The sequence below is a fragment of the Protopterus annectens genome, chromosome 3.part0, assembly GCF_019279795.1.
Source record: "Protopterus annectens isolate FY-2018-M chromosome 3.part0, PAN1.0, whole genome shotgun sequence".
Taxonomy (NCBI): Eukaryota; Metazoa; Chordata; order Ceratodontiformes; family Protopteridae; genus Protopterus; species Protopterus annectens.
Window position 1 is genome coordinate 558828991 of NC_056731.1, and position 72089 is coordinate 558901079.

Consider the following 72089-nt stretch of genomic DNA (forward strand, 5'->3'; position numbering starts at 1 on the left):
ACTGTTTGCATAGATTTTGCCTTTTCTTCCATTTTCTTTAAAGCTTCCTCTGCTTTGACACTAAATAACATATCTTTCTGCAATGGAGCATCCAATAACTTTGCTTTGACATGTTCTGGTAAGGCTTGTTCTTTAAGCCAAGCATGCCTACGTATTACAGACCCTGTGACAGCTGCTCTACACGAGGCTTCCAATGAATCAAAACCACACTGTAAGGTATGCTTTCCCACCTGCTCTGCTGCATGCAGCAAATCCTGCATCTGTTTGAAATCAGGTTGATCTGCCTGAGGGATCATTTTCTGTTTTAACTATGTAATCAAGTACTGTTGGTATTTTAGCATGTGGAATTGCCAATTTAAGGCCCTCATGGCCAAAGTGGCAGACGTATACACTTTCTTTCCCCATCTTTCTAATGCTCTGGAATCTCTTTCAGAAGGAAGTGGATTCTTAGCAGTAGAGGCCTTAACCCCTTTAGGACCCTGGGAAATGGTTTCTGGGTCTGCAGTAGGACTTTTATATAGAAACTTATGAGTATCAGGAACTCGGTAGTATCTGTCTGGTTTAGCTGGTGCTGGAGGTAAGGAATCTGGGTTTAGACTAGATTCGGAGTAGACATCATCCAAAATGTCTAAAACTGGAGGAATTGCTAGGGGTCTATGCTGTGGAAGAAGAAGAAACTCACGGAGTCTTTTCTTAGAGTCAGAGTAATCTTGGCCTTCCCAGTGGAAGTGTTCCCTCAAGGTGTGTAAAGTTTCCCCAAAAGAGTAGTCTTCGGGGGGGAAACAGAGGGAATGGACTCTTCAGCATCTGAGTCTTCATAAGGAGGTAAGGAGTAATCCTGGTCCTCAGAGTTGCCTGAGGAAATGGATGCTTGGTCAGAGGAAGGATAATCTTCCTCCAGTCTAGGCCTTTTGTCAGGTAGGGGTTGGGATCCCCTGATAAGGGTAATTAAATCCTCAGCCATCTTAAGCATTGTTTTTTTAGGCATAGGTGCCTGGGGGGGGGGGTGGACCCAGCTTCCTAGCTTTCAAGGGAGCTTTAGCATAAGACTTAGTAGAGATAGCTGTCGGTTTGAAGACACCTTCAGAAATCGAAGGCCTATCCAAAATTTCCGGATCACCGTCAGGGCTGGCGTCTGAGGGGTGAGGTGGAACCGGTTCCTGAGGCCCAGCTGCTTCAGTCTGGGAGGCCGTCAGAATTTCTGAATCAGCGGTAGTCAGGGGCTGCGTAGGCACCTCGCTGAAAACCGGAGAACCGGCGTCAGGCCTGGCTGAGGCCTCGGTAACTGGTCTTGGCCTTGGCTGTCTGTCCTTATCCTTGCGTTTTTTAATCACTGCTGATGTTGGTTGCTCCGATGGCATGCTATAGTTAAATTTTCTGCCAAAATAATGCTGGGTGAAATCTGCCCGACGCTTAATTGTATGTTTGTTGAACCTAGCACAAAACCGACAACTAGAGACGTCGTGGTCTGGGCCTAGGCAAGGAATACAATAAGAATGAAAATCCTTATGAGGTATTTGCTTCCCACAAGAAATGCAATTATTAACTTTGTCTGACATTGGTCTGAGGCAAGAAAAGTTTCCCCAACGGGGTACTTAGCTTTAGAGAAGACTTCGGGCTGAAATTCGATTCGAAAATCTCAGGAGCTGGCCGACCGGCACTTGCAAACTGCTTCTGCTTCGGGCACTGCGAGGCAAGAAAGACTGAAGAAAATGGCATCGGCTGACTCTTTTATACCCCTGTCGCACTGACGTCAGGGAAGAAGCGATGACAACCGACACCGGACCAAGGCTTTGGGATTCGGCCGATGCGGGACCGCCTGACGACAGGATAACCCTACTGTGATGACTACAGCAGTATAACACGATGAACATCAGGGTTGTCACTATCCACTTTTGGGTAGTCAGCAGCAGAACTAAAGAGACCTTGCCTGATTATCTCACTCTAGACGAGTTTACACTTTCCCGCATGGTTGACTACCATTCAGGACATGCAGTTCCCTTCATTGCCTTCCCCCATCCCCATTTGTATTCTATCAAATACTTGTGTCAAGATGATGGTTAGTTGCGTCATCTTCCAGCAGAGAAAGTCATCCAGAAGTCCCATCAGACCAGAAAGGGTTAGGTATTACTCCAGATGTTCATCATAAATCATGGCTGCATTAGTCTTAGCTATATGGATTACATTCTGCCACTGATATAACAGCCTGGCAGTCTTCCAAAGTTTTTTTTTCCACCCCACACATGTCCTCAGGCTGCTGTGTCTTGAGCTCCAAAGGGTGAAAACAACAGTCTGGGTGACATAATCCTTCAGTACTTTCTTGCTGCCCTTGAGAGGACTCTTCTTTTTTCCAATTTCTTAGCAGACAAATCCGCATTGGGCAGTTCCTTCCAGAAACAGTTTTGTGGAAAATTTATACTGGGCCTCTTTAAGGATACTGGCATTTGTAGGCTATTTTCACTTTGTCTAGACTGTCACATGACCATAGTCCAGCAGTCCATTTTAATATTTTTACAAGTATTTCTTGAATTTTTGTGGCAAAAGTGTACTGTTGGTGCATTTACTGTTGTGTTTAACTGGAATTGGTACATATCTGAGGAAGGGTACGAGTATGTGCTGCTTGTGAACAGTTGAGTGACAACGTACCTTTTGAACATACCTCTTAACCTTAACAAATTCCTTGGTACTTACCGATTTTGAGGGCAAACTAATGGGGTGCCACAAATTTCTGAGTGGCCACTTCAATTCCTGATTTTTTTTTTTTTTTATTTAAAATTTTAAGTTTATACCTACCGTCATCATGTTGGGGCATGTGTGATGACATCAGCCTCGGAAACTTGGGCAGGACTGGGAGATGACGAAGATGAGTTCTGTTTCTGCCCCAACATTGAACCCAACTCATTACAACAGTCAACTCAACTTGCATCAAATGTCACTTAGTTTCTTGGGCCCTCCCTCATCCAATCAGAATGTTTCCCTCATTTGCTGGAAGAAGACGGTGACGGTGATGGGATGGAGACAGTGCTGCTGGCCTGGCTGGGATGTCTTTTTATTTTTTAGTGTTGTGAACGTGTTTCTCATTTTTTGTTCCTGGAACAAAAGTGGCTGGTATTACAGTCAGGGACTTTTGATTTAATTGTACTGAATTTTGCCAGAAAAAAGTGAGTGACAGATGGAGGGAGTGAGGAAAAGTCCAGCAGGTCTTGGGCAAAAAGTTTGCTTTAACTTACACGAGCTTGCAGTAATAAACGTTTTTTGTGGGCGAGTAATGAAAGATTAGTATTATTCTGTTTTATACACTGTCTTTTCAAACTGCTGCTTTCATTATTAGCTTGAATAAAAAGCTGCAAAAATGATATGACATATATAGGGTTAATTTGCAATAGTGTAAAATGCTGAGAAATTAGAAAAACAGTAAGTGTGCTGGCAAGCATAAATAGCTTAGTTAGATTTTGGCATCCATGTAAAAAAATATGTTATTGAGAAACAAAGTTTGTAAAATAGTTATGCAGATGGCAGCTGAAAGTACATCGAAGTAACTTCAAGCAAGACAGTGCTGGAACGCTACGTTTCAGATACTGCAAGACTGAATTTCCTGGACCAAAGAATCAAGGACAAATCATAAATCAAGAATCAAGGACAAATCATAAATCAGAACAACAAAGAAAAACTGTTATACAAAATAAGAACCGTTTTACATCAGACTCTGGAAAAATACCAGATCTACTGGTATAAATGTAACTATGCTTAAACTGACTGGGAAATTGCTATACAGAGATGACAGCATATGTGTTGTGTGTTTGTAGAATCAAAAGTGAAATGCAACAGAAATGTTGTACTAACTAAAGCAGTTTACTGAAGCAGTTTGCCTCCGTGTATTTATTGTACTTAGTACAATCCAGTATTTAAAAGTAGCTGTTCATACTAAGAGTTAATATACTGTGGTGTGTATGCATGTAAATGCAACTAACAGCAAGATAAACAGAAACACGTGCACAGAATTCTTCAATGGCGAGCCACAGTTGATGGACCGCATGGTTTCTCCTTGTGACAACTATAGCTACTTTTTCATTTTATTCAGTTAGTATATTCAGTTCCAGTGCAAACATTTGCATTCTTCTTATGCACAGTATTCAGTAGCAGAACAGTGCATCTCTGCAAGTTCCACAGGTCCTGTACATTTGTACAGGTGAATCTGCCAGCGGTGTTTGGCCACCTTTTGGGAGAATCAACGAGGGACTTTCCATGCTTTCTCAATGGAAGACTTTATCACCTTCCACACAGAAACTGGTAATTCTCTTTTTGTTTCTCATTCTACAGCATGTATGTCCTAAACAACAGAACTGTAAAGTGTGCCACTACCTTTCAGGTACACAGTAGTAATAGTCCAGCACATATATTGTCAAGATTTAGATTGGTATAAACACAACTGTAGCACATGCAGTGCTTTATTAGTTAATGTTAATGTCAATGCCTTATGTAAATGCATTATGTTTGACTGGTATCTTAAAGACCAACATCATTTGTATGACAGTAAATGTTTACGTCCTGTCACCACATGTAAAATGTTAATTTCAGAGTTACAATATCAGTCAAGTCAGTTATTTACAACATCTTCTGTACATCTTGCTAGACAAAAGTGGCATAAACCCACTGCACATTACAAAACAGTTAAGAACAGAGACGAAGTTCATGCTGAACTGACAAAAAGATTTAATAAACTTTTAAGACACAGTCAGTCAGTTCAAATAGTTCAGACAACATATGCAAACACTTTTTCAAAAGTGCATAAGAGCTTTAAAGTCAGCAAAACAGAATACTGACAAATATAATCTGGTTAGTAAAGAGTTAAGGAAACAGCAGTTAACTGCGCTGATAAAAAATAATTTACGACGTACTATTCTACCTTTAGAAAATGGTTAAGCGTACACAGCACAAACTTTCATTCAGTTATAGCAGGGCACTTAAATACCAATTTTAAAACCATTTCAAATAACAAAACAGTTCTAGGGCATAGAAATCAAATGAGAGTAGTTCAATGCAGAAAAGACATGGGGCAGGATTCACAATGGCTTGCACGGAGTCTAAGAGTAGTGTAAGACTCCATGCAGCCATCGCTATCCAGGAACAGCCTGTATGTGCATGTAAGAGAGCACCTGTGTGGGAGGATGACATAATGGCTAAGGTGCTTACCTTAAAGATGCCATGTGCAGGGTTTGATTCTCACATGGGGTAACTGGCTAGGCTTCAAGTGGCCCAAAAGAGCAGTTAGCCTAGTACTAATCTAATCTAAAACCTAAAACGGCTCTTACACGGACAGGGTGTGGATATGCTAATTACCTCACTTGCAGCCAAAAGGCATGCAAATGAGGTAATTTCACGATCCAGGAAGCAGAAACCTGCCCGTGTAAGAGCTGTGTTATCTGCAGAAATGTACTCAGTTGATAACTGAGTACCGTTCTGCAAATAACACAATGGAGCCTTGTCAGCTCCAAATAAAGGTTGAAAATGTTCCAGGCAGCATGCCAATGGCCAAATATGTGGCCACTGGCAATGTACCCCAATGCAAAAATAAAATAAAAATGTTTTTTTTTCGGTGATCACCGATGTTTAAACGTAGCGCAGCACCGCGCAAATGGGCTGCGCTATAAAAAAAACAGAAAAATAAGAATTTACAATGTAAGGGAATAGCAGGCTGAAAACAACATGGCCACCGAGTAGGGGTTGCTAAGGGGGGAAGCTGAGTGTAAGACATGTAACTAAGCATTAGTAGGCAATCCCATGTAAATGAGTGGTAGGATAGTGAATCGTACTGTCACATAGCAAATGAGCACATTCCGTGCAGTGTAGGAGTAGGATAAGGGGGAGTAACAGAGTAGGAGATAGGTGACATCACAGGGGGGAATGTATGAAAGAAATGCAGCTCATTGGAGCACAGTGGCATGTGAAAGATGTCAGTCACACATCATGGAAAGAGGAGTGTCAACAAGTAGGCATGGGAAAGCCAAGAAATGGAAGGTGTACACTATGGATAACACCAAAGTTTCTTGCTGGGCGTGCATGTGCGCGCTGGTAGGCACGAGTAAGATAGAGTGCGCATGTAAGCGTGAGTGTGTGCATTTAAGGCAGAATAAGCATGTAGGAGCCTGTTTAAACACCTGTAAGCTTGTTTGCGCTGGTGTGCGCGTGTTTTAACCCGAATAAGCAGATTCTAGTCTGTCTAAGCATGTGTGCGCACGTTAGCCACTGTGAGCGTGTTTCCACTGATATGCGCGTCGCTCCCCCCTGAGGAAACAGAAGGGAAAAAGGAAGCATGAGAAATAGTAGGAAGCTAGCAGGGATTACTGGCAGAGCTAGCAGGTGAAAACAATCAGAAGCAGGCAATTACACAGGCAGAACAGTAGCCCTGCCCAGCACTTAAAACTCTGCAAACAACAGTGCAGTATGTTTCTCGCAAGAGACACTGCAACAGAGGAGTAAGCTATTAGAAGTGAAAACTGAAAAAGCTTCACTCAGACCAAAAATGCTAGGGGTTGCCACAGCTGTTATAAGGAGACATATGCAACTTGCTGAGGGTGGTGACTATGCAAATGCTGCCGGACAACCCACAGTGAGGAGACGGAGAAGAGTGTACAGACCCAGGGTCACCTACCAGGGGTTACATGAGCTGGAGATAGTGGAGCGCTATAGAGTGGACAGAGACCTCCTACAGCAAATTGTTGAGCTGTGCAGGCCACACCTCACACACAGAACCAACAGAGGGGAACCCATCACAGTGAAAACCAAGGTATGTGTTGGCCTACGAATACTAGCAACAGGTACCTTCCAGAGACCAACTGGTGATATGATGGGGATATCACAGGCATCAGCATCCAGGGTACTGCACCAGTTCCTGGATGCCATGTCAGCACATGTCGGTGATCATGTATATTTCCCCAATTCCCGTGAGGTATTGGCCAGCAATATGTGTCTCTTCCAGCAAATAGTGGAATACCCTGAGGTAGTGGGTGCAATAGACTGCACGCATATACGCATCAAAGCACCAGCTGGTGAGCGGGGTAGGGCCTACATTAACCGCAATGGCTTCCCCGCCATCAGCTGCCAGGTCATGTGTGATGTCCAAGGCATAATAATGAATGTGTGTGCTGGCTGCCCTGGAAGCTACCATGATTCCCATATCTGGCATTTGACGCAGCTGTACCAGACATTTGCCAATGGGGACATCCCACATGGTCACTTAGTGGAGGATGCTGGCTATGCACTGGAGCCATAGCTGATGACACCCATCAGAAATGCACACACACCTGAACAAGAACACCATAATGAGGCACACGCACAAACACGAAATGTAATAGAGTGTGTGTTTGGGCTGCTCAAGTCACGGTTCCGGTGCCTGGACACATCTGGTGGAGCCTTGCAGTACTCACCAACTACATGTACCCAAATTGTCATGGTATGTGCTATGCTACATAATATGATTCTGCGAAAACAGCTGCAGCAGGACCAGCAGAGGGCTGGGCCAAACAGCCCCCCACCATTGCCAAGCCAATCACAGGCAGAGCGTGACTCGGAGGAGGAACAACCTGAGCATGCCCCAGTAGGCAGAAGGAGGAGTGCCCAGTATGCCTTGGCCTTGGCAAAGAGGCAACGCATAGCACATACACCGGCTCAGTAGGAACCCTGGAAATGATACCTCTCTCTGACTCACACATATAGTAAAAGGGATGCCTAAGTTGACACAACCTGCTTTCAAACATGTACAGGGAGTGTAGTATGTGCATTCAACATAGACAGCCCTGCAGCACCACCTGAGGCATGATTGCCATGTGTTAAGCAATGTAACACCATGTAGTATATGCAAACTTGATGACCCTGACTAACATCCTACCCTCACCAAGCATGATGCCGCAATATGAAGACAAGATGATCAATTACAATAATTGGCTTAAGTATTGCTGTTAGTCAAAGGGGATCCAATGCGTGTCAGCCTGGGATGACATGCTAAGCAAGACATGATGCTCAACCCGCTAGGGATGGCGTGCACCTATCACTCCTGGCCTGTTGGATACTGGCAAAGGCTGTTGTCACCCCCACCATGCCTTGAATAGGTAAGGCTCAAAACACAAACCCACTTCCATAGGTATCACAAGGGATAAGAACCAAGACGTAATGCTACCCAATGCCAGAAGTCTAAACTGCAAGATGCATGCAGTCCAAACTCTCCTCAGCATGGAGAATGTTGATATCTGTTCTGTAACAGAAACCTGGGTCAAGGCTCACAAGAGCACCCTAACACTACCAGGTTACACCTCATACCATGCTTTACAGCCCCAAAACATGGAACAAACTACAAAAGGAGGATGACTATCAATAATTGTCAAGGATAACCACACCCCCAGGTTGGTACCACAACAAGAAGCAGCATGGACTATCCATGGGCAAGTAACAGTGGCTAAAACTGCCTCCCAGTTTGTAGCCTGCTACAGACCACCCTCCTAACGCCAGGAACCGCACTTGGCCTACTTCAGAACGCATGAAAATATCAAGGTCTCTCCAAACATTATATTGGGTGACTGAAAATACTCAAACATAGACTGGGAGCATTATTCTAGCTCCAACACACTAGGCCAAAGGTTCCTAGAATTCATAAACCAAAATGCTCAGGAACAACTTACCACTCCCACAAGAGGGGTAAGCATACTGGATGTGATAATCAGCAACATGGGTACTCTAAGCCCAAATGAGAAGTGTATCCCTCACTGGTAAGATCAGACCATAGAGTAATCACACTGGATATTCACATCCTGACCCCAGTTCCTGGGCAGAAAACCACAGTGAAAAACATGTGTAAAGCAAATGTTGCACTCCTCCAAACTGATGTAGAATCCATTAAAGACCTTGTGCCTGTGGAAAATATGGGCCACACCTCAGAACCCTTTATAAATGCATTCTATGAACACTTTCAGCAATGCATGGATTATGCAATCCCAAATAAAACCAAGACCCAATTCCATACACGCAGGCATCTGGCCTGGTGCACCCCAGCCATTACCAAACCATGCAAGAGAAGGAGGAAGCTACTACATCATAGAGAAAAACCCAAAAAGGGAAGTAATCTCCGATCAGTATTATGGCAAAAAACTATGGCCACACATAAAATCCACTAAGGCCAGCTACAACATGTTGAATCTGGGAATCTTGAGGCAATGTTACACCTGCCCCATGTACACAGACAACCCCCTCCTCCCCCCAAGAAATACAAATATATGTGAGAGATGCAACTATTTATCCAAATTGGAGGCCGAGCTCTCTCAACTCAGTACTGGCAAAACCAGTCTGGAGGAGAAGGTAACCACACACACCACAAACCCAATCTCACATAGACCTATCACAATTGCAAACCAAAGACATAAACACACAAAAACATTCCCGGAGGCTCTAGTTAAAAATCTACCAAATCAACAGAGGCCTCCAAAGCAGACACCCAAGCAACCACTACTTCAAAACATAGCACATGCAACACATAGTTCACAAAGTCAGTGTGCCAAACAGTCACAGCCCTTAAGGACAAACAACAATCCTGATACACTTGTAATAGGTGACTCCATAGTCAGACATACTGATGTCCCGCTCACCAGACTGAACAAGGAAAAGGTTACAGTAAGCTGCCTGTTTGGCGCTACAATCCGCCACATAACACAAGCACGCAGGTCACTCCAAAGCAAGTACAAATATGACGCAGTCATTGTCCATGCTGGTATGAATGGCCTGAGATGTACCTCCCTGGACTACATGAAAAGAGACAGAGGAGCTCTCTGATTATGTAGCCCAGGCCGGTATGACTCTGACACTGAGCAGCATCTTACCCTCACCAAGAATGATGCCACAGTACAAACACAGAATGATCAGCTTTAACAAGTGGCTCAATTACTGGTGTCATTCCAAGGGGATCCAATGTCTGCGTGCTTGGGATGACATGCTTGACAAGCCGCGCTGCTTTGCCAGGGATGGATTGCACCTGCCACCCCATGGCTTCTGGATATTGGCTAAGGCTCTTGCCACCTCCATAGTGCCTTTTTTAGGCAAGGCTCAAAAGACAAACCCACCTCCCTAGAAAACATAAGTGGAAAAAAAATAAGGATAATGCTGCTCAACGCCAGAAGTCTAAACCTCAAGATGCACGCTCTCGAAGCCCTCCCCAGTATGGAGAACATCGATGTCTGTGCAGTGACGGAAACCTGCTTCAAGGCTCCTAAGATCACCCCAGCACTACCAGGTTATACCTCATATCATGCTTTTCGGCCCCAAAACCTGGACCAAACCACAAAAGGAGGGGGAGTATCCATATTCATCAAAGATACCCACACCTCCAGGTTACTGACAATGCACGAAGCATCGGAGACAATCCATGTGCAACTAACCACAGGCAAAACTGCTGTACAGTTTGTAGCATGCTACAGACCACCCTCTCAAACCCAGGAACCCCACTCATCCTTCCTGAAGACACTGGAGAGTATGAATGTCTCTCCAAATATCAAACAAGGTACTCACAAATTATCACATAGGTGGTAATCCATTACGTATGGAAGAAGTAATCAGGGACCTAGGGACACAAGTGGACAGTAACCTCTCATGTGACACTCACATTGCCAAGGTGGCTAGGAAGACCTTCTATATTGGCCACCTTATCATGAAAGGATTCACATCTACATCAAGAGAGGTCATTGTGCCCCTAAACTCTTCTCTTATCAGGCCCATAATTGAGTACAATGTCCCATTTGGGATGTACCTTACCTGACACCTGCAACAGTTAGAAAGACCCCAAAAGTACCTCACCAAGAGGATACAGGGTCCCAAACATTTGTCATATGCAGCCCGGCTGAAGAAACCCCAGCTGTATTCAGTCACATACTGCCTACTCAGAGGCGATGTATGCCCGACGTACAAGGCAATGTCCAATCCAGAATTAACGGACATGCTCCACCTCAGAAAATCCAAATCCATCAGAGCCGCGAGAGAGAGAGAGTTCAACCTCAACACATAAATAAATAGGATGTGCTGGAGGGACAGATTCATATCCCAGAGGCTCCCTACACACTGGAACAGAATCCCAGTCCATGTTAGGCAGGGCCCCTCACTGACTCTCTTCAAGAGGAATCTGGACGAGTGGATTGGAGATCGTAGATTTACACTGGGGGTCATCACTGTGTCATGTCTAGACAGAGGCACAGTAAAGTAAACCCTAAATGGGCATAATATTCACATTGCAAGGGGTGGCGAAAGCCACACACACTCTGGCTAGGCTTATAAATGCCCTAGGGCAGATAGCCTAGTATGAACCTATGAACCTATGAAGATACAAATTGTACAGGACACTAAGGATAATCACAAGGCTTTCTTAACTGATGGTAGGAACCTTGGTGGGAATTCACAGATATGCTCTGAATTACTCAAATATTACAAACAATACACCAAACCCACACACATTGCCAACGTCCAACCTGACAGGTTCAGTGCAAACTCCCCCCCCCCCCCAAACACCAAAATGCCAAATATCTATCCCAGCAGAGTGCTGGCCCCCTGACATTGCAGATGCTGAGGTAACAGCCAGCATCTTCAAAGCAAAACACAAAGCATCAATGGTACGAGATAGTGTCCTGGGCTGCGTCCAACATGAACTCCAAGAAAGAATGGAACAACAAATAACACTACTGCTCAATCTCAGCCTTACCACAGGATATGTACCCAAAGAGCAGTGTACAGCAACAGTGGTCCCTCTCCACAAAGGTGGTGCCTGAATGGATACTGCAAACTATCACCCCAGAATCCTGACAAGCTTGGTCTGCAAATCTATGGAAAGGATCATCATGGACCTCAGAAATAAAGATATTGGGGACTGACAAACACTGGACCCTACCCAGTGTGGCTTTCTTAAGGGCAGACCCTGCCCCTTAAACATGTCTGACTCATTTGAAACATTCATCAAGGCCATTGATGAGGGGAATGTGGTCCACACAGCCTATCTGGACCTTGCAAAAGCTTTCCATACAATACCCCATGTGTTCATTATAGAAAAGCTCACCAGCTTAAATATAAACCCCTATGTCAGTAGATGGGTTGCAAACCAGCTCAAGGACAGAACTGACATGGTCAGAAATGCTGCAGCCATGTCAGACTACAAACCAGCTACAACTAGCATCCCACAAGGCTCGGTCCTGGGACCTCCCTTGTTTGGTATATATTTCCCATAGGTACAGGTCAACATGGAAGGACCGTGTCTGAACAAGTTTGCAGATGACTACAAACTGGGCACCATATCTGACCCTCCAGCTGACACAAGCATCCTACAAAAGGGCCACATAGAAACAGACAACTGGTGCCAGAGCCATGTCATCAAGCTAAATGCAGAAAAGTGTATAGTCATCCCCTGTGGAAAAACAGTAAGTGCCCACCAATTACCACATAGGTGTTAACCCATTAAGTACTTTAGAAGTAATAAGAGACCTGGGGACACAAGTTGATAGATATCTTGCATTTGACAACCATGTGGCTGTAGTGGTTACAGAAACATACCATATACCCACCTAATCATGAAGGTATTCACATCTAGATCATGGGAGGTCATCGTGCCTCTTCAGTCATCCTTCATCAGCCTCACAATTGAGTACAATGGCCCCTGTGGGATGTACCTCAGCAGACACCTCCAGCAACTGGAAAGACCCCAAAAGTACTTCACCAGGAGGATCAAAGAGCTCTAACAGATGCCATGTGTTGCCTAATTAAACAAACTGCAGCTCCACACAGTGCCATACTGCCTGCCCAGAGGCAATCTGTGCCTGATGTATAAAGCCATGTCCAAGCTGGAATCAATGAACATGCTGCACCTTGTAAAATCTGAATGCCAGTGAGCTATGCACATGAGACCTGAACCCCAGCACTGACATAAATAGGACATGCTGTAGTGATTGATCCATAACCCAGAAGCTCCCTCCACTCTTGAGTAAACTCCCAGTACAGGTTAGCCAGAGAGTCCCTCATTGACTCTCCTTAAGAGGAATCTTGATGAGATGGTAGGTTTACCCTGGGTATCACTGTTATGTCACGGGTAGACAGAGGCACAGTATACTAACCTTGAAATATGTCATGGCAAACTCCAGTTACAATGTGTGTTGAAGGACAAACACACTCTCTGACTAGCATTAGAAATGGCCTAGGGCACATAGCTAGTGTTTGTCAATGTCCACCCAAGTTGCGGTATACACTACCAATGTTGGACAAGCCTGGTTTAAGTAGTCCATATCTGAACAAAATGCAACATGGTTATATTTCAACAACTGGCCCTTAACCAGTCTGGTGTGCTCACTATGAATATTTAAAGCAGTGATAGGACTGAAACCCAGGATACTGTCCACCACAGTGAAAGTACTGAACCAGTACACTATACGATATTACAGTGTTTGGTCAGTATGAAAGGATGTTGACAACTGTATGCAAACTATCCCATGGAAACCCTGCAGGCACAGTATAATCCCTGTTGGGTTCAGACACAAAGCAGTTGGGCAGTAAGTACACAACATGACTTCCAACACACAACTATAAATGTGAAATATTGTTGAAGTTCACACACAACCACAAATGTGGTGGACCTCAGATTTCAACATATGGAAAGCTCACACTGGGCATGCTCGCACACTTTGATAAATGAGACATATGTCAGGCAACAAGCCATGGAAAGCCTGAACTGGGCATGCTCACACACTTAAGCCATGTCTCAGTTTAGCAGTTGGCCACACATATCTGGCATTTGTATGTGTTAAGCCAGGAACCTCCCACAATACAGCAATCTGCTCAGTGCACACAGTTAAATGACAAGAGACATAAGTAAAATAGTGGATCCCTCTCATATTCAAACATCTTCCACAGATACACAAGTTGTTCATAGAAACAGGGAAAGCTATGGCAATAAAGACCTGCAAACAGTTTATCAGCAACAAATATTGTGCATCTGAAAATTAAACATATGGGTGTAGAGGTCAATACTAGGCTGTTTGCCCTAGGGAATACATAAGCTTAGCCAGAGTGTGTTTGGCGTCTGCCTCCCCAGTACAGTAGGCTACTGTGTCTCTGTAAAGTAGGTCACAGAAGGCACCGTTTAAGGCTAGTGTGCTGTGCCTCCGTCAAGCAGGGACACAGTGGAGATCCCAGGGGTTGAATTTGCAATATCACATCCATGTGGCTGGTGTTTGCTGGAAAAGGGTTGGCGAGGACTTATAACAGTAATTGGGCGTCAATTACAGACTGAGAGGAGCCTTATCTGCAGTGTCTGCACAATTTCACTGTCGACACTTTGAAGTGATGATTTTGAGAGATTGAAGTGTCTTGCCAATACTGTGCAGAGACGTCCTCCCTCTGTAGGATATTGCTCTGTAATGTATTAGCTCCCTCCTTCTGTTGTACAGCTTATATATGGCTGGTGTATACCAGACAGGTATCCTGTTGTGGAGGAGTCTTGGGTTTATTTGGGATAGCATGATCAATGTAAACCTTCCGGATGCTCATAGAATGCAATTGTCAAGGATTATGAGGAGTGTCCTGTATAATCCCCCAGCATAGGTCCTTTGAAGTCTTCCACCCCAGTCTTCACAAGTGCAAAGTCTGCTTTTGATAAATACTTTGTTTGCAGTGACTTCCTTGCCTGGGGGTGGGGATGGGATATGGATGTCCAGGGAAAGTTGGTTATGGTCAGATATTAACAATGGTGTTCTACCTCTGGTGTGGAACATAGAGTCCCCATGTTGCAGATGGTCAGTTCCAATATGTATTCCCCCTTGTGGCTGTGGTGATTGGTCCTACCATAGCACATGGATTCACAAATTGTAGTGGCTGTAGGGTGATGTTGTTGAGGCCTGAGTAGTTCCCCCACTCAATATACCTGTACCTGAAGTTAACCACTGTAATGGTGTATGTGAACACCTTCATATCCTACACTGTTCCCAGGGAAGCAAAGTATGGTTCCTGGATATGGGAGGGGTGGTCTGAACTGGTTGTGTTGTGTGTTACAGGTCCTGTGGTCACGAAGCAGGATATAAAACATGACCTGGCAGTGCTGATGTGCATATGTGACCCTGAAGTAGGCGTCTGTTAATGCATATATATGCCATCCCCCTTACTGACAGATAGTAATAGATGTACATACCTCTTTATAAATAATGATGTCAGCACCCTATAAATACTGCAGGAGAAGAAAAGATACCCAGTAATTTGAATAGCGCGCTCCGCTAATGCGTCTCTCTCAAGTGTCATAATATAGTTAGGTAGGGGTTTGAATCCCGCAAATGCGCAGTGTGTGTGTGTGTGTGTGTGTGTGTGTGTGTGTGTGATTGGGGAGGGGGGGGTTAGTGTGTGTGCAATTCTGTTTGAAAGAAATGTCCCTTTTGGCAACTAGAAGAACACACTACATGATGTACATTCCACTTTCTAAACACTGATGATGTCAGCACCCTATAAGTACAGCAGCAGAAGGGAAACCTCCCAGTAATGCGAATAGCATGCTCTAATAATGCGTCACTCTCAAGTGTCATAACATAGTTAGGTAGGGGTTTGAATCCTGCAAATGCTCAGTGTGTGTGTGTGTGTGTGTGTGTGTGTGTGTGTGTGTGTGTGTGTTTAGGGGGGTTAGTGTGTGTGCAAGTCTGTGTGAAAGAAATGTCCCTTTTGGCAACTAGAAGAACACACTACATGATGTACATTCCTCTTTCTAAACACTGATGATGTCAGCACCCTACAAGTATAGCAGGAGAAGGGAAACCTCCCAGTAATGTGAATAGCGCGCTCTGATAATGCGTCCCTCTCAAGTGTCATAACATAGTTAGGTAGGGGTTTGAATCCTGCAAATGCTCAGTGTGTGTGTGTGTGTGTGTGTGTGTGTGTGTTTGGGGGGGGGTTAGTGTGTGTGCAAGTCTGTGTGAAAGAAATGTCCCTTTTGGCAACTAGAAGAACACACTACATGATGTACATTCCTCTTTCTAAATACTGATGATGTCAGCACCCTATAAGTATACCAGGAGAAGGGAAACCTCCCAGTAATGCGAATAGCGCGCTCTGCTAATGCGTCTCTCTCAAGTGTCATAACATAGTTAGGTAGGGGTTTGAATCCTGCAAATGCTCAGTGTGTGTGTGTGTATGTGTTTGGGGGGGGGGTTAGTGTATGTGCAATTCTGTGTGAAAGAAATGTTCCTTTTGGCAACTAGAAGAACACACTACATGATGTACATTCCTCTTTCTAAACACTGATGAAGTCAGCACCCTATAAGTATAGCAGGAGAAGGGAAACCTCCCAGCAATGCAAATAGCACACTCTGCTAATGCGTCTCTCTCAAGTGTCATAACATAGTTAGATAGGGGTTTGAATCCTACAAATGCCATTTGTGTTTTTGTCACACAGTTTGTCCATGTGTGTTGGGTGTTGCTCTTAATATTGTATGACATATATTATATCAGTAATTTCAATGCACACATGAGGTATGTGTGTGCCACATAGACATATGTACCTGTGACCTTAAATAGTTCCCATGTGTGAAGCCTGCCTCATGTGAATACATGGAATTTGCATTACACAACTTTTTGACTGTGGTTTTCTGTGCAGGGGCTGCGGTTTGTATGTGACTATAGAGTGAGAGTAGTCTATGGTGTCATCTTACCAGTGAGGGATACGCTTCTGGTCTGGAGCATATAGTCCACATGTTGGTGATGATCAGGTGCAGCATGTTTTCCCCTCTTGTGGGAGTGGTAACAAGTTGTTCCATAGCATTTGAGTGTATGGATTCTAGGAACCTTTCACCTAGGGTGTTGGAGCTACAGTAATGCTCCCAGTCTATGTGTGGGTAAATGAAGCTGTCCAATATACTGTTGTTCGGAGACACCTGCATATATTCATGTGTTCTTAAGTAGGCCAAGTGGGTTAGCTGGGTTTAGGAGGGTGGTCTGTAGCAGGCTATGAACTTGAAGTCAGTTTAACCCACTGTTAGTTGCACGTGGATAGTCTGTGATGCGTCACGTTGTGGCAACAACCTGGGGGTGTGTGTATAGGTTCATACTAGGGTATCTGCCCTAGGGCATTTATAAGCCAAGCCAGAGTGTGTTTGGCTTTCGCCACCCATTTTGAATTAATGTTGCTATGCCCTTTTTCGAGGTTAGTATACTGTGCCTCTAACAGTGCCACAGAAGTGATACCCAGGGTAAACCTACGATCCCCCATCCACTCATCAAGATTCCTCTTGAAGAGAGTCAATGAGGGACTCTGCCTAACCTGGACTGGGATTTTATTCCAGAGTGAAGGGAGCCTCTGGGTTATGAATCTGTCCCTCCAGCATGTCTTAATGTCAGTGCTGAGGTTCAAGTCTCTCGAGCGCGTAGCTCGATGGGATTTGGATTTTCTGAGGTGCAGCATGTCCATTAATTCCGGGTTGTACATGGCGTTATACGTCAGGCACAGATCGCCTCTGAGCAGGCGGTATGCCACTAAGTATGGAGTTTTGTTAACCGGGCAGCATATGGCATCTGTTTGAGCCCTTTGATCCTCTTGGTGAGGTAATTTTGGGGTCTTTCCAGTTGCTGCAGGTGTCTGGTAAGGTACATCCCAAAAGGGGGATTGTACACAATCATGGGCCTGATGAGGGATGAGTAAAGAGGCACGATGTCCTCCCCTGATCTACATGTGAATCCCTTCATGATTAGGTGGGCTATATAAAATGTTTTTCTAACCACTTTGGCCACGTGGTTGTCAAATGAGAGATTGCTATCAACTTGGGTCCCCATGTCCCTAATTAGTTCTTCCGTACTTAATGGATTACAACCTATGTGGTAATTTGTGGGCACTTTGTTTTTGCCAAAGGGGATGACTATACACTTTTTGGCATTTAGCTTGAGGCCATGGCTCTGGCACCAGTTGTCTGTTTCTATGAGGCCCTTTTGGAGGATGGTTGTGTCGGCTGGAGAGTCGATTATAGTGCCCAGTTTGCAGTCATCTGTGAACTTGGTCAGCCACAGTCCTTCCCGTGTTGGCCTGCACCTCCAAGAAATATATACCAAACAGGAGAGGTCCCAGGACTGAGCCTTGTGGGATGCCACTTGTAACTGGTTTGGAGTCTGACATGGCTCCAGCAATTCTAACCATGTGGGTTCTGTCCTTGAGCCAGTTTGCAACCCATCTAGTGACATAGGGGTTTATATCTAAGCTGGTGAGCTTATCTATAATGCCCGAGTGGGGTATTGTATCGAAGGCTTTTGCGAGGTCCAGGTAGGCTGTGTGGACCACCTTCCCCTTGTCAATGGCCTTGGTGACTGTTTCAAATAAATCGAACAGGTTTAAGAGGCAGGATCTGCCCTTAAAGCCAAACTGGGTAGGATCCAGTGTCTGTAGGTCCCCAATATCTTTATTTATGAGGTCCATGATGATCCTTTCCATAGCTTTGCAGACCAAGCTAGTCAGGCTTATGGGGCAATAGTTTCCAGGATCCGTTGAGGCACCACCTTTGTGTAGAGGGACCACTGTTGCTGTACGCCACTCTTTGGGTACATATCCTGTGCTAAGGCTGAGATTGAACAGTAGTTTTATGTTTGGGTTTAGCTCATCTTGGAGTTCATGTAGGATGCAGCCCGGGACACCGTCTGGTCCCATTGATGCTGTGTTTTTTGCTTTGGAGAGGGCAGCTCTTACCTGAGCATCTGAGATGTCAGGGGGCAGCACTCTGCTGGGATATATATTTGCCCTTCTGGTGGGGGGGGGGGGGGAGAAGTTTGCGCTGAACCTGTCAGCTAGGATGTTGGCAATGTCTGTGGGTTTGGTGTATTTTTTGTCATTTTGGATTAATTCTGAGCATATCTGGGAATTCCCACCCAGGTTCCTAACATAACTAAAGAAAGCCTTGTGATTATCCCTAGTGTCCTGTGCAATTTTTCTCTCGAAGCTGGCCTTAGACAATTTTATGAATGCCTATACTATTTTGCTAACACTGATCAGAGATGCCTTCCCTTTTTGGGATTGTGCTCTATCATGTAAGTAGCTTCCTCCTTCTATTGTATAGTTTGCTTATGGCTGTGGTCCACCAGACAGGATATCTGCCTTTGGAGGATTGGGTCTTGGTTTTATTTGGGATTGCATGATCCATGCATTTCTGAAGGTGTTCATAGAATGCGTTTATAAAGGAATCTGCAGTCTGGGCCGTATTTTCCACAGGCCCGGGGGCTTTGAAGGATTCCACCTCGGTTCTGAGGGGTGTGAAATTTGCTTTAGAGAAGTTTTACACTGTGGTTTTCTGGGCAGGGGGTGGGGTCGGGATGTGAATATCCAATGAGATTAGTTTATGGTCTGATCTTACCAGTGAGGGATACACTTCTGGTCTGGAGCATAGAGTCCCCATGTTGGTGATGATCAGGTCCAGTATGTCTTCCCCTCTTGTGGGAGTGGTAACAAGTTTCCATAGCATTTGAGTTTATAAATTCTAGGAACCTTTGAGCTAGGGTGTTGGAGCTAGAGTAATGCTCCCAGTCTATGTTTGGGTAGTTGAAGTCCACCAATATAATGGTGTTTGGAGAGACCTTCATATTTTCCAGTGTTCTCAGGAAGGCCAAGTGGGGTTCCTGGGTTTGGGACGGTGGTCTGTAGCAGGCTATGAACTGGAAGGCAGTTTTACCCACTGTTAGTTGCACATGGATAGTCTCTGATGCTTCGTGCTGTGCCACCAACCTGGAGGTGTGTGTATCTTTGACGAATATTGATACTCCCCCTCCTGTTCTGGTTCGGTGCATGTTTTGGGGCTGACAAGCATGGTATGAGGTATAACCTGGCAGTGCTGGGGTGCTCTCGGGAGCCTTGAACCAGGATTCTGTTAACTGCACAGATATTGATGTTCTCCATGCTAAGGACAGCTTCCAGTGCATGCATCTTGAGGTTTACACTGCTGGCGTTGAGTAGCATTACTATTAGTTTCTTATCCCTTGTGTTACCTATGGAGGTGGGTTTGTCTTTTGAGCCTTGTCTAAAACAGGCACTATGGGGATAGCAAGAGCCTTTGCCAATATCCGAAAGCCCAGGGGTGACAGGTGCAAGCCATCCCTAGCAAAGCATCGTGGCTTGTCGAGCAGGTCATCCCAGGCTGACAGGCATTGGATCCCCTTTGAATGACACCAATACTTAACCCAGTTGTTGAAATTGATCATCTTGTCTTCATATTGTGGCATCATTCTTGGTGAGGGTAAGATGCTACTCAAGGTCAGGGTCATACTGGCCTGGGCCACATGCTCAAAGAGCTCCTCTATGTCTCTTTTCATGTAGTCCAGGGAGGTACGTCTCAGGTCATTCCCACCAGCATGGACAATGACTGAGTCATATTTGTACTTGCCTTGGAGTGACCTGAGTGCTTCTGTTATGTGGCGGATCCTAGCGCCCGACAGGCAGCTCACAGTGACCGTCTCCTTGTTCAGCCTGGTGAGCAGGACGTCAGTGTGCTTGACAATAGAGTCACCTATTACAAGTGTATCAGGAGTGTTGTTTAGCCTTAGGGCTGTGACTGTTCGGCACACTGGCTTTGTGAGCAATGTGTTGCACGTGTTTTGTTTTGGGGTAGCGGTTGCTTGGGTGTCTGCTTTGAAGGTCTCTGCTGCTCAGGCAGATTTTTTATTTAGAGCCTCCAGGTATGTTTTTGTGTGTTTATGTGTTTGGTTTGCTGTCGTGGTAGGTCTATGTGAGACTGGAATTGTAGTGAGTGTGGTTTCCTTCTCCTCCTGACAGGTTTCACCAGTACTGAGTTGAGAGAGCTTAGCCACCAGTTTGGCTATATGGTTGCATCTCTCACATGTGTTGGAATTTGTTGGGAGGAGGACAGGGTTGTCTGTGTACATGAGGCAGTTGTAACATTGCCTCAAGATTCCCATATTCACCAGCTGGACTGGAGAGGAGATTGACAACTGACCTTTGGACATGCTAGAATAGTATTGGGAATTCCTTTCTAATTGACAAACAAAAGGGCCAATGGGGAACAAGGTACTCAAGGGGAGATTGTGAGGGTGTAGTGCTGTTAATTTGTTAGTGCTGACTTATATAATTGCTTTAGTGAGCAAGTGCCAGGTAACTTAAATGCAATGTGTTACAGGTAACTTAAATGCAAAAATGACAAACAGTAACATTCTTTTAAGTGAAACAAGGAAATAAGTACAGTAAGCAATGCAGATGTCACTAGGGATCCACAGAAGTGCTGAAAAGCCACGTTTTAGGTGGAATTAGCGTTTCAGGGAAATAACAAGCAAACAAGCATATAAACAAAGCTACATTCAGCAGGCCTGGATCTAGTCTATGCTACAGCAAACAAGGTGTACCAATTTCAGTAAGAAACAGTTCAAATATGCAGGCACTATAAGCCTTTAACCAGAAATTCCCAGCTCAGACGGGCAGAGTCCAGCCTCTCCTCCCACAAGAGTGCAGACCATGAACCTTCTTAATGTAAAATAACTGGCCTGAAGCCCAAGTGCTTAAACCAGAACTAATACACATTTAGAATAACAGACACTGAGCCCTCAATCAGCAGTTCCCAACTTAGAAGGATGTAAGCTACCTGTCCTGCCACCACAGTATCCTTGACATTTAATGAGACTCACCCTCCTGTCATAGTTAGTTCCGTGTTTTGGGGCTGTCAAGCATGGTATGATGTGTAACCTAGTAGTGCTAGGGTGCTCTTGGGAGTCTTGAACCTGTTGTCTATTACTGCACAGATATCAACATTCTCCATGCAGAGTAGAGTTTGGACTGCATGCATCTTGCGGTTTACATGTCTGGCATTGAGTATCATTACTTCCATTTTCTTATCCCTTGTGCTACCTATGTAGGTAGCCTTCTGTTTACAGCCTTACCACCAGAATGCAAAGATGTACAGGCATTACACTATGGTAATTAATAGGGGTGTACCAAACAATACAATGACAATCATATTGTTAATGCATCAAGCATGCTGGGATATACCCACAATGATATCATTACACTGTACTGTTGACAACATGATAATATTACTACACTTCTATGTAGTCACCCTGTGCATCAGCAACATGTTAACCTGTTCCTGCATCAATGTTACAGATTGCAGGAGGTGGCACAGTTTCATCATATGCACAGGGTGTGTACTTGGTATGCCTGAGTCTGCCACTGATACAACCAATCTACATGTATGTGTGTGTGTGTTAGTGAGGGACAACAGTACAAGATGGGGCAATGTTGATGTGGTGTGTGCGTGTATGTGTTAGCCTTAGGTGTTAGCATTATGCATGTGTGTATGCATGCACACAGTTCCACCTCGTGGCTGTCATATACGGGTGTTTGTGGACAGCCACAGACTGTACCTGCCAGGTCATACAGATCACTGTCTCTGGCCACGGACACAGTACCTGTGCTTGGCAGGGGTGCTATGGACAGTATCAGGTACTAAGCCAGACTGGGTACTGTGATCAGAAGCAGTTGGTTGATGACTGGACACATGTCCCTGCTGGGACTGTCCAGAGCCACGTGCACATGGTCTCCTATGGCGGTCTGATGACAGCACAGACCCAGCATTGCTGGGGCTGGTACTGACACTATGGGAGCAGCTGCGGGTTTGTTGCCATCCGCAACGACTGCCAGCTGCTGATGTTGCTGGCATACATCCACGTCGACGCCTCAACCATCCTGCATTGCCCTGGCTCATGGACATATAGTTGTGGAACAGATCTAATGTGTCCCCCCAACGTCTGTCAATGACCTCGGTGAAATTAAGGATGGCAGCCGCAACGTCACACAGTGTCATTCATAGTAGTGCGATGTGCTCTAAGCTCCCTCAGACCCTGTCTGGTGTACCATTCCATATGTGCCTGTGCCTGCATTACAGCCCGGAACATAGCTGAGGTTGACAGACCTCTGTGGGCACATCTGACAGGGGCAGTATGACCACAGATGCTCCCACGAGAATCCCTGGACATCTGCCTGTGTGGTACCATCAGGACTCTGGCCATGGCTGCTGTGAGGGGATGCATGTGCCACTGATACCACATTACCCTGGTCAATGCCCACTGTATGCTGTCCCTCAATTAAGGACATTGGTGACAATGGATGTATTGGCAGGATGACTGTGTGCATTGATGGGGTTGACTGCTGTGTACTGTCGATTGGCTGACCATCAACAGACCCTGTCACACCTCCCTGTGCCATTACACATGTATCATCATTATCACTATCCCCAGCAATGGCTTCAGGTTCCCTGCTGCACACCACCAGAGCAACACCAGAACCTGTGACAGGAAGACAGGAAACACAGTTTACACTGTGTACACAATGTTACCACACATGCACACATGGGCACATGCACACTCCTCAGTACATGAGATACAAACACACAGACACAAACACACCTGCTATCCAACACATAGCAATACTGTTTGAGGGTATTATTACTATTATTATCATTAGTATTAAAAGTATTGTTATTACACACTCACCAGCATGGATTGGCTGCCTTGCTGTTACACCAGAGGGACCTGCACAAATAAGACATTTATTGTCAGTGGGCACAACTGTGCCATTGATACTGTGAGTATGATACAGTACAGTAGTACAACAGCTGGCTTTCACAGGTCTACTGCTGATATTGAGAATATCAATCTTGCACAATAACTTCCAGGATAACAGCTACAAACACAGTACACATCTCACACATGCATAAACTACCAGTGTAGAGAACAGTCAATTATAGATATGGCATGTTACCTGCACGCTACATGCCCACATGCTGGGTGGCTCCAGCCTCCATCATTACACATGTCTGCGGATGTTGTTGTTGTTGGGCTGGAGCCACAACACTTAGGAGGAGCACCTCCAGTCTGGTGGGGGGGGGTATAGCTGCCCCGCCACCTCTGGCAAGCTGTTGCCTGTGGATATCAGACGCACGCTGACAGACATTTCTAATTAAATCACTGCAGTGATGGCGTACCTGCTCATATGTCCGGTTATGCATGCCTATGTCATTTACCCGACGGACAAGGTCTTGCCACAGTGCAGCCCTCTCCTGCTAGTTCTGGCTGGTGCGGGAAAAGAGTGTGGCAAAATCCCGCACCAGGCTCTGGTGCATCTCCTCTTCCTCTGCAGCCGAGTACGAGGGGTTGCGCTGGTGCACCATCGCCCTGGAAGGAAAAGAAAAATATGTGAGCAAGTAATATGGCACACATAACACTCTACTGTAGTGATATCACTGAACTGCCATATATAGCATCTGTCTATCTATTGGGGGATACATATGTAAATGACCACATATCAGTGCTCAGCCAACAACTGTGTGACAGTGCCTGGCACACTCCATACAACAAACTAGTATACACCAGCAGTCGGCACACTGTTTGAGGTCCAATGCACAACCTCACACTGGGGGTATGTATCAAGGTAATGGATGGGGAACATTGTCAACCCATGCAATGCATGCAATGCACAGTTAAAATTTCAATGGTAATGCACCCTAGTCTTTGTGGCCATACCCCTACCTATACCGCAGTCACATACAGGGAACGACAGCACAACATATGGCAATGTAGTATGTTTGTATCCCAATACCTGACGCATCTTTTTCTGGCCTCACACCAAGGACACACACTACCATGACAGAGACAAAGTCATGCTGAGCAATCACACCATTACAGACCTTGCACACAGTCAGTGGCACACTCATTCCACCTCACATAGTTGGTATTGCAATGAGTACGTGTGTGTGCATTGTGTCATAGGTAGGTAGTATGCTATTGGCCCTGGGCCTACAGCAGCATACTGTTATGCTACCCTGCCCCTTGGGACACATGTAATGTGATTGTACTTGCTCCTGTCAAACAGTTACACAGGGTGACTCATATGGCATATTACCTATCTGCATAACATTCAACAGGGGTATGTCTGACATCTACTAATGAGGAGCCTTGCTTGTTAATGCTGGGTGGTTTACTTCAGGGTATGGCTTATTTGTGGGTAGGAACCTGTACCTCCACCATGTGCTCTTTACTGTGGTGCCAAGGATGACAGACATAGGTCATTTAGGCTGGGGATATTGTGAGGTGTTACCATGGTTGTTGGACAACTGTTATGGGTGTGACTTAACTATGTATATCCAGCAGTGGTAACCTCTGTGTAGGTAGTATGAAAGGCACTCCATCTCTGGTTTTGTCAGTTACTCTGCATAGGTAATGTGTTCGAGGGCATTATCACTGTTTCTTAGGTATGACTGTGTCCTTCTCCCTTTCTGTAGTTGTCATGGGATGTACATACCGTGTAGGACATTGTGAGGTGTAGAGGGGTACAGTGACCTACATTTCCCTAGCTGAATCACCATTTGTGCTGACACGTACCATGTACAGGGATTACAAGACTAGTGTGCCACTGTGAATATCAAAGGGGAGGCTATTGTACACTTGTTTCCCATGTTCCCTTCTGACACATCCAGTAGTAGGCAGGCAACCACCTATGTGGTGGTTAGTGGTGAAATTGTTTTGGAATGGGGTATGGTACTCCAGTATCCACACTGGTGTTCAGTCTACGCCTTTGTCACCAGGCACCTGTTGCAATACATCTACACACATGTGCCTCTCTCAGTATATATATATATATATATATATATATATATATATATATACACAGAGAGAGAGAGATATTCATATACATACATATCTCTAGACATTCATATCTGTCTGTATATGTGTATGTATCTATATATATCTAAATATGTATGTGTCTATTACATATATATGTATATACATATTCTATCTATATATATATATGTCTATCTATTTATACATCCCTCTCTATCTATATACACATATATGCATATTATATATATATATATATATATATATATATATATATATATATATATATACACATAAATATACATATATATATATTTTTTTTTATTTACACATACGAATACACACACTAACATACTGCTAAACATCCATTACTGTACAACCTACATTGTACGTTGCACTACAACCTACATTGATATGTGCACATAGCAACCTTCAAATACATATGTATGTCCAGCTTTCACTAACAGTTGCAGTATGTCCCCTGCCCTATGCACATCTTCATATATATATATATATATATATATATATATATATATATATATATATATATATAGATACAGACTGCTAACACATATGGAGGGTTCACAGTATGCAGATTATTAGATTATGTAGTTTACATTACCTTTGTTTCTCACTGCTGTTTGTGATGGCTTGCTGCTTGGTGGCCTGCTGATGGTTAGCTTGATGGTTTTTATTTTTATTTTTTTTTTTTGGTGTCTCTCTCCGTCTCTCCCTCCGGTTGTTGCAATGAAACTATTGCATGTGTGGACTGGGAGTACAGGCTGCTTTTGTAGGTATCTGCACATGTGCATGTGATGGCCTCTGTACCAATTGTTAGCCAGCATTTACTAATTGCATGCAGCCTGCTGTGTGGTAATTGCAGTTCTCACTGTGATTTAAGGACAGTGCTATAAAATGTTAGGTTAGGTAGGTGTAGCCCTTTCAGATTGTCAAGGTGGGGACCATGCTGGTATGCTGTGGACACTGTTCTGTGAGTGTAAAGGTTGGTATGTCTCTCATATTTAAGGCTGTGTTGTAGGCACTGAAATGCATGTTGTACTGAAACCTGACTATTGCTTCCTCCAGTTCATTCTTCTCAGTGTGTGTGTTAACTGACACCTAATAATACTAATACTGTTTAAATGGGAGTATGTGCTTTCCTGTGGGACGTGTGGATTAACTGGTATACAGCAGTGGCTCTTGCAATTTGTTGCTATGGCTTCACTATTTAACCTTTACATTCACTCCTTGAATGACTGCTAGGTGTCTTTGCTGGAATGTGTTGCTATGGCTTTCCTATTTTCCATTTACATTCACTCCTTGTAATGCTTGCTATATTTCTTTCAGCAGCAATTCCTTATATGTTTGGTGTGGTTTGGTGGTACTGCATGCAGTCTGGTCTGGCCAAAGTGTGGGGCTTGACACCTACAAGGGTATTTTATTTTGCTGCTGAGCAGTAGTGGGGCCTTGCACTTTGTACTAACAGTTATGGATAGCAGGCACATGCAGCGCTTGTAAACTGCTATACTGTCCTTATTTTATTAGTTGGCTACATCCTTTGATATTTCTGGGTTGTACTCCTACATGAGAGTGTGCTTGTGGAAGCAATTCTACAGCTATTCACAGAGTGTGTGACAGCAGACAGAATGATATGCCTGTCAGTTTGTGACACTTGCAGGCCTCAGATACTCTCAGGTGTATCTTGTATCAGCCTCAGGGAATGGTACATATCAGTGGGATACACCCGTGATATATTTCAGATATTCTGCAGTTGTGACTGGGAGTATTTTGAGCATATGTATTACTACACCATTTCTGACATGCAAGCAGTGCATACTTTAAGTAATTGACAGTTACCATTATGTGGGATTCCACACCTTTCTGCCTACTGTTAGTACATTTCACAGGGAGTCAGTGGGGCACAGTTAACATTTGTTTTCAAATCAGGAACATCCCTCTAAATCAGTCACAGTTGCGAGGTCTGGCCTCTTACCTATTCAAATATGGCAGTGTTTATCCTGTTCTGATAGTGTGTGTGGTTTGCAAGGTGCTACTGTCACATTATTACCTACTAGCTACCTACTAGCATGGCCGTTTCTCTTCTCACACTAATGTAATGCAAATCCACAAGAATTGCCAGTAAAGATACAAGAAAAGCTTTGTGTAATAGCCTTCCTATATTCCCTTTACATTCAGTCCAACTATTTCATGATATATTGCTTTCAGCACAAAGTTCTTGTATATCAGTCATGGCTTAGTGGTAAGTCATGCAGACTAGTGTTTCCAAGGTCCTGGGTACGAGACTGACAGAGGAATTTTATTTTGCTGTTGAGCAGACTACAGGCCTTGTCATTCAGAGTGACTAAGGCACTTTTAAGCAGTTGTAAGCAGGTTAGCGCTGGTTTGCGCGGAGCTCACGCATGTGCACTGTTGCTTAGCTTCACGCACACACGCTTAGCTAAGCACACACAAGCGCACACCCGCTTACTACTGCTTAAAAGTGCTTACTCTCGCGCACACCCGCACTAATTTCTTTGAAAGAAAAGAAAATGGGGAGATAGGAAAGTGGTGAAAAAGGGGGCAAAAAGAGAGTAGGAAAACAAGCTTGGGATTTGCAGGAAGGATGTAGGAAAGGCCCATAGCTGCCCATTTCTTTATCAGCAACAGCTGTGCATATGTGTGTAATTTGGTGTGATATCTGAAACCTTCCACCCCTGAGAGAGGGGTGAGGACAACAAAATATGTTGTACAGCCAATTGTAATTACCAGTTCACATGCCCAGCAGACATGTCTGCAAAATGGGCAGCTATGTATGGGGCGTAAATTTTTTGCGGGAACAGAGTGCCCTTTTTTTATTTTTTTTTCAGGTGAGAGTGGAATGTGAGGTACAGGACGTAGGTATATTTGGGGAGATAGGTAGGGGAGGTTAACAGACAAGACAAACAAGACGCATACAGGGGTGGAGTATGACACATGTGGGGGGGAAACACAATTGACGTGGACGGATGTTTGGATATTGCGAGCCCATGAGCCCACAGATGGCAACAGTGGAACTGAGATCCCCACCCATGGGCAGTTGCCACTGCGCCTTCACTGCCCAGGACGGGGCTGTGCTGGGGGCTGTGTAGGACGGGCAGCAGGCACACCCATGAGTTGCACCACCTGTGCCTCAAGCTGGCGTAGGGGTTCAAGCACAGAATGCCTGCTCTCGCTACGCACCACAGACCGGACACTTTGGAGGGTGAGTGGACATTCTCCTCCGGCCACGCTTGCAGAGGGGGGACGAGCCCCATCCCCTGCAGCGCTTCCACCCGAAGGTGGCACAGGGCCACCGGAGGAGGTTCCGGCCTGGGCACTAGTGCCAGGTGCACTTGCCAGCTGAGGTGGGATCGCTGGAACCCGCCTTCCCTGTTGTCCTATGTTTAGCAATATTTTATGACATTTTGGGTTAGTAACAAACAATACCATTCAAAATTAGTTGTAACAGCATGCATCAGTATTCCCATTAATCAAACACCCATGAATTCCAAACACTGAACAGCAAGCATAACACATGCATATTTTGAACAACAGTACACAATCAAACAGCATGCAGGGTTGATTGATGGCAACAGGCCATCAGGTTTGGATATGTGAACAGGGCACATGCATTAACATATGTGCAAATATGTAAGAACCAACAGGACAAATGTCCATAGGAATTAATTGTGAATACACATACCCAGTTTGTTGTGGAATGGCATTATTTGTGAATATAGGGTAGGGTGAAGAAATATTTCATTAACAACTTCAACTACCAATACATATGCTATACATTTCTAGTAGCTGCAGATATATATACCCTACAGGTCTTAGTACAGTTTCCTATATGTAACCTTAGGAATGTTGGTGATGGGACTGTTACTGCTACATTAATATACATTGCATTTTTATACATACACGTTCATATCTGGCTGTGTTCAGGTACAGCATCCTGCTACGTTTGATTTATATGGCTCTAGACAACTGTGGATGTTCATTATTTCATACAACCATACTATCTGCATATTACAAGGGTACAGCAACATATCCAAATTGTGGGACAGACACATTCCAGCTTCAGTACTTTATTACAAACATTTCACTGTTTGGTTGTGGCTGTCTCATTCATTTCATTATGTACTGACTGCAGTATATTTTATTCAAGTGTTATAACAGCTTTCTTGGTCGATTCATACCGCTTTTTCACACTCTCACTTGTTTTATTTTTACAATTCAAGATGGTACTTAATTCTAGGCGTTATTAACATGTCTTACTTGGTTACAACAATCCTTTCCAACAGACTCACTTGTTTCATATGGCAGATTTTAAAAGGGGATGTATTTGACACGTCTATTGTCTTTAGCTTGTTTACCACTAATTTTCAGGCTGCAGCAGGTTATCTGATATTACAATACAGGTGGAAAATAAGAAGTTATGTACCTACCATAACGTTCCATGTTAGTTGTCTTCTCTCGCCTTCTTTCTTGCTTGATGGGTTCGGAGCCGATCCCGCCCGACTGACTCTTTAAGCTTCTCGAGAGAGTTTTTACCAGCCTTCAGCCCCAGCCATATCCCATGATGCAAGGAAGGCGTAAGTAGTCCAGATCTGGCTGACAAAGGGCATCAAAGGGCACCAAGCATAAAAACTAAAGGAAAAAAGAAGGAAGAAGGAAAGAATGGAACCAGAATGGTCTTCTTCAACATATTCAGTCAGCATACAAGGTCTGTGTCAGGGCAGAGGAGGGAGAGGGGAGGAAAGAAAGAAGAAGAAGAAGGTGAGAGCGTTATGGTGGGAACGTAATGGTAGGTACATAACTTAATCAGTGTTGGTTTCAATTTGCTTCATTCTCCGTCTTGCTTTCGCCCTCTGGGGCACCTCTATCCTGGGTGGCTCAATGGAGGGAATTAAGAGCCAAAACTGGCTACTGGCCTGGAGAAATGGCCCTGGTGTAGTCCAATAGCCAATTGTGAATGTGTGGGGAGTGTGTCAAAAGTGCTGCAAGTAAAAGGTCAAAGGAAGGCTAGAAGTCTTGAAAGTCCTAGTAGCTATTTTGTTATAGTTTGATGTGCTTTTAGCTTCCTGAGCGTATAAATTTCCGAGATGACCTTTTTAGCCATCTGGACAAGGTCACTTTAGAAACAGAAAGCTATCTGAACAGGAGAAAATTTTTTATGATCAGATTTTCTTTTTACAAAAAGTTGATTGGAATTTCATCTTTTTGTTCTGTCCAAATAATATCTAAGTTGACGGTGGACATCTAAGAATAATGTAGCTAGTTAAAGGAGATCAATGAGAGAATAATAATTGGTCATACATCAATGGATTGATTCAAATTGTTCTAAGAGTTGGTAGGTTTAGGTAAAAAAGGTTGCTGGGTGTCTCAAAGATACTCTGTCTAAGAAAAACAAAAGTTCAGAAACCCTCCTGGCAAGAGCAGATAGCCACTACCAATAAAGCATCTAATGGCAGATTAGGAAAGAAGTAAGAAAGAGGGAATAAGGGAAAGAGCAAGCAATGCACTAAAACTGAGGGAGGATGATTAGGGATTCCATTGGAAACTTTAGATTGAAAATTCCCAGAGGAAAGGGCTGCAGTCAAGAAATTCTGTGGGCTTATGCCCTGCTATCCCTACTGCATTGGAAATAATGACGAATTATGATCTGACTAAAAAAAGAGGCCTGCACTGAAAAAGAAGAATTGGAGGAGAACTGTGAGCCTGCAGGAAAAATGGAAGTAGAAGGATCTGCATGAAAAACCAGTAAGAGAAAACAAAGGGCAATATTAAACATCCTTATAAAAGAAGATTTATTTTCCCTTCTACTGAGTTTAAGAATTTGTGGTAGAGTTCCTAGCCTGAAGCTTTAGAGATGAGCAAGAGCAAAGGAGAGTTGAGGAAGGGAGGAAGCTCATTAAGGAAGTCGAAGGATGGACCTTGAAGGAAGAGGAAGACTGGGGATGAGTGGCACTGAGGACATGGAGAGAAGACCAGAAGATCTGGCACTGGGTCCAGATGCGGCAGCTGGAAAGGGGCGTGAAAAAGGCCAAGCTTGTCGAGGACCAAGGCGATTGGAGGAAATCAATTGGCTTAAAAAACTGAGAGATTTCGGAGGGTCAGAGGGGTACCCGAGGATGGATCAGGGGAGGCATAAAGAAGAATCTGAGGATTTGCTGGGAAAGATGGACCCTCGGGACATGGACTGCCCATTCAGGAAAAATCGTTTTGCTGAGGAAGTAAGCTGTTGAAAAGTTTGAAAAAGCCATTCAAGAAACATCTCAATCTATGGAAATATGAGGATCCCACCGTGAGGTCATTGAGAGACTCTTGAGGGCATGAGATGCTTCCATTGCCTGTGTCAGGCGTCCTGTTGGTTGGAGTAGGGATCCAGGCCGGCTACAATGTTGATAGAGAGGAGATCGCCTTGTGCCCATAGACGCGATGACACAGTAGGACTTGGAAGAAAGTCTGTCTGGGCTTGTCTGTTTGTTGAGGTAGCAAACATCTCCAGGGTGTTTTGTCCCAGATAAAAGGCTCCGGCAGGGCTGTCCATGAACCACTGCTCATAATGTCCCCCCATTCGATCATGGAGGCATCCGGCTGCACCATGGCCTCATCCTGCTAGGGGTGCTCAGACCCGATCAGGGAAGGCATCGCGGTGTGATCCAGCAAGCAAGGTGCTCTTTGGATGCTATGTCGATGTGATCTGGTGGAGGCGATGCTGTTTTGCTGATGCAGGCGATATGATGCTCTGTGTCGAAGTGTGTTGGTGTGTCAATGGGACCATGTGAAGTCCATTGTGTGAACAGCATCCACTGGAACCTAGTCTGTGGAAGTATCTGATGCAGAGTAATGGCCAGAAGGAGAGAACCATGACTCTGAAGAGTAATCACGCTTTGTACTTTAAGGCCAGCCTTGATCCTTTGCTGACTCTGAATGTCTGAAACTCTTTGATCTGTGACTGTCTTTGATCTGATGACTTTGAAGAAGTTTCAGTATCTCCCTGGCATGAGGGAAAGGTGATACAGACTGTATGATCTGTAAGGTAAGCTGATGAGAAGGTGGTGAGATGAAGTTTGCAGTGCGAAGGAATGACAAAACTGTACTGGCTGATGCCTGGATGGCTTGAGCCGGCTGACAGGAGCCGTGGGCTGGAAACACTATTCTCCGTGACCGTCTCCAAGGGAGCTGTGACACTCTGGCCTCTGAGGTGAGCTCGACGGCTGAGATATCTGTGGTGATGGCTCTTTGGCAGGGCAAAGAGCTGAAATGACTGGACTGAAGTCGTAAACTGGACCCTAGGAAGGGCGAGAGAAGACTCGAAAAAGTCTGTGAATTTGTGAATTCTTCCTGACAGTGATCCTGAAGCTGCTGAGCACAATAACCAATGAGAATTGACCCCGATAGCAGGGGACCCCTGAGAGACTTGTGAGGAGATCTGTCTCATCACCAGGTGGTGTCTATTGGGCTCCCAGAGAGTGTCTTTTGTAATCCGTCTTTTCCTGATGCCTTGTTGGAGGGTGAATTGATTGGCTCTGAATTGTCTGCTGTTACTTGTAACGAGGGGCTTTTTGTAGAAACTTGAGATGATCCTTGGACCCACCTCCTTTGGTGAGGAACAGGAATGGTCTGGAATAAGAAATGATCTTCGGACTTTTCCTCCTCAACAGCGGAACAACCTGGGGGGATCTTGAAGCCCCCCGTCTGTCTTTCAGGAGGCCTCCAAACTCGGACCCCCTCTGCTTCTAGGCGGCGAGCCTCCAGGGGGGGCCCTCTGCTGGCCCCTGGAAAGCTAGCGCGTGTGAGAGAGACTGACTCCCCCTCTGCCTCTAGCTTCATTCCTCTGCTTTAAACCCTTTAAGGGGTGGAGGAATGCCTCTGGCTCGGCTGAACAACTTGCTGAAAGCGCACTCCTTGTTCCTTACTTTGTCAGGTTTTCTTCCAAACTTCGCCATCTGGATAAGGTCTAGAAGGGAGAAAAAAGACCGCCTTGATCAGAAAGAGTAATCACCTTGGCGCAGGCACCTGTCAGGGTTTCCGACCTGTTTACTCTGGGAACAGGACTAGAAGGGGCCAGGGAGAATTGTAAAGAGGATCACCATGGAGGTTTGTAAACTCCCAGAGCCACCTCCATGCGAGCAGCTTTTCCCCTCTCCACACCCTATGGGATCTGAGGTCATTTGGAGGAGTTTGTATTAAAGGGAGGAGTCTTAGCTGCGAAGCAATTTTTTCTTGAGCCGACGCAAGGAAGGGCTGAGAACCACTTCTTCTACTCGCCCCTATGATCCATCTGGAGAGTCCTTAAAGGGAGGATCAGATTAAGGAGATCCGTCACAGTTTCCTTTTGGAGATATAGGTCTCTCCCTACCATTTAGTATCCATAGTCCTAGAACGTATCCGTGATCACAGATGGGCCCCTCCAGGGGTGAAGGACTTTAGGTGGAGCTGCTACACGGTCTTTTCCTTGGTAGAGGGGTGCAATAAAGCCACACATGAGGGATCGGATGGGCCTACTCTGGGAGGGCTGTTCGAGATCTGCCTCCTGAAGAGTGACAGTTTCCCCCTCAGGGGGATCACAGGTGGGAGGAGCTCCCCACTGAGACAACAAGGGAGGGGGCGGAGGGCACCTCAAACTCAGAGGGATCAAGCCTCTCTCCACAGACCACAGGGATGTCAGAGAGCTTCTCTTACAGGGAAGTTCTAGGATGTCCTCTTAGGACATCAGAATCAGGGGAAGGAGGGGCCCCTCCTCAGGATCTCTCTATCCATCTCTGGGACTCCAATGGGAAGGGTGCTTGAGGAATGTCCTGTTCCACTAGGGAGGGCCCTTCTGGAGGTCTGAGACTAGGAGGATCTCCCAGTGGCCAGGAAGAAGGCTCAGAATCAACCATCCCCCAATGGGCTCTGGGTAGACGAGCAGGATCCTGGGGGCCTAGCAAGAGAAGTGGCAGAGAGGAGCAGGCAGATACTAGCCGGAGGAAGGAAGTCTCAGGCTCAAGATAGATCTAGGGCGGTACAAGGCCTCTCCCTCACTCAGAATCGGAGAAGGGACCTCCGGGAAGAGAACCACCCCCAGAGGAGGGACCGAAGGGACCACCCGCTGAAGCCTACTAGGCAGAGGAATCGTCCTATCTCCACAGAAGCCAAGGTTCCGAAAGGGTCCGGGTTCGACAAAGGTGGGAGGCCAGGGACACCGAAAGGGGAGTCCGCCTCCAGACAAGGCAGTCACCTAAGAGGAGGCAGGAGTGGCGCAACAGAGATAAGAGTAGGATAGGAGCTGAATGGAAGGTGACCACTCTGGACAGCCGATCATCTACTGGTCTGGATGACCTTGAAGGATGGTCACTGTAACAGATCGGAGTAGCCTGAGCTGACGGGGGACGAGAAGTATCGACTCCAGTAAGGAGACCTCGACCTAATCCTGGAACCAACCACCGAAGCAGTATGAATCTGACCCCGGAGCGACTTAGGAGGGAGCCTGGACCCTCTTCTGAGCCCGAAGGAAGCGGGCGATACAAGCATCGAGCTGAGCCAAGAGGAGCGTCCGGAGCCTGGCGATGCGAAAGGACACAGTGCCGGAACCACATCAGATCGGACGAGTGCGGGCCGAGCCGAGCAGCAGCTCGATGATCGGCGGAACCGATATCGAAAGCGAAGGAGGCTCAGCGGCGGGTCGACGAGCCACCGGGAGCCGATCATGACTCAGCCTGTCGGACACAAGAGCCCTCAGAACTTGGGCAATTTAAGCCGATCGAAAAAGGCGGACTTGATAAAAGCCCTCGACAGAATAGCCTGAGGCCGCGAAAGGGATGCTAAGCGAGGACTTCCTGGCTGAAGGGACCCTCGATTCTTACGAACGGGGAACATTAAATGAATAGCCCAGGGCAGATTTAAGGCAGAGAAGCAGCCGCAATGATTTAGCAACTTCTGACCAGGCAGAGAGAGCCCCTTACTCTCGAACCCTGCCTAAAACCCAGGGAGTAGCTTTGACAGCACCACACACAAGTCAAAAAGAGGAGGCTCAAAAAAGAGTCAGGGTATTTAATTGTGAAGAACACACAGGAACAGGGAGGATGGATGGATCAGGGTACTAAAAGAAATTAGAAAGAAAACCCTTTTCTGTTAAAAACTAACATACAAATACCACACTAATAAAAATTATTAACAAACACACACACATACAAAAAAAAGAAAAAAATCAAAAACCATAACCAGAGGACCTCATAAGCAACAAAGAAGAAGGGAAAACCTGAGGGAATCATGGGATAAAAATGACTAAAATAAATTAGAAAGCACACATATTTAATGTATATTATCCAATAATAACGAAAAACTAATAATTAAAAAAAACAGAGAAAGGGGGAGGAGCTCATGGAAAAGTGAAAAACTTACCAGAGCTGTAGAAAGGGACACCATCATTCTCTATTTCAGACTTGTTTAATTTTTATTTCTGGATTACAGGCTGCATCACTTATCTAATCATACAGTACTAGCAGAATCTTTCTTCTAGTATTATTTGAACTTTATTAATATGTAACTACACTGAACTCTTTTACAAGCTGTCTCACTTATATTGTATAACAATTACAGAAAAATAATTACTAACCTGTCTGGTGGCGCAACCGCTCCAGCCTATTACCATAGGCTCGCCAATTCGCAGAACGCACACCTGCAGCTGTAATATAAATGAAGTAATATTGGAACATACATCTCCATAATATCAGCTAGGATAATTTCTTACATACGTAATTACATGGATACTTACTCAGTAGTGGGGCGTTGGGCATCTGCCGGGCCTCCTGGATCCAACAGTTCAGTTGGTCCTGCTTTCATCTCTTCAGGTCCGCATGGTGGTGATGGACCTGTTCACCAGTCCTTGGTATGCCTGTGGCACTGGTGAGATCATGTGCCAACTGGTTCCACGCCTCTGCCTTGTATGCACCCCACAGAACCTGGCCCTGCATGAGTTGAGCCTCATGATTGTGGACTAGGATCCAAACCATATATTTGGACTCCTCAACACCCCACCTCTGTGCTCGGAAGTGACTGCCCTCTCCTACACCTCCCATCCTGATTGCAAAAAGGTTCCACAATCAGTTATGCTGTGTATTCCCACCTATGGGGCTTTTATATGCCGTTTTTCCCTAACTTATCTGTGATTGGCCATTTTGGAAATGTATCAGCTTAAAAAAAACTGCTTTGTTATGCTTCTATTTCCATTCATTCCTATATATATGCTAATACTGCATTTCTCAGTACAACTGTCATGGCTTAGTGGTTCAGTACTTTGATTATGGTGCATGGTATCCTGGGTTCGAGCCTGGGCATTGCTTTTTTTATTTTACTACTGTCTAGACAGGCTAGGAGGTGTGTCTGTGTAAAGGCGGCTTTGATACAGCTTGCTCAACGCTGCCCGCCGGTGAGCCGGTTGGCGCGCTGCGCAGCTCCGCGCAAACGGGTAACGCTGGTATATGCGTCATTTGGCTATGAGCACACATATTATGCTGTGTGAGGCGTTGCTCAGCTACGGGCACACAGTTTCAGAGTCTTAAAGCGCCGCTCAACTCCAGGCACTCATATTACACCTGTTAAACCACTGCTCACCTGCAGGCAGTCATACTCAGCTTGGGAGAGCGCTGCTCAGCTATGGGCACTTATAATTTTTTTTTTTTTATTGTATCAGATTTCTTCAAAAATACATGGCCCATTTCATTACATTTTACTTAAATTATAGTTATATATATATATATATATATATATATATATATATGTACATATATGTCAGGGGATTGTTTTGTGCTTATTTCACTAAAAATAAAAATTGATGTTGTTGGGGCTCGAACCGGGACTACCTCCTCTTTGGCCAACGTCTCTACTGCTATGCTATTGCTACTTGGCTTAATTTGCATATTTAGATCTTTTATGCTTTTCCAATGACTGCTAACTGTGGCTGAGCGAAGGGCACACCCACGCAAACGAGCGCAATTACGGGCAATCATTTTTGAAATTATAAAAAAAAATTAAACTGTTAATTTTTACATTTTACATTACAGTTAGGTTTATAGTCTGTGGGGGCATGTGTGGTGTGTTTCTTGACATTTCCGCGGACTCGCTCGTGGGAGTTTCCTTTCAGGACTGTGACTCTTCTGGGGGCGTGTCCCTTTGCAGGACTCGCCGTGCGGACACGCCCCCTACTTTCCTGCACGGACCGTGTTAGCCTAGGGTGTGATTCAGCATGCCCTCATGAATATGCATGGCATGCTGACATCACCCCGTTTAACTGCAGCCTCCGTGTAAGACTTGCTAACTCTTACACGGAGGTTTCATGAATCCTGCCCATGATGTCACAAGACTGACATGCATGCATTTTTTTTTTCTTTTCATCTAAAGTGCAGCAAAAGGCAGACCACAGCAAATGTAAATCATGTAAACATATCTGTTTTAACCATGTGTTAGTTAAGTAAATATTTCTTTTGTTTCTTACAATATTTTGTAATTGTAAAAAACTCCAGCAAAACCAGTCTTCAAAAGCAGTATTATGCATTGTTAGGCAAATTACGAATGTTTATTAATATCAAGTTGCAAGTATATTAACGAATGACTGAAGGTACGAGTAAGTGCTGAAGGAGTTATGGGTTAAGCGTCTGGAATGCGCAGAAAGGAAAAAAAGTAATGTAAGCTCAAATCTTTCTAGGCTGGCATGGGTAGTTACAAAAAATGTTGCATAAAATAAAATGTTACTGGTACTAAAGTTTATAAGGTCAAGGAAACAAGACTGGTTTTCAGGCCAAATGGCTTACATTTTTTCTAAAACATTACTGTTAAGTATTCATGTACAGCATTAAGCAAAAAGCACAAAAGTCTAATCCTGTTTAGTAATTGTAATAAAATGTCACAGTTGTGCACATATGTCATTAATAATCTGTTTGCAAGTAAATACTATGAGTACAGTCGGTACATGGGCTATAGTATGCAGTTAAATTATGCAGGTCCCTTTACAAAAGGGAGGGTACAAATAACTACTAGTAACAGTAAACGTCTTTTCAAAATGGATAAAAGCAATTCCTATTACAACATAAACAGTACAGGCAACAGCAAAAGCTTTACAAAAATATTTTCTGTTTTTAAAAATGGCCAAAAAAAATAAGCAAATGTGTAAGAGCCAAGTGTCACAGTCTACATAACAGCCAAAAGGCAAGCATACATTCAATTCTCACAGCATAAAGCAAATAAACAATACTGCAGTAAAATTATGTATACTACAGGGGTAAGGGCATGCTTTCAATTTTACACTAACTGTGTAAACAGTACTGCAAAAGAGACTTAAAGGTGGAAAGTGGTAATACATTTTAATTTTTCAAGTAATGTAATTAGCAGGCTTCAGTTTAATGTTAGATTTAAAAACTAGAGTGTACATTACAGCCATATATATACATATGCAAAAACAATCTGCACAAGCAAGTATATTATGCACGGTATTTAGTAAATGGTTTATCTATGTACATAGTTTTGCATTCAAGTGTAATATGTATAGTAACAAGTCAAAGCTTGACATTTGTAACATGTTTTTTTTAAACAAGACTGCAATGCCTTTGCAGTAAAATCCTCAAGCACTGTCAATAAATTGCAGTATAAAACATCACTGTATACAGTCATATTCAGATTCATCCACTTCTAATAGTAATGGTTGCCATCATTGTGTTGACAATACTAAACTGTGTTAACTTGCTGTATTAAAAGAAAATCTAAAGGTTTTGTTTCCCAATGTGTTTTTAGTTAATAGTAATATGACTTGACTATAGACAGTTTTGTATTTAAAATAAAACAGAGGAAATGTATACAGTGATAGATATGTTTAAATATGTATAAATGCATGTGCACACCTATTTGCTAGTTAGATGCACATACACATCTGTTGCTATAATATATGTAAAAATAATATAGTTAGTTGAATACATATATTTCTGTTTGGTAGCACACATATATTCTGGTACAGCTTGAGATAAGCTGAATGTTCAGTGTCCAGAACATGCTTCAAGGACTATAGATAAAAATGCAGCTGCGAGACAAGGCAGCATTCAACAGAGACACCTGCATTTCATTTGCATCTTTCTGAACATCAAAACAGAGGGAATTACAATATTTCACAAATAAAACGTAGTGAAAAAATGCTACACAAAATACAACACAAGACAATTTCAGTTGTAAAAACCATAGAGCATGTATGTTTAAAAAAATAACATTTAATACAAATATAACAGCATGGTTAGTCTAAACAAGGTCAGGCATACATAAAAGTAGAGAAACAATCACAGAATGACAAACATTTCAATAAACAGCTCTTTCTCTATTAGATGCTATACATTACCCCCTGAAAATGTAACAGCTCTGACAAGGGAAGATATCGTGCAAAAATGTCACAGTGTGTAGACAATAACACAAAAATAAGACTAAACTCAACAGAGGAAAAAAAGGGTATGATTTCTACCAGTACTCTGCTTATTTGTTTAAACTACACAGTAATACAAAAAAAAGGACAGTGGGTCGGAATACTTACCATTCTGGGTAATAATTCATGCAGATCAAGTGGTAAAAGTACCATCCACTTGTACCATGATAGGACAACAATACCAAAAGACAATATTGCACTTCAATATTACATTTCTAAGTTTTAAAGATACCAAATGCAGATTTAAAAAACCTTGGTATAAAAACTAGTAAAACAAGATATCTCACAGATTATACATTTACAAGCACAAGGAAATCCTACTATTTAGCAAGTCATTACTAGTATCTTTGATAGACAGATTACAATTTTGTTTAAATGGACAATATTGCCTTCAAATTTCAAAATGTTTGTTAAAGTGGCACCACAGTTCTATGTGTGGTTTCAAATAACCCAGTGTCAATAGTAAAGGACAAAAACAGAAGCTGACACTGCCCATAATAACAGCTTACAATTGTTTTATATGCTGCAGGTTACAAAGAGTTGCAATAACTCAACAAGTTATGATTGTAAATAAGAGCAAAGTGGTAAATGCTGTAAAGAGCAATGCTAATGAAACAAATGCAGTTTTTTCTTTTATTGAAGTTTAGTCCGTTCCTCAAAAATACAATAAGAGGGAACTGAAAGATTAGTATTATTCTGTCTTATACTCCCCGGGATTTATGAAGCTTGCAGCAGGCACAGGCATAGCGTAGGCGTTCTAATGCCAAATATGGCTGCCGAGCAATTCAGGCACGATCTGATTCCACGTGCACTGCCAGAGAACGCAAGAGCTGCGCAGCTCTCGGTGCATGTATGCTACTCACCCGAGGCGTAGTAGTGCAACATGCAAATGAAGGTACATAGCAATTCATGAAGTGGTGCAGGTGTAGCATAAGCATACAGAAATGTAAACCAAAAAAAAACGGTTTACATTTTTTCAAACAGAACATCGGAGCCATGAAAGCGGACCAAACTTACATATTACAAAGTTAACATATGCCAAAGGCTAAATATACAGCCAATGGCATAAAAAACATGCACAACACATAAAAAAATAACATTTAATGTCATGGCCACACTAACGCAAAGAACAACCGCAGTGCATGTGTGCGCAAATGGGAACACAATGAAAATATATACAGATGTCATAAAACTGCAATGTAACACAAATCATGATTTTGCCATAATACTCAATGGTATGCATGCTACACCACAACCAAGGAGTAAGGGTTGCTAAGGGTCTGTGACAGCGTTCGGCTCGGTAACTATGAATTAGTAGTCAATGCCATGCAAATGAGGCAAGTAATACTGAATCGCAAACGCCTTGCTGGCATAAGGCTGTCCCACACAGCGTAGCAGTATAACACCGAGGAGTGGCCTGGAGGTATACATGACACCAGGAGAGGGGTGTGCCACCATAGCTGTAAGCACATTGCAGCATTGCTAATCTGGGTTGCCCACTGCTAAGCAAAGCCGCAGAATAGGGGCATGGATGTAGCCATAGGTTGGGAGGGTGGCTTAATGGATAAGGTGTTTGCCTTGCAAACACAAGGTGCAGGGTTTGAGTCTCACAGGGGATAGGCTTAAAATGTCTCGCAGGGGCAGTTAGCCTAGTGCTAAACTATGAACCTATGAAGCACACAAGGTGACCGAAAGTGCATGTGTACTCGGATGACAATGCGCTCAAAACCCGGTAAACAGCTGCGCACGACGTGCACCACAGCTGAAACAGGAAGGTTACGGGAATACAATAAGGAAATGCCGCAGCAGGGTAATTGGAGTGCAACTGAGTAATTAACACCTATTAATTCACAGTGGGCCATTGACAGTAGCTAACAAGGATGCTAGCAGCAACCTGCAGAACAGGAAAGCGGAGGTGCCGGATTGCAAAGAAAAGAGAACTGTCACAGCAGAGCAAAGCAAACCTGCAGTAGATTGGCTATAGAACACATTTTGCAACACAATCCTGGGCTGGGAAAGTACAAAATAAGAAAGCAGGCTGCTGGATGCATGCCTGACAATGGGAGGGGAATCGGTTTGAAAAATGAAGGCAAGGGCAAGAGGTGATCACGGCAGCCAAGTGTAATTCAACACCAAAGGCCCCACAATAGCAGTACCTGTGGTAAAACCCATAAGTAAGATACCCTGCAGCTCGGATTGTACATATACACCCTATGACATCATCAGCTTCCAAAGCACAATAGTATAAAGTGTGAAGGCACCTCACACACACTTGTGTATTCCCAAACACTGCACCATCGGTGTAAACAGATGGGGAACATTTAAAATGTACATGATGGGAGCTGCCATAGCTTTGATTCATCAGCATGTGTTGAAGACTGAAGGTGGTGTGGAGGATGATGCTGACAACCACCTCAGACACCGGAGGAGGAGGAGAGTGTTCAGACCAAGGGTAATCTACCAGGGGCTAGATGATCTGGAGATAGTAGAGCATTACAGGGTGGACAAGGACATCATAGAGCAAATCGTTGAGCTGTGCCGGCCACACGCCTCAGAGCCAGAAACAACAGAGGGGAACCCATCCCAGTGGATACAAAGGTATGTGCAAGCTTAATACTAGCCACAGGTACCTTTTAAAGGCCAACTGGAGACATCATGAGGATCACAGGCATCAGCATCCAGGGCACTCCACCAGTTCCTGGATGCCATGTTACCACATGCTAATGAGCATATATACTTCCTCGAACTCAGGAGGAGATGGCCAGCAATATGCGCCTCTTCCACCGTGTGGCAGACTATCTGGAGGTACTGGGTGCAATAGGCTGCATGCACATACACATCAAGTCACCACCCGGTGAGCATGGTAGGTGCTACATAAACCGCAAGGGATACCACTCCATCAACTGACAGGTTGTGTTCAATGCCCAGGGCATTATCATGGATGTGTGTGCTGGCAGCCCTGGAAGCTACAATGACTCCCACATTTGGCATGCCTTACAGCTGTACCAGGTATTTGTAAGGGGGGACATCCCATATGGCCACTTTGTGGGGGATGCTGGCTATGCACTGGAGCCGTGGATGATGATTCCCATCAGAAATGCACACACACCCATGCAAGAAAGTACAGTTTTGTACCTACCATAAATGTAGATGTTCGAGTGTTCACCCTGCTGCAGTCATCACACTTGGGTTATCCTGTCATCAGGCAGTCCCGCAGTTGGCCAGAATTCCAAAGTCTTTGCTCCGTGTCGGTTGCTGTCGCTTCTTCCCTGACGTCAGTACGCCAGGGGTATATGTAAAGTATCCAATGCCATTTTCTTCAGTTTTTCTTGCCCCAGATGTCAGGTGCCCCCAAAAAGGTGGTCAGTAATTAGTACCAAATTAAGTAATTTTTGCACAAACACAAAATCCCTCCAGCTATAAGCAAATACATCAGGAAGGTATTGTAGAGATTTTAGCCAGTTAGATCACAGGGGATGGAGGGAGGGTAACCTGGACTGCAGCAGGGTGAACACTCGAACATCTACATTTATGGTAGGTACAAAACTGTACTATGTTCATCGTGTTACCCTGCTGCAGTCATCACACTTGGGTAGAATCCCAAAGCTACGGATGGGTGGAGGAGTTACAGAGGGTTAGAGGAGGCTAGGAGGCCCTGCAGAACTACAGTGGCGAAGCCAGCTCTAGTCTTAGAGTAAAGTGGTAAGTGATGGTGTTTGGTAAAGGTGTGTACTGAGCTCCAAGTTGCAGCTTCCAAAATCGCCTTGGTAGGAACCACCCTGAGGAAGGCTGTAGATGTAGCTGTTGCCCTGGTAGAAAGGGGCCTAATGGTAGCAGGTACTGGCTTTCCATGATGGGTATAGCAAAAACGAATTCAATGTCCTATCCATTTGGAAATGGTCTGTTTTGATATAGCCTTCCCTTGTGAAGCTGTAGCATAGGATACAAAGAGCTGGTCAGATTTTCTGAAAGCCTTAGTTTTATCCAAGTAGTAACGAAGTTGCCTGTGAATGCCCAAGGAATGCAGGAGTCTTTCTCCTTTGTTCTGTGGTTTTGGGAAGAAGGTGGGTAAGTGGATGGTTTGATTTAAAGCCACACTGGAGACCACCTTAGGCATGAAGGAAGGATTAGTTCGTAGAGAAACTCTGTCTTGATGGAAAATGAGGAAAGGTTCCACTGCCATTAGTGCCTGCAGCTCTAAGACTCTTCTAACTGAAGTTATTGCTAGCAGCAGGGCAGTCTTCCATGATAGAAACTGTAGATCTGCAGAGAAAGCTGGTTCAAAGGGAGGTAGTGTAAGTTTTTCCAGAACAAAATTGAGGTCCCATGTTGGTGTAGGTGCTCTCCTGGGGGGGGGGCTAATGTTTTTTGCCCCTCTGAGGAACTGCCTTAGAAGTGGATGCGAAAATAAGGGTGGATCCGTGTTGTAGTGGGCTGAAATAGCTGATGCATGGATTTTAATGGAAGAAAAAGAAAGTCCTTTGTGCAACATCTCAGTTAAATACTGTAGAATCTGTGGCATGTGAGGCTGAAGTGTGTTTTGGCCTTTAGCTTGGTTCCAGGTGCAAAACCTTTTCCATTTATCCGAATAGGCCTTCCTGGTGCTGGGCCTCCTAGCTTCCAGAATAACATCCATAACTGCTTGGGAAAGAGGAGCTGGCTGGATGCTTAGGTGATTTGCCATGCAGCCAGATTTAAGGTTTTGAGTTGGGTGTGAAGAATCTGATTGTTTTGCTGTGTGAGCAAATGGGCAATTTGTGGTAAAATCCAAGGTGGGCCCTGGGCCATATTCCTCAATAGTGAGTACCAGTGCTGGCGTGGCCAGTCTGGGGCTATGAGTATCAGTTGTGGCTTCTCCTTTCTGACTTTCAGAAGCACCTTTGTGAGGAGAGGCAATGGAGGGAAGGCATATACTGTCAGGTTTTTCCAATTGAATGAGAGTGCGTCCACTTTCCAGGCTTGATGGTGAAGTGTCCTTGTACAAAATTTTGTTAGTTGGTAGTTTTGAGGACTGGCAAACGGGTCTATGTCTGGAAGGCCCCATTTTTGAGTTATCATTGCAAATACTTGTGGATCCAGTTTCTACTCATGGGGATCCATGATGTTTCTGCTGAGGTCGTCTGCCAATGTGTTCTTTTTTCCTGGCAGGAATTGAGCTTGTAACTGAACTTGGTAAGCCAGAGCTGTGTTCCACAAGGTCATTGCTTGCCTGCATAGAGGGTAGGAGTGTGTACCCCCTTGTTTGTTTATGTACCACATTACTGTGGTGTTGTCCGTCCTTATTGTAAGTTGTCCTGGATGTAATAGATTCTTGAAGGCTGTCAGAGCATTCTGTACAGCTAGCATCTCTTTTGATTGATGTGCAGATTCCTTTGATCTGCAGTCCATATGCCTTGAATGCACTGTCCTGCCATGTGTGCCCCCAGGCGTAGTCCGATGCATCTGTTGTCATAGTTTGCCTGGCTGGGGGCAAGGTGAAAGGCTGACCCTTGTTGAGGTGACATGCCTGTGACCACCATAGAAATTCCTGTTGTAGGCAGGGAATGAGAGATATCATTGTGTCCAAGCTGTGGCTGTGTTGAGACCATACGCTTTTTAGGTACCACTGTAATTTCCTCATATGCAGCTTTGCAAATGGTATTAGTAGTATGCAAGATGCCAAGAAGCCCAAGGCCTGCAGAATTTTTCTTGCAGGTAGTTGGGTCTTTGTTGCCATTGTTTTGAAATATTGAGTCAGTTGCAGTTGTTTGTCTGGCATCAGATAAGCCTTCTGGGCCGTTGTATTCAAGCTGGCACCCAGGAATGTCATGTTTTGTGAGGGTACTAGTTTTGATTTCTTTTCGTTTACTGTGTACCCCAGGCAACTTAGAAGATGTTTTACAAAAGCCAGATGTTGTAAGAGGGTGTCCTTGCTTTCTGCTTGGATGAGGCAGTTGTCCAGGTATGGGTATATTTGAATTCCTCTTTGTCTGCAGTATGCAATTACTGGTGCCAGGCATTTTGTGAAGACCCTGGGTGCAGTAGATAAGCCAAAGGGCAGTGCAGAAAATTGGTAATGGGTTGAACCTGCAATGAAACGGAGGGATCTTCTGCAACTTTGTCTGATAGGGACATGCAGGTATGCCTCCTTGAGGTCCAACGTTACTAGCCATGCTTTCTTGCCCAACATGGGAAGAAGCTGCTGTAGTGTTAGCATCTTGAATTTGGGTACTTGTAAGAAGATGTTTAGAATTGAAAGGTCCAGAATTGGTCTCCAGGCATTGTCCTTTCTGGGAACTAGAAAGAGTCTTGAGTAAAATCCTTGGCCTTGCTCTGGAGTAGGTACCAGTTGAATGGCTCTCATGTCCATGAGAGCTATAATTTGTTTTTGTGCCTCTGCCCATTGATTTTGTGGCAGGTTTGGCATTCCTCTTTTCATTGGCAAGGTGTGAAAATGGAATCTGTATCCTCATGAAATTATGTCTAGGACCCATTTGTCCTTTGTGACAATGTGCCAGTTGTCTGAAAAAAGTGCGAGTTTTCCTCCCAAGGGGGCTGCCAAGAGAGTGTTGCTTGGCCAGATGAGGTGCAAGTCATTGAGTTTGCCTTCTGGTAGTTTGGGACCTGTCTTCTCCTCCCTTCTGTGTTGCAGTGCCCCATTGTCGAGGTTTGTACTGGGCTTGTGGTTGTCCTCTGCCTCCTGGACGTCTGTATTTACCCCTCTGTGGTTTGTCAGTAGCTGGAAACGACCAATTTTTTGTTGGCCAATTTCTGCTGAAGCGAGGGGGCTGTACCTGTAGAAATTCTTTGACTGTCTGCATAGATTTTGCCTTATCCTTCATTTTCTTTAAGACTTCTTCTGCTTTGACTCCAAAACAAACATCCTGCTGAAGGGAGCATCCAGAAGCTTTGCTTTCACATGATCAGGCAGAGTTTGTTCCTTTAACCAAGCATGCCTACGTATGACAGACCCAGTGACAGCTGCTCTGCAGGAAGCCTCCAAAGAATCAAAACCACATTGTAAAGTATGTTTGTCCACCTGTTCAGTTGCATGCAACAGATCCTGCATTTCTTTCAATTCAGACTGTTGAGGGAGTGTGCTCATTTTTTGTTTTAACTGAGACATTAGAAATTGCTGATATTTTAGCATGTGAAATTGGCAATTTAGTGCCCTCATAGCTAGAGTGGCTGAGGTGTAAACCTTTTCCCCCCACCTGTCTAGTGCTCTGGAGTCCCTTTCAGAGGGTACAGGATTTTTTGCCATAGAAGCCTTAGCCCCTTTGGGACCCTGGGAGATAGTCTCTGGATCAGCAACAGGGCTTTTATAAAGGAATTTGCGGGAATCAGGTACTCTATAATATCTGTCAGGTTTGGCTGGAGCAGGAGGCAGAGAATCTGGGTTCAAACTGGATTCTAAGTAAACATCATCCACAATGTCTAAAACTGGGGGGATGGCAAGTGGTCTGTGCTGGGGGAGTAAAACAAACTCTCTGAGCCTTTTCTTTGAGTCAGAGTAGTCCTGACCTTCCCAGTGAAAATGTTCCCTCATAGTGTGTAAAGTTTCTCCAAAGGAGTAGTCTTCAGGGGGAGAAGCTGAGGGAATAGAATCCTCAGCATCAGAATCTTCATATGGGGTGAAGGAGTAATCTTGGTCCACAGAGGAGCCTGAGGAAATAGAGACTTGTTCAGAGGAGGCACAATCTTCCTCTTGTCTAGGCCTTTTGTCGGGTGTGGGTTGGGAACCCCTGATTAAAGAGATTAAATCTTCAGCCATTTTGAGCATCTGTTACTTAGGCATGGGGCCTTGAACTGGAGACTGAAGTGCAGTCTTTTTAGGTTTAATAGGAGTCTTAGTCTTAGGATACGTTTTTATGGTGAGCGTCGTCGGTCTGAAGACGCCTTCAGAAACCGAAGGTGTTTCTGCAGCACTGACATCTTTATCAGCAGTGTCGTTGGTAGGGGTAAACAAAATGGCTGCGTTGGCCTAGTACTCCGCCAAAGCTGGCGTCTCGGTTCCACATCTGCGGTAGTCAGGGGCTGTGTCAGAGCCTCACTGAAGACCGGTGAACCGGAGACCGGACCAGCCGAGGCCTCAGAGTCTGGCTTGGGTCTAAGCTGCCTGTCCTTGTCCTTGCGTTTTTTTGTGCATGCTGGTAGTCGGTTGCTCCGACGGCATAGTGTAGTTAAATTTTCTACCGAAGTAGTGTTGCGCGAAATCAAAGTGTCTTTCTATAGTACGCTTATTAAACCTAGCACAAAAACGACAACCAGTGACGTCGTGGTCTGGGCCTAGGCAAGGTATGCAGTAAGAATGAAAATCCTTATGATGTATTTGCTTCCCACAAGAAATACAATTGTTAACTTTTTCTGACATCGGTCTGAGGCAAGAAAAGTTTCCCCAACGGGGTACTTAGCTTTATTGAAGACTTCAGATCTGAAATTCGACTTCGAAAATCTCAGGAGTCGGCCGACCGGCACTTGCAAACTGCTTCTGCTTCGGGCACCGCACGGCAAGAAAGACTGAAGAAAATGGAGTCGGATGCTTTACATATACCCCTGGCGTACTGACGTCAGGGAAGAAGCGACAGCAACCTACGCCGGACCAAGACTTTGGAATTCCGGCCAACTGCGGGACCGCCTGATGACAGGATAACCCAAGTGTGATGACTGCAGCAGGGTAACACGATGAACATCGCCATAATGAGGCACACGCACAAACCAGAATCATCATAGAGCGTGTGTTTGGGATGCTGAAATCATGGTTCCGTTGCTTGGGCATATCTGAAGGAGCCTTGCAGTACTCTCCAGGCACGTCTGCCCACATCTTCATAGTATGTGGCATGCTACATAATATGATCCTGCGGAAACAGCTGCAGTAGGGACATAATGGTGAAGGCCCTCACAGCCCACCACAATTGCCAAGGGCACCACAGGCACAGAGGAATTCAGACCATGAACACCCTGTGCCAGCCCCAGTAGGCAGACGGAGGCATGCCCAGTATGCCCATGCCTTGGCAAATAGGAAACATATAGCACATACACTGACAGTGTAGGCCCCTATGGACTGACACACTTCTCCACCTGCACACACAGTAAACACGGATGGCACACACACACGACCACCTGCAAACTGTCATGTATAGGTGGTCTACTGTGTGCATCCTACATAGGCAGCCCTTAACTATTGCACACACAACTGCTATTGGCACAAGGTAAGTCAATACCTGAACAGTAAATTAAGCTAACAGCATGTGTTGATACTGTATGTATAGTTTCTTAGGTATATCATAGATTCATAGATTAGTACTAGGCTAACTGCCCTTGCGAGCCATTTTAAGCCTAGACAATTATCCCCTGTGAGATTCAAACCCTGTACCTTGTGTCTGTAAGGCAAACATCTTAACCATTAGGCCATCCTCCCAACCCCTGGGTGGTACATGCCTAACTGTCAGAGACCATTCATAAGCCTAGCCAAAATGTGTCTGCTGTTGCCACCCCATTGATTAACTAACTGTCCCTCTGTGGAGCAGAGCCAATTGCGGGATCCCTGAGGTGTAACCACTGTTCCCCAACCACTTTGCAAGGATTCCCTGGTGTGTTAATGTAGGGCTCCATATAATGTAATCAGGGATATAGTTCCAAAGCATGGGAAGTACCCATGACCGGTATCTGTCACCCCAGCATTCTCCAGTTATGGTTGTGGCAAGGTGTAGCTCATTACGGTGTGTGGATCACTGTGACATGGATTCCCATAGCTGGAGCATATCCATTAAGACTCACTTGGACACACCATTAACAGGTATCATCCATATGTACACCAACTGAGTTATACAACTGTTTGCAGTATGGAGGAACAGCCGTAGTACACTCTACATACTAAGCACCATAACACTTGTACATATCCCAGATGCCTCAGTGGTAAAGCCACTGACTGTGTCATTCATGGTCCCGGTTCCACGACCTGCAAGGGCTGTTACATAATTCTTATTTCCCGAATAATGGATGTTGGATGCAGGTCATTAGAGCACATTTAAGCATGTTAGCGGGTTTTTGTGCCGGTAAGTGGTGTTTAAACATGACTACACGGATATGCGCAGCACAGGTCTAACCTTTGCTGAATATCGTGCAGATCATGGGCAAAGCTGCCCAGAACCGCTGAAATGTGCGTTATTTACCCTTGTACTAATAGTGCCTGCTCTGAGAGGTAAAACGACCACTGCCAGGAGTAGAACACACAACCATGTACATAATCTTCGCAATAACCTACCATTAAGCTAGCCGAGATGTACCAACGGCAGGTGTGTATTGTGACAGGTTAAAACACAAAAGGGCGGAATTCGGGAAATAATATTCACCACCATGTACCCAATGAAAGGTGTATTCTCTCTCTCTCTCTCTATATATATATATATATATATATATATATATATATATATATATATATATATATATATATATATATATATATATACATATAAATAATAAAGAGAGACAAAGGGTGACAGAGAGATATATGTCGATATACATGGATAAACATATATATATGCAAATATATAGATAGGTTAACAACATCTACACAACCATGGAGGTACATATAAATAGGATACTACCAAATACCGAATGCTTTACATACTGACACGCGTAATCACGAGGCTTAAAGACCGAAAGACCACAGTACCGGAACACCAGAACCACAAGTACTATTATCACAATGTTAAGGGACATTTAGTTAGTGCTTCTGGTGCTGTGGTTCAGGTAGGTACTGTGTGTAAGTGTGTTTCTGATTGCTGTAGTGTGTCTAAGTGTGTTTTTTGAGTGTGGTGTGTGTTTCTGGGGGACTGTAATGTGTGTGTGTGGGTTTGCTTCGTGTGTCTGTTTGTGCTATCTCGGAGGTAGATTATTAAAGTAGGTGTGGTGTGGGGGGCGCAGCCACCCACATGGGGGGTGTACGGGGGCATGGCCACCTGGCCATACGTAGTGTAGGATGGTTTGTTTGGATGTGATGGGTAGCAGTGTGCGTCTGTGTGTGCGTGTGTTCTGTGTTTGTGTTAGTTCCAGGAGTTTGACTGTCGCGAGTTTGAGTGCTCGGTATTGTGGGGGTTTGGGAGTCTGGGAATGGTAATGAGGTCGTTGGAAGTGTGTGCGTTCCTGAATCCGTGGGTATGCCATATACAGCAGATGAAGTCTTCAAATATGTGCATAACATGGACCATAGCAATCACACATTCCGCCACGACCGAACATTATGAACAAAGGATATGGAGAGTATATATATCTATACACTATTACAAATATGTGCCATGGACATGAGCCAAAGATAGGGTTACCACCTGTCCCACCTTGCAAGGGGCAGTCCCTCCATGTGTGGTAGTGTCCTGACCAAAATGAGTACAAATACTAATGTCCTAAAATCTCGAGATATTTGGCATGTTCCATATTTAATGTAATTGTTACATAAAATAGTCATCTGTATCTAAAATACTTACATGTAACAAGAAACAGGATAAGCAAGTAAACCGCTACAAGAATATAAGCTTTTATATAGGCATATATATGTAAAGTTCTATACTTTGTACTGACCGTGGGTATGTGTCAGCCTCTAAAATCCGATGTGTGTCCTGCAAATGTCCCACTATGGCCATTTGAAAAGGTGGCAACCCAAGCCAAAGAGGTTCAAGTCACCAACACAACTCCAATGAGTGCAAATATCTGTGACAGAAATACACGAGACAGCTTTCATGTAGCAACATTTCATTACATACCAATGTATTTCCGAAGGAACTGAAGGACCAACATCACCTGCATGCTATACAGGAACCAATTAACAATGGCTTAATGAATCAGCCTGCAATTACCATAGTATTAGTCCACTAAAGGATAGGTCTTCAAATAGGAAAGGAGCCCTCACACACATATCTAATATGTATAAATGCAGTTCCTACACTGCTAAGTACACCCACCTACATCTCCCCCACACCTGAAACAATTGCAATACAGACTGTAATAACATCACAAACATCCACTCACTCTATGACATCTGCAGAAGCCTTAACATACCTTGTCAGAGACGCACTATAATGGTCCTATGTGAAATCGTTGTTGTTGTACAATGGAACAGATGCCAATGTTACAGGATTTGGTTGCAATAGTCCCGTATCAGACGGCTGATATAACAGCTAGACTCACATGTAGAACTACATCCTCTAGCCGTTAAACACAATCCACGGGTTCCATGAAGTTAATATATCTCTGTGTGTTTCCATATAGCTGTTGCAATTCATCACAAACAACACATCCAGGCCATCTTCCTCGAAGGTAGGGCAAAGGGACAATGCCCAAGTGGAGTATTCAATTATACCCCACTGTTGCCATTTCATTGGCTAATGGAGTAGCTGCACAGCTGATGTGCATATAATCAACTACTCCAGAACACCAATTGGTGGCAGGATATCACATGTTACTGATATCCACGTATTAAAGGATGGCTCGTCACACATTCAAACCGTATGTACATACCACAAAAACGTTACAGAGGATTGCAACACAAAACAAATAGGATTTATATTACAGTCAACTCGGGTTACTAATAAGGTATGTAGAACACTCAGTATGTCAGTGTATGTAATACCTGTTCTGTAATAATTAAATTGTACGTAATGCATACAGTGGGAAAAGGTATTATGTAGTGATGTACTGTTGAGCATAGTAATGCTCGTAGAAATTGTGTGTACTGCTGTAGGCCACAAGGTAAACACCTCATACACCACAAGGGATGCAATAGAAAGACTTTGAACACATCAATTCCACTCCAGCCGCTGTCAGTGGCAGGGTTGGTCCAACAAGTACGTGCCATAATAGGGGATAGTATATATTGATATACAGTAACAGTAGGCATATGTATGGGCGTATAACTGAGAATAACATGTCTAAGGTGGTCCTGCTGTGCAACTATGATTTGCATTGTGGGATACTGTGGCAAAAATGTGAAATGTACACTATTGTAGGTAGATATGTCTAACATTTTACATAGCATTACTGTTATGTTATGCAAATATCAGGTATGTCTATTGGCATGTACAATACACAATAACAGGATACATATGACTTGTAGTCACCAGACAGTGTATCAGCATGATAGCTAACTGAAATGGAAGAGCTAGTCAATTATCCATGCACAAAGGACATGTAATAGCTTCATAGGTTCATAGTTCGGTACTATGCTGTCTGGCCAAGGCCATTCGTAAGCCTAGCTACAGTGTTTTGATTTGCGGCACCTCCCTAAGTTAGTGTCCTGTGCCTGTGAACAGCAGAGCCATTAGTTTCCTGCACCTCTGTACAGCAGGGCCACTGCAGTGATCCCTGATGTACGTCCGTCTCCCATCCAACCATTGAGGTATCTCTTGAGGAGTGCTAGTGAGGGTCCCTGCCTGATGTACATAGGAATCATGTTCCAAAGCATGGTGAGTGTCCGGGTCAGGAATGTATCCATCCAGCACATCCTGGTCATCGTTGCATTTAGGTACATATCCCAGAGCATGTGGCTCTCAGGGGCTTTTGCTTATGTGGAGCATATCCATCAATACTGTTTTGGACATGGGCCTTGTATGTTCAGCAGAGATCATCTCTGAATATGCGGTATGTAAATGAGTACAGTTGGGGTGTCTGTAGTTGGGCTGCATACGTCATCCTTTGGAGGTCAGTATTCCCCTTGGTGTGGTAATGTTGTGGTATTTCAAGCCATTGCTGTTGTCTCGGAAGGTACATCCCAAATGGGGTGTTGTACCCTTTAATGCGTTTCATAAGTCATGAGTAGAGAGGCACAATGGCTGTCTTTGTTCTGGCTACAAACCCATTAGAGATTAGGAGGGCCACGTAGAAGGATATCCACACCACCTTGGCGATATGGTTATCAAAGGAGTGAATGCTATCTATTTGGGTTCTAAGATCCCTTATTACGTCTTATGTATGTAGGGGACTACCACCTATGTGATAGTCTGCAGGTGATTGGTGTAACCCAAAGGGTATGTCTATGCACCTTGTGGCATGCAGCTTGAGGCCATCTTATTGACACCAGGTATCCGTCCCAGTGACACCCTAATGGAGGGTGTCTGTATCAGCTGGGGAATCAATCATGGCCCCTAGTTTGCAGTTGTCTGCAAACCTTTTCAGAGTAAGTCCTCCTGTGCTAGCCTGTACCTCAGAGAAGCATATACCGAACATGAGGGGCCCTATGACCGAGCCCTGGGGGATGCCAATTGTAACGGATTTGCAGTAGGACTTAGGGTATGCGACCCTCACTGTGTGGGTTCTATCCGTGAGCCACTTTGCATAACATCTCGTGACGTAGAGGTTAATGTGCAGGTGGATGTGTATGTTGACAATACCAGAATGGGGAATGATGTTGAAAGCCTTTGAGAGGTCAAGGTAGGCTGTGTGGACCTCCTTACCCTCATGTATTGCCTTGGTAACTGTCTCAAAGGACTCCACCGGGTTTAGGAGGCATGGTCTGGTCCTAACAAATCCAGACTAGGTGGGATCAAAGGTTTGGATGCCACCAATGTCTCTGTGAATGGGATCTATGATGATGTCCTCCATAGCCTTGCAGAACAGTCTAGTCAGGTGTATAGGGCAATAGTTCCCATGGTCCATTGTGGCGCCACCTTTGTGGAGTGTGATAACTGTTGCTGTGCGCCATTCAGGGGCCACAATGCCTGATGCAAGGCTATTAGTGAATATGGTGCCCAAGTGGGGAGCCAGTTCGTTCTGAAGTTCTTGGAAATAGCAGCCTGAGATGTTGTACGGTCACATGGATGCTGTGTTCCTGGCTTTAGAGAGTGCAGCTTTGAACTGCGTAGTTGTGATCGCAGGGACTCTGCATCATTCCTGTACAGATATGGGCCTTTTAGGATGTAAAGTTAGCATAGAACCTATCTGCCAGGATGTTGCCAATATCAGTCGGTTCTGTAATGTTTATGCCTTACTGCTGTATGTCAGAGCAGATATGGGTATCGCCATCGAGAGTAGTGACATACCTCTAGAATGCTTTGTGGTAGTCCTTGGAATTAGTCACGGTTATGTTTACATAGCTAGCTTTGGAGGATGTGATAAGGGATCTCAGATTCTTACTGAGGCTGACAAGTGAGCTCCTCCACTCATGGGATTGTACTCTACTTTGCAACGGTCTCCTCCTTCTGTTGTACATTATGTCCATGGCAGTGGACCACCAGAGTGGCCTCCATTTTCTGGTGGGTACCGTCATGGTTCTGTTTGGGATAGCATGATCCATGCAGTCATGTAAGTGCTAATAAGGGCAGTTGTGTATGATTCAGCGGTTGTAATTGTATTGTCCATCTGCACGGGTGTCATAGGTTCAGAGGTTCATAGGTTCATACTAGGCTATCTGCCCTAGGGCATTTATAAGCCTAGCAAGAATGTGTTTGGCTTTCGCCACCCATTTTAAATGTATTTTGCTATGCCCTTTTTCGAGGTTAGTATACTGTGCCTCTGTCTAACAGTGACGCAGAAGTGATACCCAGGGTAAACCTATGATCTCCCATCCACTCATCAAGATTCCTCTTGAAGAGAGTCAATGAGGGACTCTGCCTAACCTGGACTGGGATTTTATTCCAGAGTGAAGGGAGACTCTGGGTTATGAATCTGTCCCTCCAGCATGTCCTATTTATTTCAGTGCTGAGGTTCACATCTCTCGCGTGCGTAGCTCGATGGGATTTGGATTTTCTGAGGTGCAGCATGTCCATTAACTCCGGGTTGGACATGGCTTTATATGTCAGGCACAGATCGCCTCTGAACAGGCGGTATGCCACTGAGTAGAGCTGGAGTTTCTTTAACCGGGCAGCATATGGCATCTGTTTGAGCCCTTTGATCCTCTTGGTGAGGTACTTTTGGGGTCTTTCCAGTTGCTGCAGGTGTCTGGTAAGGTACATCCCAAAAGGGGCATTGTACTCAATTATGGGCCTGATGAGGGATGAGTAAAGAGGCACGATGACCTCCCCTGATCTAGATGTGAATCCCTTCATGATCAGGTGGGCTATATAAAATGTTTTTCTAACCACTTTGGCCACGTGGTTGTCAAATGAGAGATTGCTATCAACTTGGGTCCCCAGGTCCCTAATCACTTCTTCTGTACTTAATGGATTACCACCTATGTGGTAATTTGTGGGCACTGTTTTTGCCACAGGGGATGACTATACACTTTTTGGCATTTAGCTTGAGGCCACGGCTCTGGCACCAGTTGTCTGTTTCTATGAGGACCTTTTGGAGGATGCTTGTGTCGGCTGGAGAATCGATTATGGTGCCCAGTTTGCAGTCATCTGCGAACTTGGTCAGCCACAGTCCTTCCGTGTTGGCCTGTACCTCCGAGAAACATATACTGAACAAGAGAGGTCCCAGGACTGAGCCTTGTGGGACACCACTTGTAACTGGTTTGGAGTCTGACATGGCTCCAGCAATTCTAACCATGTGGGTTCTGTCCTTGAGCCAGTTTGCAATCCATCTAGTGACATAGGGGTTTATATTTAAGCTGGTGAGCTTATCTATAATGCCCGAGTGGGGTATTGTATCGAAGGCTTTTGCTAGGTCCAGGTAGGCTGTGTGGACCACCTTCCCCTCATCAATGGCCTTGGTGACTGTTTCAAAGAAATCAACCAGGTTTAAGAGGCAGGATCTGCCCTTAACAAAGCCGAACTGGGTAGGATCCAGTGTCTGTAGGTCCCAAATATCTTTATTTATGAGGTCCATGATGATCCTTTCCATAGCTTTGCAGACCAAGCGAGTCAGGCTTATGGGGCGATAGTTTCCAGGATCCGCTGAGGCAACACCTTTATGGATTGGGACCACTGTTGCTGTATGGCACTCTTTGGGCACATATCCTGTAGTAAGGCTGAGATTGAACAGTAGTTTTATGTTTGGGTTTAGCTCTTCTTGGAGTTGATGTAGGACGCAGCCCAGGACACCGTCTGGTCCCATTGATGCTGTGTTTTTTGCTTTGGAGAGGGCGGCTCTTACCTGAGCATCTGAGATGTCAGGGGGGCAGCACTCTGCTGGGATAGATATTTGCTCTTTTGGTGGGGAGGGGGGGAGAAGTTTGCACTGAACCTGTCAGCTAGGATGTTGGCAATGTCTGTGGGTTCAGTGTATTTTTTGTCATTTTGGACTAATTCTGAGCATATCTGGGAATTACCATCCAGGTTCCTAACATAACTAAAGAAAGCCTTGTGATTATCCTTAGTGTCCTGTGCAATTTTTCTCTCGAAGCTGGTCTTAGACAATTTTATGAGTGCCCGTAGTTTTTTGCTAATACTGATCAGTGATGCCTTCCCTTTTTGGGATTTTGCTCTATCATTTAGTAGCTTCCTCCTTCTATTGTATAGTTTTGTTTATGGATGGGGTCCACCAGACAGGACATCTGCCTTTGGAGGACTGGGTCTTGGTTTTATTTGGGATCGCATGATCCATGCATTCCTGAAGGTGTTCATAGAATGCGTTTATAAAGGATTCTGCGGTCTGGGCCGTATTTTCCACAGGTCCAGGGCTTTGAAGGATTCCACCTCGGTTTTGAGGAGTGTGAAATTTGCTTTAGAGAAGTTTTTCACTGTGGTTTTCTGGGCAGGGTGTGGGGTCGGGATGTGAATATCCAGTGAGATTAGTTTATGGTCTGATCTTACCAGTGAGGGATACACTTCTGGTCTGGAGCATAGAGTCCCCATGTTGGTGATGATCAGGTCCAGTATGTTTTCCCCTCTTGTGGGAGTGGTAACAAGTTGTTCCATAGCATTTGAGTTTATAAATTCTAGGAACCTTTGGGCTAGGGTGTTGGAGCTAGAGTAATGCTCCCAGTCTATGTTTGGGTAGATGAAGTCGCCCAATATAATGGTGTTTGGAGAGACCTTCATATTTTCCAGTGTTCTCAGGAAGGCCGAGTGGGGTTCCTGGGTTTGGGAGGGTGGTCTGTAGAAGGCTATAAGCTGGAAGGCAGTTGTATCCACTGTTAGTTGCACATGGATAGTCTCTGATGCTTTGTGCTTTGCCACCAACCTGGAGGTGTGGGTATCTTTGATGAATATCGATACTTCCCCTCCTTTTGTGGTTCGGTCCAAGTTTTGGGGCCGAAAAGCATGGTATGAGGTATAACCTGGTAGTGCTGTGGTGCTCTCGGGAGCCCTGAACCAGGTTTCTGTTACTGCACAGATATTGATGTTCTCCATGCTAAGGAGAGTTTCGAGTGTGTGCATCTTGAGGTTTAGACTTCTGGCGTTGAGTAGCATTACTCTTAGTTTCTTATCCCTTGTGATACCTATGGAGGTCGGTTTGTCTTTTGAGCCTTGCCTAAAAAAGGCACTACGGGGGTAGCAAGAGCCTTTGCCAATATCCGAAAGCCCAGGGGTGACAGGTGCAAGCCATCCCTAGCGAAGCATCGTGGCTTGTCGAGCATATCATCCCAAGCTGACAGGCATTGGATCCCCTTTGAATGACACCAGTACTTAAGCCAGTTGTTGAAATTGATCATCTTGTCTTCATATTGCGGCATCATTCTTGGTGAGGGTAAGATGCTACTCAAGGTCAGGGTCATATCGGCCTGGGCTACATGCTCAGAGAGCTCCTCTATGTCTCTTTTCATGTAGTCCAGGGAGGTACGTCTCAGGTCATTCACACCAGCATGGACAATGACCGAGTCATATTTGTACTTGCCTTGGAGTGACCTGAGCGCTTGTGTTATGTGGTGGATCCTAGCGCCCGACAGGCTGCTCACCGTGACCCTCTCCTTGTTCAGCCTGGTGAGTGGGAAGTCAGTGTGCCTGCCGATAGAGTCACCTATTACAAGTGTATCAGGTGTGTTGTTTAGTCTTAAGGGCTGTGACTGTTCGGCACACTGGCTTTGTGAGATATGTGTTGCACGTGTTTTGTTTTGGGGTAGCGGTTGCTTGGGTGTCGGCTTTGGAGGTCTCTGCTGCTTAAGCAGATCTTTATTTAGAGCCTCTGAGTATGTTTTTGTGTAATTATGTGTTTGGTTTGCTGTCGTGGTAGGTCTATGTGAGACTGGAATTGCAGTGAGTGTGGTTTCCTTCTCCTCCTGACTGGTCATGCCAGTACTGAGTTGAGAAAGCTTAGCCTCCAGTTTGGCTATATGGTTGCATCTCTCACACGTGTTGGAACTTGTTGGGAGGAGGAGAGGGTTATCTGTGTACATGAGGCAGTTGTAACATTGCCTCAAGATTCCCAGATTCACCAGCTGGACCGGAGAGGAGATTGACAACTGACCTTTGGACACGCTAGAATAATATTGGGAATTCCTTTATAATTGAAAACAAGGGCCAGTGGGAAGTGAGGGTGTAGTGCTTTTAATTTTTAGTGCTGACGTATATAATTGCTTTAGTGAGCAAGTGCCAGGTAACTTAAGTGCAATGCGTTACAGGTAACTTAAATGCAAAAATGACAAACAGTAACTTTCTTTCAAGTGAAACAAGGAAATAGGTACAGTAAGCAATGCAGATATCACTAGTGATCCACAGAAGCGCTGAGAAGCCGCATATTAGGTGGAATTAGCGTTCCAGGGAAATAACAAGCAAACAAACAACAAGCATATAAACAAAGCTAGATTCAGCAGGCCTGGATCTAGGTCTATGCTACAGCAAACAAGGTGTACCAATTTCAGTAAGATACAGTTCAAATATTCAGGCACTATAAACCTTTAACCAGAAATTCCCAGCTCAGAAGGGCAGAGTCCAGCCTCTTCTCCCACAAGATTGCAGACCATGAACCTTCTTAATGTAAAATAACTGGCCTGAAGCCCAAGTGTTTAAACCAGAACTAATACACTTTAAGAATAACAGACATTGGGCTCTCAATCAGCAGTTCCCAACTTAGAAGGATGAAAGCTACCTGTCCTGCCACCACAGTGCATGCCACAAACCTTCCTAATGTAAAACAACTGGTCTGAAGCCCAAGTGGTTAATCCAAAAGACTTAGAATGATAGCTACACTATAATCAAGGTACTAACAAGCAGTAATAAATGCAATTGAATACTTTAGAGAATGCCTGGATTAGTGCTCAAGTTACACAAACAAAGCTAGATCCAGCATGCCCGAATCCAGTCTATGCCACAGCAAACAAGGCACACCAACTTCAGTACGAAGCAGTTCAGATATGCATGCACTATAAGCCTTTAACCAGAAATTCCCAGCTCAGAAGGGCAGAGTCCAGCCTCTCTTCCCACAAGAGTGCAGACCACGAACCCTCAATGTAAAATAACTGGCCTGAAAGCCCAAGTGCTTAAACCAGAATTAATACACTTTTAGAATAACAGACACTGAGCCCTCAATCAGCAGTTCCCAACCTAGAAGGATGTAAGCTACCTGTTCTGCCACTACAGTGCAGACCACAAACCCTCTCAGTCCAAAACAACTGGTCCGAAGCCCAAGTGTTTAAACCAAAAGGCTTAGAATGAGTTACACCAAACAGTAATAAATACAATTGAGTACTTTTAAGATGATGCAAAAGTAAAATAAAGTAGGAAGAAACACAAGTACAGTAAAAGCAGATGACATTTTTTTTCTGAACAAGTGATGAGATCAAAGAAAAAGATTTGAGTGCTGAAACTAGAAAACTGGCTAGTTATAAGAAAAAAAACGAAGCTAGAAGGCTTCCCTCCAACACAGAAGGGCTTGGGGGCTCAGAAGCCTACAAATAGTCTATGCCACTTAACAGGAAAGGCAGGAAACAAGCTTAATTTTTTTTCTGTTTCCCAGATGCTCTCTTTGTACAGAGTAGGAGTGCCTGAAATCAGAATATGATCTAACTGCACTCAGTTGAGTGAGCAAATGAGATGGGCCCAGAAGGAGTATCCAAACACAAATTTACAAGAGGGGCGGGCAGTTTCAAGGCCACTAAGATTAACACCAAAACAAAAACAGGGAGGGTGGGTGGGACTAACTGAAGAGCAGAGTCAAAACTTCCAGTTCAGTTAATATTCCTGCAACACAGTTAAAATCAATTTAAATACTGTATTTTTTGAAAAAAAAAGTGCAGATAAAGGTACTTAAATTCTCTTATATGTCCAGTTGAATACAGCTAGTTCTTAGCCAGCCAAAGCTGAGGTTTTTAAGCAGAAAATATTTCACACTGTACCACTTAAATAGGCAAGGACAGGAAATCAAAGAATGTGGCTACCCCACACCTGTAATTACTAGCAAATAACAAAATTCAGCAAACACTGACTAACTTCCAGTTCAGTTAATATTCCTGCAACACAGTTAAAATCAATTTAAATACTGTATTTTTTGAAAAAAAGTGCAGATAAAGGTACTTAAATTCTCTTATACGTCCAGTTGAATACAGCTAGTTCTTAGCCAGCCAAAGCTGAGGTTTTAAGCAGAAAATATTTCACAGTGTACCACTTAAATAGGCAAGGACAGGAAATCAAAGAATGTGGCTACCCCTCACCTGTAATTACTAGAAAATAACAAAATTCAGCAAACACTGACTAACTTCCAGTTCAGTTAATATTCCTGCAACACAGTTAAAATCAATTTAAATACTGTATTTTTTGGAAAAAAGTGCAGATAAAGGTACTTAAATTCTCTTATACGTCCAGTTGAATACAGCTAGTTCTTAGCCGGCCAAAGCTGAGGTTTTTAAGCAGAAAATATTTCACACTGTACCACTTAAATAGGCAAGGACAGGAAATCAAAGAATGTGGCTACCTCCACACCTGTAATTACTAGCAAATAACAAAATTCAGCAAACACTGACTAACTTCCAGTTCAGTTAATATTCCTGCAACACAGTTAAAATCAATTTAAATACTGTATTTTTGAAAAAAAAGTGCAGATAAAGGTACTTAAATTCTCTTATACGTCCAGTTGAATACAGCTAGTTCTTAGCTGGCCAAAGCTGAGATTTTAAGCAGAAAATATTTCACACTGTACCACTTAAATAGGCAAGGACAGGAAATCAAAGAATGTGGCTACCCCTACACCTGTAATTACTAGCAAATAACAAAATTCAGCAAACACTGACTAACTTCCAGTTCAGTTAATATTCCTGCAACACAGTTAAATTCAGTTTAAATACTGTATTTTTGGAAAAAAAAGTGCAGATAAAGGTACTTAAATTCTTTTATACGTCCAGTTGAATACAGCTAGTTCTTAGCCAGCCAAAGCTGAAGTTTTTAAGCAGAAAATATTTCACACTGTACCACTTAAATAGGCAAGGACAGGAAATCAAAGAATGCGGCTACCCCACTCCTGTAATTACTAGCAAATAACAAAATTCAGCAAACACTGACTAACTTCCAGTTCAGTTAATATTCCTGCAACACAGTTAAAATCAATTTAAATACTGTATTTTTTTAAAAAAGAGCAGATAAAGGTACTTAAATTCTCTTATACGTCCAGTTGAATACAGCTAGTTCTTAGCCGGCCAAAGCTGAGGTTTTAAGCAGAAAATATTTCACACTGTACCACTTAAATAGGCAAGGACAGGAAATCAAAGAATGTGGCTACCCCACACCTGTAATTACTAGCAAATAACAAAATTCAGCAAACACTGACTAACTTCCAGTTCAGTTAATATTCCTGCAACACAGTTAAAATCAATTTAAATACTGTATTTTTTGAAAAAAAGTGCAGATAAAGGTACTTAAATTCTCTTATACGTCCAGTTGAATACAGCTAGTTCTTAGCCGCCAAAGCTGAGGTTTTAAGCAGAAAATATTTCACACTGTACCACTTAAATAGGCAAGGACAGGAAATCAAAGAATGTGGCTACCCCACACCTGTAATTACTAGCAAATAACAAAATTCAGCAAACACTGACTAACTTCCAGTTCAGTTAATATTCCTGCAACACAGTTAAAATCAATTTAAATACTGTATTTTTTGAAAAAAAGTGCAGATAAAGGTACTTAAATTCTCTTATACGTCCAGTTGAATACAGCTAGTTCTTAGCCGGCCAAAGCTGAGGTTTTTAAGCAGAAAATATTTCACACTGTACCACTTAAATAGGCAAGGACAGGAAATCAAAGAATGTGGCTACCCCCACACCTGTAATTACTAGCAAATAACAAAATTCAGCAAACACTGACTAACTTCCAGTTCAGTTAATATTCCTGCAACACAGTTAAAATCAATTTAAATACTGTATTTTTAAAAAAAAAGTGCAGATAAAGGTACTTAAATTCTCTTATACGTCCAGTTGAATACAGCTAGTTCTTAGCCGGCCAAAGCTGAGGTTTTTAAGCAGAAAATATTTCACACTGTACCACTTAAATAGGCTAGGACAGGAAATCAAAGAATGTGGCTACCCCCACACCTGTAAATACTAGCAAATAATAAAATTCAGCAAACATTGACTAACTTCCAGTTCAGTTAATATTCATGCAACACAGTTAAAATCAATTTAAATACTGTATTTTTGGGGAAAAAAAGTGCAGATAAAGGTACTTAAATTCTCTTATACGTCCAGTTGAATACAGCTAGTTCTTAGCCGGCCAAAGCTGAGCTTTTTAAGCAGAAAATATTTCACACTATACCACTTAAATAGGCAAGGACAGGAATTCAAAGAATATGGCTACCCCACACTTGTAATTACTAGCAAATAACAAAATTCAGCAAAAACTGACTAACTTCCAGTTCAGTTAATATTCCTGCAACACAGTTAAAATCAATTTAAATACTGTATTTTTGGAAAAAAAGTGCAGATAAGGGTACTTAAATTCTCTTATACGTCCAGTTGAATACAGCTAGTTCTTAACCGGCCAAAGCTGAGGTTTTAAGCAGAAAATATTTCACACTGAACCACTTTAATAGTCAAGGACAGGAAATCAAAGAAGGTGGATAACCCCACACCTGTAATTACTAGCAAATAACAAAATTAAGCAAACACTGACTAACTTCCAGTTCAGTTAATATTCCTGCAACACAGTTAAAATCAATTTAAATACTGTATTTTTTTGAAAAAGAAAGTGCAGATAAAGGTACTTAAATTCTCTTATACGTCCAGTTGAATACAGCTAGTTCTTAGCCGGCCAAAACTGAGGTTTTAAGCAGAAAATATTTCACACTGTACCACTTAAATAGGCAAGGACAGGAAATCAAAGAATGTGGCTACCCCCACACCTGTAATTACTAGCAAATAACAAAATTCAGCAAACACTGACTAACTTCCAGTTCAGTTAATATTCCTGCAACACAGTTAAAATCAATTTAAATACTGTATTTTGGAAAAAAAAGTGCAGATAAAGGTACTTAAATTCTCTTATACGTCCAGTTGAATACAGCTAGTTCTTAGCCGGCCAAAGCTGAGGTTTTTAAGCAGAAAATATTTCACACTGTACCACTTAAATAGGCAAGGACAGGAAATCAAAGAATGTGGCTACCCCCACACCTGTAATTACTAGCAAATAACAAAATTCAGCAAACACTGACTAACTTCCAGTTCAGTTAATATTCCTGCAACACAGTTAAAATCAATTTAAATACTGTATTTTTTGAAAAAAAGTGCAGATAAAGGTACTTAAATTCTCTTATACGTCCAGTTGAATACAGCTAGTTCTTAGCTGGCCAAAGCTGAGGTTTTTAAGCAGAAAATATTTCACACTGTACCACTTAAATAGGCAAGGACAGGAAATCAAAGAATGTGGCTACTCCCACACCTGTAATTACTAGCAAATAACAAAATTCAGCAAACACTGACTAACTTCCAGTTCAGTTAATATTCCTGCAACACAGTTAAAATCAATTTAAATACTGTATTTTTGGGGAAAAAAGTGCAGATAAAGGTACTTAAATTCTCTTATACATCCAGTTGAATACAGCTAGTTCTTAGCCGGCCAAAGCTGAGGTTTTAAGCAGAAAATATTTCACACTGTACCACTTAAATAGGCATGGACAGGAAATCAAAGAATGTGGCTACCCCCACACCTGCAATTACTAGCAAATAACAAAATTCACCAAACACTGACTAACTTCCAGTTCAGTTAATATTCCTGCAACACAGTTAAAATCAATTTAAATACTGTATTTTTGGAAAAAAAGTGCAGATAAAGGTACTTAAATTCTCTTATACGTCCAGTTGAATACAGCTAGTACTTAACCGGCCAAAGCTTAGGTTTTAAGCAGAAAATATTTCACACTGTACCACTTAAATAGGCAAGGACAGGAAATCAAAGAATGTGGCTACCCCCACACCTGTAATTACTAGCAAATAACAAAATTCAGCAAACACTGACTAACTTCCAGTTCAGTTAATATTCCTGCAACACAGTTAAAATCAATTTAAATGCTGTATTTTTTGAAAAAAAGTGCAGATAAAGGTACTTAAATTCTCTTATACGTCCAGTTGAATACAGCTAGTTCTTAGCCGGCCAAAGCTGAGGTTTTTAAGCAGAAAATATTTCACACTGTACCACTTAAATAGGCAAGGACAGGAAATCAAAGAATGTGGCTACCCCCACACCTGTAATTACTAGCAAATAACAAAATTCAGCAAACACTGACTAACTTCCAGTTCAGTTAATATTCCTGCAACACAGTTAAAATCAATTTAAATACTGTATTTTTTGAAACAAAAAGTGCAGATAAAGGTACTTAAATTCTCTTATTCGTCCAGTTGAATACAGCTAGTTCTTAGCCGGCCAAAGCTGAGGTTTTTAAGCAGAAAATATTTCACACTGTACCACTTAAATAGGCAAGGACAGGAAATCAAAGAATGTGGCTACCCCACACCTGTAATTACTAGCAAATAACAAAATTCAGCAAACACTGACTAACTTCCAGTTCAGTTAATATTCCTGCAACACAGTTAAAATCAATTTAAATACTGTATTTTTTGAAAAAAAGTGCAGATAAAGGTACTTAAATTCTCTTATACGTCCAGTTGAATACAGCTAGTTCTTAGCCAGCCAAAGCTGAGGTTTTTAAGCAGAAAATATTTCACACTGTACCACTTAAATAGGCAAGGACAGGAAATCAAAGAATGTGGCTACCCCACACCTGTAATTACTAGCAAATAACAAAATTCAGCAAACACTGACTAACTTCCAGTTCAGTTAATATTCCTGCAACACAGTTAAAATCAATTTAAATACTGTATTTTTGAAAAAAAAGTGCAGATAAAGGTACTTAAATTCTCTTATACATCCAGTTGAATACAGCTAGTTCTTAGCCGGCCAAAGCTGAGGTTTTAAGCAGAAAATATTTCACACTGTACCACTTAAATAGGCAAGGACAGGAAATCAAAGAATGTGGCTACCCCCACACCTGTAATTACTAGCAAATAACAAAATTCAGCAAACACTGACTAACTTCCAGTTCAGTTAATATTCCTGCAACACAGTTAAAATCAATTTAAATACTGTATTTTTTGAAAAAAGTGCAGATAAAGGTACTTAAATTCTCTTATACGTCCAGTTGAATACAGCTAGTTCTTAGCCGGCCAAAGCTGAGGTTTTTAAGCAGAAAATATTTCACACTGTACCACTTAAATAGGCAAGGACAGGAAATCAAAGAATGTGGCTACCCCCACACCTGTAATTACTAGCAAATAACAAAATTCAGCAAACACTGACTAACTTCCAGTTCAGTTAATATTCCTGCAACACAGTTAAAATCAATTTAAATACTGTATTTTTTGAAAAAAAAAGTGCAGATAAAGGTACTTAAATTCTCTTATACGTCCAGTTGAATACAGCTAGTTCTTAGCTGGCCAAAGCTGAGGTTTTAAGCAGAAAATATTTCACACTGTACCACTTAAATAGGCAAGGACAGGAAATCAAAGAATGTGGCTACCCCACACCTGTAATTACTAGCAAATAACAAAATTCAGCAAACACTGACTAACTTCCAGTTCAGTTAATATTCCTGCAACACAGTTAAAATCAATTTAAATACTGTATTTTTGAAAAAAAGTGCAGATAAAGGTACTTAAATTCTCTTATACATCCAGTTGAATACAGCTAGTTCTTAGCCAGCCAAAGCTGAGGATTTTAAGCAGAAAATATTTCACACTGTACCACTTAAATAGGCAAGGACAGGAAATCAAAGAATGTGGCTACCCCACACCTGTAATTACTAGCAAATAACAAAATTCAGCAAACACTGACTAACTTCCAGTTCAGTTAATATTCCTGCAACACAGTTAAAATCAATTTAAATACTGTATTTTTGGGAAAAAAAGTGCAGATAAAGGTACTTAAATTCTCTTATACGTCCAGTTGAATACAGCTAGTTCTTAGCCGGCCAAAGCTGAGGTTTTAAGCAGAAAATATTTCACACTGTACCACTTAAATAGGCAAGGACAGGAAATCAAAGAATGTGGCTACCCCACACCTGTAATTACTAGCAAATAACAAAATTCAGCAAACACTGACTAACTTCCAGTTCAGTTAATATTCCTGCAACACAGTTAAAATCAATTTAAATACTGTATTTTTGAAAAAAAATGTGCAGATAAAGGTACTTAAATTCTCTTATACGTCCAGTTGAATACAGCTAGTTCTTAGCCGGCCAAAGCTGAGGTTTTAAGCAGAAAATATTTCACACTGTACCACTTAAATAGGCAAGGACAGGAAATCAAAGAATGTGGCTACCCCCACACCTGTAATTACTAGCAAATAACAAAATTCAGCAAACACTGACTAACTTCCAGTTCAGTTAATATTCCTGCAACACAGTTAAAATCAATTTAAATACTGTATTTTTGGAAAAAAAGTGCAGATAAAGGTACTTAAATTCTCTTATACGTCCAGTTGAATACAGCTAGTTCTTAGCCGGCCAAAGCTGAGGTTTTAAGCAGAAAATATTTCACACTGTACCACTTAAATAGGCAAGGACAGGAAATCAAAGAATGTGGCTACCCCCACACCTGTAATTACTAGCAAATAACAAAATTCAGCAAACACTGACTAACTTCCAGTTCAGTTAATATTCCTGCAACACAGTTAAAATCAATTTAAATACTGTATTTTTTGGAAAAAAAGTGCAGATAAAGGTACTTAAATTCTCTTATACGTCCAGTTGAATACAGCTAGTTCTTAGCCAGCCAAAGCTGAGGTTTTAAGCAGAAAATATTTCACACTGTACCACTTAAATAGGCAAGGACAGGAAATCAAAGAATGTGGCTACCCCACACCTGTAATTACTAGCAAATAACAAAATTCAGCAAACACTGACTAACTTCCAGTTCAGTTAATATTCCTGCAACACAGTTAAAATCAATTTAAATACTGTATTTTTGGAAAAAAAGTGCAGATAAAGGTACTTAAATTCTCTTATACGTCCAGTTGAATACAGCTAGTTCTTAGCCGGCCAAAGCTGAGGTTTTAAGCAGAAAATATTTCACACTGTACCACTTAAATAGGCAAGGACAGGAAATCAAAGAATGTGGCTACCCCACACCTGTAATTACTAGCAAATAACAAAATTCAGCAAACACTGACTAACTTCCAGTTCAGTTAATATTCCTGCAACACAGTTAAAATCAATTTAAATACTGTATTTTTTGAAAAAAAAGTGCAGATAAAGGTACTTAAATTCTCTTATATGTCCAGTTGAATACAGCTAGTTCTTAGCCGGCCAAAGCTGAGGTTTTAAGCAGAAAATATTTCACACTGTACCACTTAAATAGGCAAGGACAGGAAATCAAAGAATGTGGCTACCCCCACACCTGTAATTACTAGCAAATAACAAAATTCAGCAAACACTGACTAACTTCCAGTTCAGTTAATATTCCTGCAACACAGTTAAAATCAATTTAAATACTGTATTTTTTGAAAAAAGTGCAGATAAAGGTACTTAAATTCTCTTATACGTCCAGTTGAATGCAGCTAGTTATTAGCCGCCAAAGCTGAGGTTTTTAAGCAGAAAATGTTTTACACTGTACCACTTAAATAGGCAAGGACAGGAAATCAAAGAATGTGGCTACCCCCACACCTGTAATTACTAGCAAATAACAAAATTCAGCAAACACTGACTAACTTCCAGTTCAGTTAATATTCCTGCAACAGAGTTAAATCAATTTAAATACTGTATTTTTTGAAAAAAGTGCAGATAAAGGTACTTAAATTCTCTTATACATCCAGTTGAATACAGCTAGTTCTTAGCCGGCCAAAGCTGAGGTTTTAAGCAGAAAATATTTCACACTGTACCACTTAAATAGGCAAGGACAGGAAATCAAAGAATGTGGCTACCCCCACACCTGTAATTACTAGCAAATAACAAAATTCAGCAAACACTGACTAACTTCCAGTTCAGTTAATATTCCTGCAACACAGTTAAAATCAATTTAAATACTGTATTTTTTGAAAAAAAGTGCAGATAAAGGTACTTAAATTCTCTTATACATCCAGTTGAATACAGCTAGTTCTTAGCTGGCCAAAGCTGAGGTTTTAAGCAGAAAATATTTCACACTGTACCACTTAAATAGGCAAGGACAGGAAATCAAAGAATGTGGCTACCCCCACACCTGTAATTACTAGCAAATAACAAAATTCAGCAAACACTGACTAACTTCCAGTTCAGTTAATATTCCTGCAACACAGTTAAAATCAATTTAAATACTGTATTTGTTGAAAAAAAAGTGCAGATAAAGGTACTTAAATTCTCTTATACGTCCAGTTGAATACAGCTAGTTCTTAGCTGGCCAAAGCTGAGGTTTTTAAGCAGAAAATATTTCACACTGTACCACTTAAATAGGCAAGGACAGGAAATCAAAGAATGTGGCTACCCCACACCTGTAATTACTAGCAAATAACAAAATTCAGCAAACACTGACTAACTTCCAGTTCAGTTAATATTCCTGCAACACAGTTAAAATCAATTTAAATACTGTATTTCTGGAAAAAAAATGCAGATAAAGGTACTTAAATTCTCTTATACGTCCAGTTGAATACAGCTAGTTCTTAGCCGGCCAAAGCTGAGGTTTTTAAGCAGAAAATATTTCACACTGTACCACTTAAATAGGCAAGGACAGGAAATCAAAGAATGTGGCTACCCCCACACCTGTAATTACTAGCAAATAACAAAATTCAGCAAACACTAACTTCCAGTTCAGTTAATATTCCTGCAACACAGTTAAAATCAATTTAAATACTGTACTTTTTGAAAAAAAAATTGCAGATAAAGGTACTTAAATTCTCTTATACGTCCAGTTGAATACAGCTAATTCTTAGCCGGCCAAACCTGAAGTTTTTAAGCAGAAAATATTTCACAATGTACCACTTAAATAGGCAAGGACAGGAAATCAAAGAATGTGGCTACCCCCACACCTGTAATTACGAGCAAAGAGAGCTGAATAAGCGACTTTTCTTGATACTAAGTATAATTTTTGTTGCTTTCCACATCTGAATACCTAGCGACTGTATTTCGCCTGCCTTTCTGTTACATTGAAGCTGTTTTTACTGCATTTAACTTAATATTGCACTTGGAATCCTTGTTTGTTACTATTTACTGTATTTGTAGCAAATTCTTCTGTGTAAGCTGTAGTAGCTGATTCATAGCATTTATAAGTGTTTGCTGTACCTGTTTCTGCCTGTTTTGTGAAAAAAAGAAAAAAAAATATCTCTTGTTTTTCCTGCTTTACTAGTTTAGTCCAGTTTCAGAGTTGCTGATTCCTGGGCTTTGGTTGTAGTTCCTGTGTACTGTTTCCTTGCCTTATTTGGGGGAGGAAGTTACCTTGCTTACCAGTGGGAGTGGGAAGCATTGAGCTGCCTGCCTTTGTCCAGTTTTGTGAGGTTTCAGCCAGTAACTAGCAGTTTATTGGTCGTTTTGGGCCAGTTTCTAGCTTTTCCAGCCCCTGGTATAAAACGCATGTAAACGTTCTTGATTTATTTAGTGAGCTGCTACCGTTGCACACTAGGGCAGCGCGGTTAAGCAGGTTTAATCTATTCGGCTACCTAAAGTCCACTCTTCAAATTTTCCTTAAAACTACCTTCCTCGAACTATACTACTGATCTAATCAGCGTATCCTATAATTAAAAGATCATCTCTACTTGACTCCAAGTAGACTATTCTCTATCTGTTAAACCTAGCACTTGCTCCTACAGTACTTATTACCTTGATACGGCACTCTTGTCATAGATAGTACCCCAAAAGGCAACCCCCATTTCTAGGTCACTCACGTCCCCGAAATCTTTTAAAGCTTTTTGTCTATTCCTTCTAGCATGTCGAGGGATCAGTTGCTAGTGTCCTCTCCTGCTCAGCTGGTGAACCTGGGAATATTGAGGCAATGTTACAATTGCCTCATGTACACAGACAACCCTCTCCTCCTCCCACAAAACACAAATACATGCGAGAGATGCAACTATACGGCCAAACTGGAGGCTGAGCTCTCTCAACATAGGACTGGCAAGACCAGTCAGGAGGAGAAGGTTACCACACACACTATAGACCCAGTCTCACATAGTACCATCACAACCTCAAATCATACACATAAACACACAAGGACATACTCTGAGGCTCTGATCAAAAATTTACCAAAACAGCAGAGGCCACCAAAGCAGACACCCAAACAACCACCACCTCAAAACACAACACCTGCAACACATAGACCTCACAGTCAGTGTGTCAAACAGTCACAGCCCTTAAGGCCAAATACAATGCCAGACACACTAGTCATTGGTGACTCCATAGTCAGACACACTGACGTCCCGCTCACCAGACTGAGTAAGGAGAAGGTTACAGTAAGCTGCCTGTCGCGCGCTAGAATCCGCCACATAACGCAAGCACTCAAGTCTCTCAACAGCAGGTACAAATATGACTCAGTCATTGTCCATGCTGGTGTAAACGACCTGAGACGTACCTCCCTGGACTACATGAAAAGAGACATTGAGGAGCTCTCTGATTATGTAGCCCAGGCAGGTATGACCCTGACCTTGAGCAGTATCCTACCTTCACCAAGAATGATGCCACAATACAGAGATAAGATGATCAGCTTTAACAATTGGCTTAAACACTGGTGTCATTCTAAGGGGATCCAGTGTCTGTCTGC